Source organism: Coregonus clupeaformis, chromosome 29 (assembly GCF_020615455.1).
Source record: "Coregonus clupeaformis isolate EN_2021a chromosome 29, ASM2061545v1, whole genome shotgun sequence".
Classification (NCBI taxonomy): Eukaryota; Metazoa; Chordata; class Actinopteri; order Salmoniformes; family Salmonidae; genus Coregonus; species Coregonus clupeaformis.
Window position 1 is genome coordinate 58,983,835 of NC_059220.1, and position 72,089 is coordinate 59,055,923.

The 72,089-nt window shown below is 43.2% G+C and overlaps 1 protein-coding gene across 1 annotated transcript; it reads left to right on the forward strand.

Annotated features, from left to right (window-relative positions):
- Positions 1-16,243: 16,243 nt before the first annotated feature.
- LOC121576738 (large neutral amino acids transporter small subunit 1) lies at positions 16,244-37,621 on the forward strand. Its single transcript, XM_041890136.2, has 10 exons — positions 16,244-16,987; positions 20,448-20,573; positions 26,051-26,156; positions 27,299-27,343; positions 27,566-27,689; positions 27,905-28,008; positions 28,308-28,404; positions 30,234-30,383; positions 34,724-34,901; positions 35,013-37,621. The coding sequence occupies exons 1-10, from the start codon at positions 16,420-16,422 to the stop codon at positions 35,066-35,068; spliced, it is 1,554 nt and encodes a 517-aa protein (XP_041746070.1). The 5' UTR covers positions 16,244-16,419; the 3' UTR covers positions 35,069-37,621.
- Positions 37,622-72,089: the final 34,468 nt, after the last annotated feature.

Genomic DNA, 72,089 nt, shown 5'->3' on the forward strand with positions numbered 1-72,089 from the left:
TCCATCAGCAAGGGCATTGAAGATGAAACGTGGCTGGGTCTTTCAGCATGACAATGATCCCAAACACAACGCCCGGGCAACGAAGGAGTGGCTTCGTAAGAAGCATTTCATGGTCCTGGAGTGGCCTAGCCAGTCTCCAGATCTCAACCCCATAGAAAATCTTTGGAGGGAGTTGAAAGTCTGTGTTGCCCAGCGACACCCCCAAAACATCACTGCTCTAGAGGAGATCAGCATGGAGGAATGGGCCAAAATACCAGCAACAGTGTGTGAAAACCTTGTGAAGACTTACAGAAAACGTTTGACCTGTGTCATTGCCAACAAAGGGTATATAACAAAGTATTGAGAAACTTTTGTTATTGACCAAATACTTATTTTCCACCATAATTTGCAAATAAATTCATAAAAAATCCTACAATGTGATTTTCTGGATTTTTTTTTCTAATTTTGTCTGTCATAGTTGACGTGTACCTATGATGAAAATTACAGGCCTCTCTCATCTTTTTAAGTGGGAGAACTTGCACAATTGGTGGCTGACTAAATACTTTTTTTCCCCACTGTAGATGCAGGCAAAAGTGTGGAAGGCGGTATTGAATGTGTCAATGTCTCTCGACCTGTGCACCTTCTTTGTCAACTTTTATTCATAGGCTCGGTTGTAGTAAATTCATATGATGGGTATATGGGACATTTTAGTATCATGTAGTAGCCTAAACCTATCAATGTTAGATTGAGCTGGGTGAATGGAATATGAATGACAGTGATCCAATATGCTGTAATAGAAATAAAGCCATGCTCATAAAAAAAAAAAACGGCATCTTAAACGGCACCGACCACCACTGGATCATAGGGCCTGGTTCTAAAGAAATTATCAGGAGTTACACAAGTAGAGGGCATAAACAGACACCAAGGTACACTACATGACCAAACATATGTGGACACCTGCTTGTCAAACATCTCATTCCAAAATCATGGGCATTAATATGGAGTTGGTCCCCTCTTTGCTACGGTAACAGCCTCCACTCTTCTGGGAAGGTTTTCCACTGGATGTTGTAACATTCCTGCTGGGACTTGCTTCCATTCAGCCACAAGAGCATTAATGAGGTCGGGCACTGATGTTGGGCGATTAGGCCTGGCTCGCAGTCGGCGTTCCAATTCATCCCAAAGGTGTTCAATGGGGTTGAGGTTGGGGCTCTGTGCAGGCCAGTCAAGTTCTTCCACACCATCTCGACAAACCATTTCTGTATGGACCTCGCTTTGTGCACGGGGGCATTGTCATGCTGAAACAGGAAAAATGCTTTCCCCAAACTGTTCCACAAAGTTGAAGGCAAAGAATCGTCTAGAATGTCATTGCACGCTGTAGCGTTAAGATATCCCTTCACTGGAACTAAGGGGCCTAGCCCGAACCATGAAAAACAGCCCCAGACCATTACTCCTCCTCCACCAAACTTTACAGTTGGCACTAAGCATTCGGGCAGGTAGCGTTCTCCTGGCATCTGCCAAACCCAGATTCGTCCATCGGACTGCCAGATGGTGAAGCGTGATTTATCTCTCCACAGAACATGTTTCCACTGCTCCAGAGTCCAACGGTGGCGAGCTTTACACCACTCCAGCCAACGCTTGGCATTGAGCATGGTGATCTTAGGCTTGTGTGCGGTTGCTCAGCCATGGAAACCCATTTCATGAAGCTCCCGACGAACAGTTCTTGTGCTGACGTTGCTTCCAGAGGCAGTTTGGAACTTGGTAGTGAGTGTTGCAACCGGGACAGACAATTTTTACGTGCTTCAGCACTTGGCTGTCCCGTTCTGTGAGCTTGTGTGGCCTACCACTTCGCTGCTGAGCCGTTGTTGCTCCTAGAGGTTTACACTTCACAATAACAGCACTTACAGTTGACCGGGGCAGCTCTAGCAGGGCAGAAATTTGACTAACTGACTTGTTGGAAAGGTGGCATTGTATGATGGTGCCACGTTGAATGTCACTGAGCTTTTCAGTAAGGCCATTCTACTGCCAATGTTTTAGTCTATGGAGATTGCATGGCTGTGTGCTCGATTTTATAAACCTGTCGGCAACGGGTGTGGCTGAAATAGCAGAATCCACTCATTTGAAAGGGTGTCCACATACTTTTGTGTATTTCTTCACAATGCTCTCTGCAGTGACCTGGGAATGGTATTTAGGAGAAAAACAACTATTCAGACTATAGATGAAAAACTAAGCCTGCGTCTGTCTGAAATAGCTTTTTTTGCTGTGTTGAAGACCTTAGGGGTACATTTGTCCACTATTCTTTTCCCATGTCCTCCTCTTCTGAGGAACACGGCAGGAAATTGTGAGTGGGGAAATATTTGTCCCTCTGAGCTCCAGACAAAATTACATTCCTTGCAGGGCACATCCCTGCAAAGCCCTCAAGGTGGGGCTTGTTTCATCTTATTTTCTTAACCCTTCCTGTGCATTAACCCCTATGGGGTAGTGTGGTGAGGGACAGAGATAGGGACCAGAAGCCAACCATTGCTGCAGGAAAACCCTAGGCCTTACTGTAGAAACATTATGTGGGTATTATGAATTGCACTAATAACTGTTATTGTGTTCAAGTCGGTCTGTCTATTTTGCTATTGCACATTGAAGAGTGCAAGATGAGAACAAAACATGCCTGTAAAATAGGGACCTTGTAGCAGTCGTAAGGGCAAGGATTCGGCAGAAGGCAGCCAGGTAGAGTTGCAAATAGGCCTATGTGAACGTGTTGATTTTATTTACACAGCGCTGGTGAGTTTCCAAGAATGTGGATATACAGTTGAAGTCGGAAGTATACATACACTTAGGTTGGAGTCATTAAAACTTGTTTTTCAACCACTCCACAAATTTCTTGTTAACAAACTATAGTTTTGGCAAGTCGGTTAGGACATCTACTTTGTGCATGACACAAGTCATTTTTCCAACAATTGTTTACAGACAGATTATTTCACTTATAATTCACTTTATCACAATTCCAGTGGGTCAGAAGTTTACATACACTAAGTTGACTGTGCCTTTTAAACAGCTTGGAAAATTCCAGAAAATGATGTCATGGCTTTAGAAGCTTCTGATAGGCTAATTGGCATCATTTGAGTCAATTGGAAGTGTACCTGTGGATGTATTTCAAGGCCTACCTTCAAACTCAGTGCCTCTTTGCTTGACATCATGGGAAAATCCAAAGAAATCAGCCAAGACCTCAGACAAAAAATTGTAGACCTCTACACGCAAGTATAAACACCATGGGACCACGCAGCCGTCATACCACTCAGGAAGGAGACGTGTTCTGTCTCCTAGAGATGAACATACTTTGGTGTGAAAAAGTGCAAATGAATCCCAGAACAACAGCAAAGGACCTTGTGAAGATGCTGGAGGAAACAGGTACAAAAGTATCTATATCCACAGTAAAACGAGTCCTATATCGACATAACCTGAAAGGCTGCTCAGCAAGGAAGAAGCCACTGCTCCAAAACCGCCATAAAAAAGCCAGACTACGGTTTGCAACTGCACATGGGGACAAAGATTGTACTTTTTGGAGAAATCTCCTCTGGTCTGATGAAACAAAAATAGAACTGTTTGCCCATAATGACCATCGTTATGTTTGGAGGAAAAAAGGGGTAGCTTGCAAGCCAAAGAACACCATCCCAACCGTGAAGCACAGGGGTGGCAGCATCATGCTGTGGGGGTGCTTTGCTGCAGGAGGGACTGGTGCACTTCACAAAATAGATGTCATCATGAGGAAGGAAAATTATGTGGATATATTGAAGCAACATCTCAAGACATCAGTCAGGAAGTTAAAGCTTTGTCGCAAATGGGTCTTCCAAATGGACAATGACCCCAAGCATACTTCCAAAGTTGTGGCAAAATGGCTTAAAGACAACAAAGTCAAGGTATTGGAGTGGCCATCACAAAGCCCTGACCTCAATCCTATAGAACATTTGTGGGCAGAACTGAAAAGGTGTGTGCGAGCAAGGAGGCCTACAAACCTGACTCAGTTACACCAGCTCTGTCAGGAGGAATGGGCCAAAATTTACCCAACTTATTGTGGGAAGCTTGTGGAAGGCTACCCGAAACGTTTGACCCAAGTTAAACAATTTAAAGGCAATGCTACCAAATACTAATTGAGTGTATGTAAACTTCTGACCCACTGGGAATGTGATGAAAGAAATAAAAGCTGAAAGAAATAATTCTCTCTACTATTATTCTGACATTTCACATTCTTAAATAAAGTGGTGATCCTAACTGACCTAAGACAGGGAATTGTTACTAGGATTAAATGTCAGGAATTGTGAAAAACTGAGTTTAAATGTATTTGGCTAAGGTGTATGTAAACTTCCGACTTCAACTGTATTTACATAGATATACAAACTTCAGTTCAATATTCAGTGTTCAAAAGAAAAAGCCTATAACAGGCAAAAACCTGTTCTTAACCATACAAGACACAGGTGGGGTGTAGCAGGCTAGAATGCAGCTTCCCCTTTACCAAAACCGAACTGATGAGGACATCCTCAAACGGGCATTTAGGCCACACGCGGTGTGCAGACCAGAGGGGTATACAACAAAGCAAGATAAATCTACTCAGGGTTTTCTAAAGCTAGCCAACTTCAGTTAGCTTCCCATTCCAGCTCAGGCTTCATCCGTACTACGACAGTGGATATTGGTTGTCCGCCTGCAGGCTTAACTACATGTGCATGTCACACGTGGCTAGTCTAACACCAAACTCTTCATTGAGACAATGCGGAAATATCAATCAATGCCAAAATCAAAATGAAATAAAAGTTATCTTGCAAATTCAACTGGCAATCGTGTGAAATATACTTTTACAGTACCCTACTTCCTCTCAAGGCCACAGACAGAGAGTAGCCTAGTCAACACTTCTCCACTCCCTCTCATTCCATGGCAGTGATTTCAGCAGGTAGGGTTCTCTTCTCTCACTCTTGTAGTGCTGCGACTGCCCTGAACCATGATGGCAACATGCCAGAGTAATCAACACCTCTCCACTCCCTCTCATGGCCACAGACATACCTTTATTTTATTACTTTGGCGTGGTTATCAATGCAATCATCACACAAACGTTTTACTGTGCGTGAACTTTCAAATGCATCCTGTCATTACTAAGTGTGGAATGTGAGTTAGCCTGCCCCGGAGCAGTTTAGTGCTGAAGGATTTGTTGCTATAGAAATGTATGACCGGTTACCTCGAGTTGAACTCAGAGTTGACCATAGTTACCTCACTCTCCTCAGAATTTTTTTTGTCATAATATCGTCTTTGTATCTCAAAATCATTGTAATGTTAAAAATCAAAATCATTGTAACCTTAAAAATCAAAATTACAATTATTCAAATCTAAAAGATAAAATTTAAACCAGAGTGCCCTTAGATCATGGGAAAAGGCTGGACTTGACCGTTGCACTTGAATCATTCCCACAATGAATGGCTAGGCCTGCTACGCTATGAAACCACACTTTGAGACTTTGATATTACCGGCCACAATTGATATGGTGAAAACAATGTGTGGGGAGGCATAGGCACAGAAACTCACATCAATACCTTTGTCAGATAATACTGTTAAACAAATAATTTATGATATTGCTAGCAATCAAGAGGAAACTCTGAATGACTCAAAAACTCTCCAGCTTATGCTCTCCAAATGGAAGTTAGCTGTGAGGGCCAAGATGCCCATGCATTGACTTTTGTTCGCCATACATGTCGGGGGATGCTATTCACAAGGACAGGGGATGTTCAGTGTGCTGCGTGGCTATATTGACGAAAAACTAATTCCATGGGATCGAATGGTGGGCTTTTGCACAGATGGGGCTCCATCTATGGCGGGACGGCAGGCAGGCCTTTGTCTCCCTCTGCCATATGGACGCGTTGTATGATACGCCGAGAGCAACTGGCGGCAAAAGAGCAGAGCACAGAACTCGGGGATATACTGCAGCAGGTAACTTTGATTGTAAACTACATCAAACCACATCCATGAGTGAGGACTGCTCACCTCCAACGCTTGGAAGAGCACTTTGGGACCTACTTCTCTGTGATCCTGGCTCAGTTGACATGCTGGTAAGTGAAATCGAACAGCTGATCGAGCTGTCGTGACCGAATGCTGCAGACAACACATTCACGGGTCACTACGAAGGAGTTTTGGTTCCTGACTCAAAGGGAATACCCTGCCGTCTCCCTCTGAGCATTAATGCTGTGTTAAAAACAACTAAATTATGAACTGGGAACTGGGAAATCTCCGACTTCCGACTTCAGTGCGTTCAAGACAACTGGGAATTAGGAAAAAACTAGCTCCAACTGGGAAAAATATTTTTGAACGGTCATCCAACTCGGAATTCCAACTCGGGAACTCTGGCCTCTTTCTAGAGCTTTTTAAAATTAATTTTTAATTTTTATTATTGAATCAAATATAACCGATAATCAGACGTCATTGAGTTCAAGAATTAACAATCTAAAAGACAAACAAAACAAAAACATTAGTTATGACAGCAAAAGAGAATGAGACAATGTGACTTATTCCGAAAATAATTCATTATAAAATTGGACCGTAGACAAGCTTTTCTTATTATTTAGTAATTTCAGAGACTCAATTAAAAACAAAGTCTATCAAAAACACTTTAAAGCTGGGGTTTGATTTTTTTGTTATTTTTTGTTTTGTGGATTTAAAATGTACAAACCAAAATCATGACATTAGTTATACATTTCAAATAGTTCAGGGTACAGTAAAAAAATAAAAACCGTTTATAACATCATTGCATTTAATATCAATAATGTGACCAGTTTTACTCAGTATGTACTCTTCCATTTATCTCCAAAATCTAATAGTGTACAAACAACTGTATAACAAATATATCAGCGTTTCAGGTCCATCATTGTAGAATGTACACTTGGGCTCCCGAGTGGCGCAGCGGTCTAAGGCACTGCATCTCAGTGCTTGAGGCGTCACTACAGACCCCCTGGTTCGATTCCAGGCTGTATCACAACCGGCTGTGATTGGGAGTCCCATAGGGCAGCGCACAATTGGCCCAGCGTCGTCCGGGTTTGGCCGGTGTAGGCCGTCATTGTAAATAAGAATTTGTTCTTAACTGACTTGCCTAGTTAAATAAAGGTTAAATAAAAAAATAATGTCTGTAAACCTTAACACCATTGTGTTGAAGGGGTACATATTGTGCAAAATCTTCAGGTGCACCTCTCTTAATATAAATAAAAAATGTAAAGGTACAAAGCCAAGCCTTTCGCCATTGAATGTCTGATAGTTGTGAATTCCAAAAGGGTTTCCCTGTTGGTGTGATCTTTCTTTTGCTATAAAAAATATTATCTTATGTGTTTATTTGTACAGTTGGGAATTTAGATTTTTAATACCATTAATAAATAGACTAGGTTCTATTCTAAGAGTATCTTGAAAACACATATGACTTTTCATTAGCTGAGAAATACCTGAGGGCATAGCATTAACCACAGAGCGATATTCTTTGTATGTAACAGGAAAGGCGTTGACTCTTAAAAAGACCTCATAACTTAACAGTTGGCCACCACTATGTCACCTACAAAGATTATATTTTTTTCTATCCAATGTTGCATAAAAATACTTTTGTTTTTAATAGTGATATACCATTATTCCACAGAATAGCTTTATGAGGCGAAAGGTCATGCACAAAAAATAATTTCTCTAAGAAACAATGCTGTGTCATCAGCCAGTTGAGTAATTCTTATTTCTCTGTTGAATATTGATAACCCTTGAATGTCTGGACTATTTAGGACAGTCAAAGCTAATAGTTCAACCACAATCAAAAAAGAAATTGAGAAATAGGACACCCTTGATGCACACCTCTCAGTACTGAAAATCATGACAACTATTAATATCTTTATTAAAACATTGCTACAGTAGATATAAAGATCCCCACCGAAACCAAAGACCTGAAGAGACTGAAGTAGGAATTGATGTTCTATTGTATCAAATGCCTTATAGAAGTCAAGAAATACAATAAGAACATAGTGTCATGACTCTTCATGGGTGAGGATCAAAGGCCTCACATCAGCTTGGCAAATGGCCGACAACAACCAGACCCTCTTACCCACAGGGGGCTGTGCCGGTCTTGACACCTTAATACTGCCATCAATTAGAGAGGAGGATAATCTATCTCTGGCATTCTACAGTCGTGGTCAAAAGTTTTGAGAATGACACAAGTATTGGTCTTCACAAACTTCTGGGCCACATCCTGACTGATGGCAGCCCATTTTTCATAATCAATGCTTGGAGTTTGTCAGAATTTGTGGGTTTTTGTTTGTTCACCCGCCTCTTGAGGATCGACCACAAATTCTCAATGGGATTAAGGTCTGGGGAGTTTCCCGGCCATGGACCTAACATTTTGATGTTTTGTTCCCCGAGCCACTTAGTTATCACTTTTGCCTTATGGCAAGGTGCTCCATCATGCTGGAAAAGGCATTGGTCGTCACCAAACTGTTCTTGGATGGTTGGGAGAAGTTGCTCTCGGAGGATATGTTGGTACCATTCTTTATTCATGGCTGTGTTCTTAGGCAAAATTGTGAGTGAGCCCACTCCCTTGGCTGAGAAGCAACCCCACACATGAATGGTCTCAGGATGCTTTACTGTTGGCATGACACAGGACTGATGGTAGCGCTCACCTTGTCTTCTCCGGACAAGGTGTTTTCCGGATGCCCCAAACAATCGGAAAGGGGATTCATCAGAGAAAATGACTTTACCCCAGTCCTCAGCAGTCCAATCCCTATACCTTTTGCAGAATATCAGTCTGTCCCTGATGTTTTTCCTGGAGAGAAGTGGCTTCTTTGCTGCCCTTGACACCAGGCCATCCTCCAAAAGTCTTTGCCTCACTGTGCGTGCAGATGCACTCGCACCTGCCTGCTGCCATTCCTGAGCATGCTCTGCACTGGTGTTCCCACGATCCCGCAGCTGAATCAACTTTAGGAGACGGTCCTGGTGCTTGCTGGACTTTCTTGGGCGCCCTGACGCCTTCTTCACAACAATCAAACCTCTCTCCTTGAAGTTCTTGATGATCCGATAAAAGGTTGATTTAGGTGCAATCTTACTAGCAGTAATATCCTTGCCTGTGAAGCCCTTTTTGTCCAAAGCAATGATGACGGCACGTGTTTCCTTGTAGGTTTACATCCTTTACCTTGTGTAGAAAATATCAAGGAGGAAGACAATGTTTTCGTGAAGATAGGAATGTGATTTTAGCTTTCTAACAAAATCATAGTGATGATAATACTTTTGCCTCGTAACTAGCCACACCCGAGGGAGCTCAGAGAGCGTGTCAGTATGATGGAAACGCCCCTCTTTACCAGAGTGCATAAAATATTGAGATAAGATTTATCAGATCAGACTCGACGGACCTCAAGCTGCAGCTTTTGTCCATATTGGTCCCGACCCTGAAAATCAACAAGAGGTGAAGACGACAAAGTTGCCTCCACTAACAATCAATGTTACGGCTGAGTAGCTGTTCTAAGTACTGTATCTAAGAAGGACCATCCTGTTACTCTCTTCAAACCATCGTCTACTACACTACTCTCATCACCCCACATGAGATCATCGACATGGCTGATTAGCCGTCCTCAGAAGACCACTTCCAGAACGAGTGAAAGTAAACAGACAACTAAGAAGAAGGATGTGACCTCTTGTGGACAATCTGAGCTTTACATCTAAAAGGCCATCCGAAAGAGAAGGCCCAATCGACCACTTCCCACGAAGACCTGGGTCCAACAGAGATACACGACGAAGACCTTCAACACGTAAATACATGCATTGCTTTTCTTCCCAAACGGGCGGCAGTTCGGGGCAAAGTATTAGGATTACTGTGAGTTTAGGTCCATGTGTATCCAATTGTTTTCTCTCTCTCTCTCTCTCTTTAACTCGCCATCTTTTGTAACAAGTGTCATATTGTGTTAGTCCGCTAGGGACCCGTTTTCATTGTATAAAGTTTCTAATCCCTACCTATACCTTGTACGTGTTTGTATCTTGTGTTATAATTTTTAATTAGTTAGTAAATCAATAATTAAATCAATTTGTGTGGTACGGAATGATCAGTAAGACCCAGGTTCGTGCAGACTTAAAGAGCCTATGACTTTCAGAATGAGACTGATATGAGGTAAATTATTAATAAATGACTGTTAAATGATGAGATATCTAGATATGTTTAGAGTTAATTTAGGAAACGGTAACTCGTTAAACAACTTTTCCCGTGGTGCCCCAAATTCCTAATGAGTTAATTGTTACATGATTAATTGAATCTAGTAACAATTAAACATAGTAGGTAATTATTCGATAAATAATAGTCATCACAATAATGACAGTCACGTCACGACAATAGATTCCACATTGTCTGAATAGTCTATAAGGTCAAAAATCAACCTGATATTACAACTAATATGGCTATTGACCATAAAGCCAGTTTGAGTCTCATTTATAATTTAGTTAAGACCTTTTTTCAAACATTTAGCATATACATGTGAGTTTCCTTTGTAATCTACATTAAAAAAGTTATAGGTCTCCAATTTTCAATAGGTCAATTATCCTTATCTGGTTTGGGTAAAGTAATCAAACCTTGTTTCATTGTAGTAGACATTTCATTTCTATCCATATATTCTTTAAACATTTCCAATAAAGGAGTTTCAATAATATTCCAGAAACAAATACAACAATTCTATCGAAAGTCCATCAATACCAGGAGATATACCTTTTTTCTTTGAATGAATTGCTTCAGAGTTCTCACAACTAAAGATACAGTGCATTCGGAAAGTATTCAGACCCCTTGACTTTTTCCACATTTTGTTACGTTACAGCCTTATTCTAAAATTGATTAAATTGTTTCCCCCCCTCATCAATCTACACACAATACCCCATAATGACAAACCAAAAACAGGTTTTTAGACATTTTAGCAAATTTATACAAATAAAAACTGAAATATCATATTTACATAAGTATTCAGACCCTTTACTCAGTACTTTGTTGAAGCAGCTTTGGCAGCGATTACAGCCTTGAGTCTTCTTGGGTATGATGCAACAAGCTTGGCACACCTGTATTTGGGGACACTCTCCCATTCTTCTCTGCAGATCCTCTCAAGCTCTGTCAGGTTGGATGGGGAGCGTCACTGCACAGCTATTTTCAGGTCTCTCCAGAGATGTTCGATCGGTTCAAATCCGGGCTCTAGCTGGGCCACTGAAGGATATTTAGAGACTTGTCCCGAAGCCACTCCTGCGTTGTCTTGGCTGTGCTTAGGGTTGTTGTCCTTGTCCTGTTGGAAGGTGAACCTTCACCCCAGTCTGAGGTCCTGAGCGTTCTGGAGCAGTTTTTCATCAAGGATCCCTCTGTACTTTGCTCCGTTCATCTTTCCCTTGATCCTGACTAGTCTTCCAGTCCCTGCTGCTGAAAAACATCCCCACAGCATGATGCTGCCACCACCATGCTTCACCGTAGGGATTTCCTCTAGACGTGACACTTGCCATTCAGGCCAAAGAGTTCAATCTTGGTTTCATCAGACCACATAATTTTGTTTCTCATGGTCTGAGAGTCTTTAGGTGCCTTTTGGCAAACTCCAAGAGGGCTGTCGTGCATTTTACTGAGGAGTGGCTTCCGTCTGGCCACTACCATAAAGGCCTGATTGGTGGAATGCTGCAGAGATGGTTGTCCTTCTGGAAGGTTCTCCCATCTCCACAGAGGAACTCTGGAGCTCTGTCAGAGTGACCATCAGGTTCTTGGTCACCTCCCTGACCAAGGCCCCCGATTGCTCAGTTTAGACGGATGGCCAGCTCTAGGAAGAGTCTTGGTGGTTCCAAACAGACATTTTTTAGTACCCTTCCCCAGATCTGTGCCTCGACACAATCCTGTCTTTGAGCTATACGGACAATTCCTTCGACCTCATGGTTTAGTTTTTGCTCTGACATGCACTGTCAACTGTGGGACCTTATATAGGCAGGTGTGTGCCTTTCCAAATCATGTCCAATCAATTGAATTTACTACAGGTGGACTCCAATCAAGTTGTAGAAACATCTCAAGGATGATCAATGGAAACAGGATGCACCTGACCTCAATTTCGAGTCTCATAGCAAACGATCTGAATACTTACTGTTTTCGCTTGGTCATTATGGGGTATTGTGTGTAGATTGATGATCATTTTTTTATTTCATCAATTTTACAATAAGGCTGTAACATAACAAAATGTGGAAAAAGTCAAGGGGGCTGAATACTTTCCGAATGCACTATATCTACCTCACAGTATGATTTGAATTGTTCTGAAATTGTTAGAGTAAAGCTCTTTACCTGTTCAATAAAGCTATCACAATCCTCGAGATTGAAATTTGATTCATACAAATTACCATAAAATGAGTTCACATGCTCTGCTATTTCTATAGGATTAGTGTTAAGATTGTCATTTATCTTTAGAGCAGACAATATTGTGTATTTTCCGATTCCTTTTTTCTAAGGCAAAAAAGTAACTAGTATTCTTTTCATCTTCTTCCAGCCATTTGACTCTTGACCTTATAAAGGCACCTTTAGCCAATCTTATCAATTTCTGCTGTAAATTTCTTAAGTGTTATTTCCTCTTCTACTGTAAGATTATCTTTTATAAGCAGATCATTCAGATTTTCCATAATTTTAACTTCCTTGGTTGAGTCAATTTAAAAATATATATTTACTACGCTTTTTGCAAATTCCCTGACCTTCCACTTTAAAAAAGACCATCTTTGTACATGACCCATTTGCTCGTTCCCAAATATCTCCTTAGTAGTTGTTTCAAGTGTCAATGAATAACTCATCCTTTAATCAATTATTATTATAGTTCCAGTAACCACGAATATGGTTACTCTTTTCTTTAGAACCAACAAGACTAAGGGCTATCATCTTATGATCCGATAATGGGGCACAACAGTGTGAGAGTTCTGACACAAACCGCAAACAACCAGGGGATATCAACCATAGGTCAATTCTAGATTGAAGAGTTATGTTAGCACTGCTCCAAGTTAACTCTTTTCCATTAGGGTTCAAAGACCGCCAAGTGTCTGATACCAACAACTGGTCACAGATAAAAAGAGGTAGCCTTGAATCTTGGCTGTTGAAATGTCCTTGGTGGCAAACGAGCCCTTAAGTCATCCGGTGCATCATTAAAGTCACCTCCAATAATCAGGCAAGCTCCTCTATGTTTATCCTGGAGTATCTTCAATTTTAAAGACAATTGTGTAAACATAGTCCTGGCCTGTGCAGTACCATTGGGTCCATATACATTACAAGCAATACAATGGAAATTGTCCAATTTGAACACAACAATGATCCATTGACCATCTCCCGAAAAAATTGTCTCTAAAGCATAATCTCTAAATCTGTTAAATAAAATAGCGACACCTGCTGAATGATATGAAGCATGGGAGAAATATGCTTGATCCCCCCCTCCGATTGTGCTTTCCAACATTTTACCTAATTGTCACAGGAGTGAGTCTCCTGAAATAAAATAATATCTGCATTGCCACGTCTACTGTAAATGAAAATAGATTTCCTTTTTATGCTGTCATGTACCCCTTTAACATTGAGTGAAGTTACTTTCAAAGAACTGAACTTGAAGTCTGTCATGGATAAACAAAATCTGATTGAACTAGATGAAGGATTGTAACTCTGAGATAATCTATCTAAGAGTAAAGGCACTTGCGAGAATATAAAAAAACTCTGAACAAAACGAGGTACCACATATAGACCAAAAATTTACCATATAACAAAATGGTCATTATCAATGTGAATCCTGTCTGCTCCTGCTAGGTCATCCTTGGTTGGTTGGATCTATCGCTGAGGTCATCAATTTAACACTTTCTTCCCAACGATATAAGTGTTGGGTCCTCTGTATCCAGCCTTTTTCCCTTCCTTACGTACCTTATCAACCAGTGGCCATAGTTTATCCCTTAGCTGCCTCTCGAGATGTGTCAGATCCTCTTTCACACAAAGCTTTCTCTCTTTCAGGACTTCTGCGTCATGGGATGCTCTCCATATCTTGTTTCTGAATGTGCGCATGGTGAATTGTATGATAACAGGCCGGGTTGTCTTGTCTCGGGGGTATCCAACTCTGTGCGCCGTGTCCACCAGGAATCCAAGTTTTTCCGTCTTTGGAGCGATCATGGCCAAAACTTCGAAAACCTCTTTCCTCACATCTTCGTTGCGGGTCTCAGGAAGGCTGTAGAGCCGTAAGTTCCACCTCCTACTGTACCTTTCAGCCTCCTCACTTCTTTCTTGCAACTCGGTGACACGGCTTGTAATTTTCTTCAAATTATCCTTATTTATATTAACTTTAATTTCCACCCATTTCAGCTCAACACATATGTTGGTAATAGCCTCTGTTCTTGGATATCGTTTGTTCGAGGGCTGTAAAACGTGTCGACAGCGCCGTGACCACTTTCAGGATGTCAGTATTTGAAACAGCATCCTCCTTAATCTCGCCCTTCTCCTCCCTAGTGCAGCACACTTTCTTTGGGTTAGGACTCTTGATATGTGTGTCTGGTAAAGGAGTACAAAGTCCTTCAAAAGCAGCTTCAACATCCATCAATAAACCACCCTTTCTGACCTTACTAGAATCCCTCTTCGGCATCGTCACTCGCAAAGCTAACGTTAACTAAACAAATAGCTAGCTAACTTTTTTTACCGCACAGGCAGTAACTTAGCTATCCAGCTACTTGGCTAACCTGACTGGCTAGCCAACAGGTGCACAGAGAAAGTTCGCTTTTCGGTCTCAACTAGCACGTACTGTAAATCTTCTTGATTTTGGTTCAAAAGTGACATTGTTAAATTCCTTTCATAATGTAAATACGTTTGCGGTTCAATACTTCAATGAAACGTGGTACTCCATAACTGTCTCAGAGTTCACAGGGATGCTGCTGCTCTTGTCACCAACTTGCGGGACCTCCTCTTTCTAGAGTTCCAACTTTCCGACCTGAAGATCACTGACATCATCTTTTGACTTCGTATTTTTCAGAGTTCACAGTTGTCTTGAAAGCCCCATAAAACTCATGGTACCCTTCGCCAGATCATATCTGTGTGAAGCTGGATTCAGTGCTCTCCTCTGCATTAACACCAAATATCGATCCAGGCTGGACATGACAGCAGAGATGAGGTGCACACTGTCGACCACGCCCCCTGACTTTGAGAAGCTCCGTGGCGACATGCATCAAGCACACCCATCTCATTACTGGTGGTGAGAAAAGATACATTATGTCAGACTAATTTGCAATCCACTGTCATAGCCCCACATTACAAGTATGTGATGGTGAGTTGAGAAGATAATCAGAAATACTGTTTTAATGTTTTTCAACTGACTGCCATAGCCCCAAATAAAAAAGTAAACATTGACTGTTAATTATTTTTACAAATTCCACATGGTTGGGGTTGCGACAATTTTCTGATATCAAAATGGAGTCGTGGGACAAAAAAGTTTAGGAACCCCTGCTATAGGCTCAGCAGGTACTTATATGCATGCAATGGCGCGAGTTCACACAACATTAGGTCTACCAGAAGGAGAAGCCAGACACATCAAAACATTTACAGATGTTATCGCAGGTGCAGCGAAATGCTTGTGTTTCTTGCCCCAACAGTGCAGTAATAATAGCCTACCTAGCAATACAAAAAAAATGCATATAATCCAAAAAGTTAAAAGAAAGAAAGAAATAGGCTATCATGCACACATGGAGCACTCCAAACAAAAGACAATTAAGAAATTGACAGAAAACTGGTAAATATAATGAAATAAACATAATCTCCTTTCACACAAGTGTAGCACAGTTTGTGAGCTATCCAAACAACGTGTCCACTTCAAGAATGAAAACCGTAGACTAAATTAATGTAGTAATATGAACTATGAGAAATTACTGGAAATGGCAAGAATTAACGGTAACTTTACTACTGGTAATATATTTAACGGGACATTGGATACACCTTAATAAACAAAGGGTAAACAATTCACACCATGGAACAATTAATAGGCACGGATTGGCGGGAGATAGTGAGCCATTTGTGCAGAGAGCACTTACTGCTTTTTCGCCACAATGCCCTTTCTAGTATTAAAATTCACTAATGCCTGTAGAGTGCCAATAAAACCAGTTCAGCTGGTCTGACAGTTTGGCCCTGTCTGAGACATCACTAGAGGGCGCAAAAGCTTTGGTCTCGCATTGAGCAGCATCGTGTGGGGTGGATTTGTGACGCTGTCATGAAAGGAGAAAAGGAAGAGGCTGTCCTAGACGGACCATGATGCTTTTTACTCAAATCCTTTGTACACAGAGTTGCGTTGACACAGCACGCGTTTCTGTGTCAGCATCGTGTCTGAGCTTCAGGAGCATAAACATTCAATTGGAGAAAAAAATAACGCAAGGAGAGACACAGACACCAAAGCTGTGTCCCCACAGGAGCGAGCAATGTCAAGTTTAAAGAAAAGAAATTCGAATTCGTCAGCCGACCGGGATGTGGAAGACAAGGAGGTTACGGAGAAGATGCTCTCTCCGGTCGGAGGGGAGAATGGAAACTCGAGCCGAATGGGAAGCCCGGACAAGGTGTCCGTACCCGGGGAAGAGAAGGTTGTCCTAGAAAGAACCATTACCCTGGTGAATGGCGTAGCTATCATAGTGGGTACCATCATCGGCTCGGGTATCTTTGTGACCCCGACTGGAGTGGTGAAGGAAGCCGGGTCCGTCGGACTGTCCCTTGTCGTTTGGGCAGTGTGTGGAGTGTTCTCAACCATAGGTGCCCTGTGTTATGCTGAGCTGGGCACCACTATTTCCAAATCAGGTGGAGACTATGCTTACATCCTTGAAGTGTATGGTTCCCTGCCGGCTTTCCTGAAACTGTGGATCGAGTTGCTCATCATCCGGCCGTCATCGCAGTACATTGTCGCTTACGTCTTCGCTACCTACCTCCTCAAACCAATATTCCCTGACTGCCCAGTACCCGAGAATGGGGCGAAGCTGATAGCCTGTCTTTGCATCTGTAAGTAGCCATTCTGATGTAATTTACTATTCTCAAACTCAGTGCTACTATATCAGGTGGAACTGGTTGTAACACACGTTACATCTTCCTTTACGAATGGCGCCACATCAGGATATTGTAGTATGCAAATGTGTCTTCCAACAGACACTGTTTTATGAAAGTAATTTTAATGAAACTACATTTAGTAATTTCCTGGACTATGTTGATACATGATGCCAAAATCTTGATCACTGCGACACTGTTCTCTTGGCAGAGCGCACGCCACTCACCCAAACGAAAGCTCGGTGTAGGCTAGGTCTACTGTAGTTGAATGGAACTGTTGAAAAAATAGCACGTTATTTCATCATCTTTGGTTGGTAGAGGCCGGCGTTTTGTGTAGCATTACCCAGGCGCCACATGGTCACATGGACATTTTATTTATCTCCAGATAAGATAATTAATAATTAAAATAAGAATAAGAAAAATAATGTAAATAAAATATAAATATAAAACATCTACAATAGATGATTGTTTTCTCAAAATATGCAAATGACATTAATTCAGTCACACATCTTGCGCACATTATTCTCACTGACCCTTAATGCGCGGGTATAAACAACAGTAATAAAATGGGCGGCCGGTAGCTTAGTGGTTAAGAGCGTTGTGCCAGTAACCGAAAGGTCGCTGGTTCTAATCCCCGAGCCAACTAGGTGAAAAATCTGTCGATGTGCCCTTGAGCAAGGCACTTAACCCTAATTGCTCCTGTAAGTCGCTCTGGATAAGAGCGTCTGCTAAATAATGTAAATGTAAAAAGGCATGTGATGTGACTCACTATGTGCAATATCAGTGTGATAAGGGATGTGTTAAGTTTTGACACGCCTTTATCACTTTGTTTATTCGTATGATATCAACAATCTTGTCTTCTCCAATTTATAGGCCTATACATTCAGTAAGAGATGTTCTATAAATGTTTTTGTGAATCAGGTGGCACTGTGAAGTTCAACACGTGGATGTTGGCTAGTCAGAAACAGGCATGGCTGTTGTGTTGTGCTGAACGATGACATTTCGGTTATTTTTCGTTTTTTAAACAACAAATGGACCAAAGTCGGTTCAATTACTTGAATGCTTTGAATTTTGTTCAGTTTTTTTCTGTGAGCTCAATGCACAAATTGCACAGATTCTCTAGAGATAAATCAGCTCCAGCCTGAACTGTATGACGTAGTAGGAATTTGTAGTTTCTTACAGGCCAATATTCTACATAGTTTAGCACATAAAACGCATTTGTAGTCTCTTTCTTTTATGCCTGCTACGGAAGAGGCAGAAGAATGCGCGATCGTGAGGGGATATAGAGAGCAGCTGTTGCTTCGCGAGGTATAGTATCTCTACATGAAAATACGTGATCTAAGTGATTAATAGTTGGTATTGAGCAGTCATAAAAGCATGCCTTATTTACTTTGGAGTACTACAAAATAGTGATATTGTCAGACCGCATATGCAGCAGCTCTATAGAGATGAGATGATGCCTTGGAATGAAATAAGAAAGTCATCAAATAAAACAAATGTAATATACACAACTGAAATATTTTATTAAAGTAAAGTCATGTGAATAAATGATGGTTAATAAGTGATGAGCAGTCACTACCATAATGGGACTTTGTTTTATTGTTGTATTCTGTGCATTCAACCCAAATAATAGAAACCGAAATCGAAAACCTTCATTATTAAAAAAAAAATAGAACCAAAACCGAACCGACCTGAAAAAGCACTAATCTCTCAGTGCTACTGTTGTGCAGTGTTGGATAGTAGTTAGCCAGTTGGGATTATGGGTGGATTAGTTTGAGCTCTGCATTAATTAGCCAACAAATCAAAAACAGTCTCACATTGTGGAAATTGCTAGTCCTCTCAAGCAGACTTTTCTTTCTGCTCTCCCATTGCAGCTCTCTGTTAGACTGTTGCCCTTTTTTGATCCATCTCTCTTGCAGCATACATTTCTCTGTTGGGGTTATGAATCAGTGGAGGCTGCTGAGGGGAGGACGGCTCATAATAAAGGCTGGAATGGAGTGAAAGGAATGGTATCAAACGCATGAAAACCATGTGGTTGATACCATTCCATTGACTACATTCCAGCCATTATTGTGAGCCGTTCTCACCTCAGCAGCCTCCACTGGTATGAATGCCTGATTAAGGTGCAGGAATGTGTGTGTGTGAATGTCGTCGTATGGTATAGTGCCTGCGCTAGTCTCTAATCCTTTTTCTGAGTGTGTAATCCCCAACAGTGACTACATGATAGAGACTGAGATAGAGGGGCGGCCTGGCCAGGGCACATATATAGATGTAGAGAAAGGGTTGAAGCCAATATGTTTGTCTAGTCTACTTATTCTGGTCTTGGGAGTTGACATGGTCAGTCAGGATAGCTAAGCTTCTCTTATCCACAATGCTGTTCCATGCAGTTTTGCTAATCCATTGAGTTGTGCTAGGCTAGGGTGTTTTTCTGACTGACTGTGAGTTATTGTTCCAGTGATTTATTTGGTGTTTTGTAGTTATTAGGTCGCCGTGCTTTAGTTTAATGTATAGGTCCACAATAGTGAGGTTTTACATAGTGGCCCCCTGGCTGGCTCTGTCTGACTTCTTTAGGGAGTTGTGGGTGGAAACCACAGGTTCAGTCCATGTCGTTTGTTTAGGAGGCTGAGACTCTGAAGCCTTTCTGCCTTGGTAGTCCCTTTACCCTGATCCCACAGGCAACAGGTTTGCTCTCTCATTCTCACTCTCAGTGAGAGTGTGTGTTTTCGTGTCTGTGTGTGTACCATTCCTCCCAGTCTATACTGTACTCTCCCACACAGGCTCTCTTTGTGCTGGTTTGTTCCCCATTGTTGCCCATTGTTGTTGATTTTATTTATGGTTCTTTAAAGTGCTCGTCAGTTAATCTCTTTTAATGGGGAGTCAGAGGGACAGGGAGGGGAGGACCTTGATTTTATTCCCTCAAGAATCTGTTTACTGGGTCTCTGAACTATTCCCCCTTCTGTGCCACATGACACACCTCACAGCGGTCCAACGCACTGATCATTTACATTTTAGTCATTTAGCAGACGCTCTTATCTAGAGCAACTTACAGGAGCAATTAGGGTTAAGTGCCTTGCTAAAGGGCACATCGGCAGATTTTTCACCTAGTCGGCTCGGGGGGTTCGAACCAGTGACCTTTCGGTGTACTGGCCCAACACTCTTAACCGCCAGGCTACCTGCCGCCCAATCACATAAATAATGTGGGCTGGGTGCTGAGGTTTCCCAACCCTAGCCTCAGGGTCCCGCTGTGCGTGTTGAGTGGATGCTACACAAACATTTAGTACCTCCAGCAGGATTTATTGAGCTTACAAAAGGAGGGAGAAAGAAACCTTTTTTGGGCTCATTCATGTAGACAGTAATAACAAATAAAAAGGCATAACTCTCACACACTCCCTCTTCCTTTTCCTCTCTCTTACCCCAGTGCTGTTGACTGCTATAAACTGCTACAGTGTGAAGGCAGCCACGCGGGTCCAGGATGCCTTTGCAGCTGCCAAGCTCCTTGCCTTGGGCCTCATCATCATTATCGGTTTTGTGGAGATTGGCAAAGGTAAGATACAGCCACACAAAAACACTAACACGCTCATCATAATGCACTTTACAGGATGAGGTACACAGTGAAAACTAAATAGACAAGCCATAAAGTGCCATGCGACAGGAAAGGAAGTGGTCCTTTTGTAGCTCAGTTGGTAGAGCATGGCGCTTGTAACGCTATGGTAGTGGGTCCGATTCCGGGACCACCCATGACTGTAAGTCGCTTTGGATAGAAGTGTCTGCTAAATGGCATATATTGTTATATATATTATAAGTCAGACCCAATAACGATGTGTCACGTGAGCCAGAGCAGGAAGTTTGCGTGGCCAATACGGTGTTTCCCCATAGAGGTAGGGTGTCCCCAAGAGAGTGAAGTAACTGTCTTAGCCCAGGGCCCAGTTTTTCTAAAGTTATCTATCTGGATTTTGGCTATCGGATAGGATTAAATGCATAGAAATATAATTAATAGAACCGGAGTCCCCTATCCGATGGGTAACTTTTGAAAAATAGAGAGTAGAAGTCTTCTTCCTGTTGACTAGCAGGATCAAGCATTATCATTATTTATTGATTTTATTTCAGTTTCATATGGGCTTATAAGACACTATATCTTGAAGAATCATGTGGACAAAACAAAATGACATACAATTTACACGTATGCAAAATAATCATGGCAAGTACAGCTACCATTTTGTAACACTATACCAAAAAACATCTCCTCCAGGCTTTGAAAATAAATGTAGCAATATCAAATACGCCCTATCATTTCTATATGCACAAAGGCAGCTTCACATCTCAGCAGCTAAAACATGAGTCAGTCTTTGAGAACACAGGAAGCTGCTGCTATCGCAGAACCAGGGGAAAAACCGTATGTTGCACAATGTAAGAACAGAATGTATAAAAGAAACGGCAAACAAAGAATAAATATTATACCCATCCTGTTCCCAACTCAAGGGTCCCAACTGGGGTCCTAAGGAAGGTTATTTTCATAAGATTATTCTCATTAACTTAGAGAGATATTAGTCAAACAGACATCACCATTCAATCCACTACTGTTTTGGTCCAATTAAGATGTTCAGACCAAATGAGAGGCATAAAAACAACCTTACCATGTTCCAACAGTAAAACACTACTCCATTGTCCTGCGGGAGGAAGGAGAGCTGAGGGCCAGTCATTACTGATTGAGAGATCAGTGTGGACTGATTCAGTGTGGACTGATTCAGTGCCCAGACTGGGCTTATGGGCCACCTTGAAGGAAAACAAACAAGTCTTCCAGTCAGACTAATTTAATGTTATGTAAAAGTAATTATGTTAGAATAAAAGGTACTGTTGAAGTGCAAGGAATTGCACTTTTTAAGACCTTTGTCCTGGAGATGCCTGACATTTTGTAACCTGATGTTTTACTGTAGAAAGTTAGCAAATGAGAATTCCTTTACAGAAGTGTGTGGTTAGTGCATGGGGGCAAATGAGTGATTCAAGCTTAACTAAACAGCTTACAAAGAGGTGCCACCCTACTTACCAGAGGCAAGCCCCCCCTCCTTCAGTGTACCCAGACTGCAATGTCTAAGGTGCATACATTTGCAACGCTGCTCAGGGAACCGTTTCTGAGACTGCTAACCTTTCCCAGGTAACCCTATGCCCTTAGGGGCCAGATACCCTCTGTTGGGTGAATATGTGTAGTCATGGCCTGCTGTGTAGCCATGGCTGGTCCTGTTCTTTCCTGTTATCACATCTCTTTCCCCTCTCCTGGTTGTATATTTGAATGCATTTGAAGTTGAGCTGGCACATGAAGTTAAGGGTGAAGTGTATGAGAGAGAGTTTCTTTGCAGGCCAGAGCACTGCCCACTGGGCAAAAACTGGTTGAATCAACGTTGTTTCCACGTCATTTCAACCCAAGAAATCAATGTGTTGACGTTAAATCAACAATGAAAACTAATTGGATTTGTAAAAAGTAATCAACGTAAGGGCATTTAGTATTTTTTTCCACCCATCTTTGAACCTAAATCCAATGACATGGTGAAAAGTTTTGTTGATTTCGCATTGAATTCACATTAGTTGACAACTCAACCTAATGTAAATCAAAACTAGACGTTGAACTGATGTCCTTGCCCAGTGGGTGAGCTCTCTCTTAAAGCACCAGACTAGATTGAATGAACCGTGACATTGGTGGTGTACTTTTAGCTATTTTTGTCAGACACTATAAACGGCTTGGTGGATTTAATACTAGCAATAATTCAGAGTTAAATACGGTTTCCCAGCGCTCTATCTTCTGTCTTCAACAGCAGCCCCACTCTCCTCCCATCCATCTGCATGGTCCTGTCTGACTCTGCCAGTGGTCACAGACAGATGAATGGCAGGCTCTGAGAGGGGGAAAATATATTTAAATAAAGAAGAGCTATGGGTGTCTGTGTCTGCAGGGTCGATATGTTAGTGCTGGGTGGGAGTGGAAGTTGGGGATGGGCTTATGTCAGATGGGCATTTTCTCACGATGGATTTGTAAATTAATCTCTTGTTGGCCCCAATGAGCATTGGTTACTGTCTAAGTTTTCACAAAAAATATAAACTTTTAACACTTAACTGTTTCTTGTTCATTCTTACTAGGACTGATCTTTCCAATAGAGGCTATTTTTGATGAAGGTTTTACTTGCAATGATCATGGTAGTGGTTGTCTTTACTTGAATGAACTTGTTGTAAGTCACTCTGTGTAAGAGCATCTGCTAAATTACTTAAGTGTGTCTATGTCTGTATTTCTTTGTCTGTCGGTGTGTGTGCGTGATAGTTTTAATGCCCTGTGACTAACTCAGTGTTGTGAAATAACTTATATTGAATTATTCGGGTCCTCCTGCTGCCAGCACAGGGCTGTGGTATGGAGGAGGCTCTTCCAGAGCTGGTCTGGTCTTGTCTTGTCTGGGTGGGACGCCACTGGGTTGGAGAGATACATTTAACCACAGAGGTCAAATTAACGCTCCTCTTGTCCTTTTTCTCTCTTCCTGACTGAGAGACATGCTCACTTCAGTGCATTTTAAACCAACTGTTGTCTACACCGGGCAGTCACCTAGGTTAAACGGATTAAGTATAAGATTCTGGGTCATTCCTTAATTTGGCAATAAGCTCAAGCAGGTTAATGGCAACAGGATTGTTACGAACTAATCTGATTAGGCTACTGCAATAGTCCAGTTCCTTTTCAATCAAAAGTGTTTTTGTTTGTCTTTTGGAGCCAGTCGTGAGGCTCTGTAGGGACATTCCTTGTCTGCATGTCTTTAATGTGTGTTGTTCATGTGTACATGTCTGTCTCAGTTTGAAAACAACTATCTCCCCTTGGCTGCTTGCCCGGCCATAGTTTTCGCCATCACATTTTTTCTGCTGGCTCAGTTGAAGGAACGGTAGTCGGTATTGTAACGGGATCTCTTAATGGTTTATTTACAACCTGACCCAGCTGCTCATCGTGCTGCTGTGACCGACTTTAACCCCTCCCCGAACACAACACACATACGCCCACTTCCCACATATTCTCCCTGTGGCTAATCACGTAACTGCCAATTGTATCTACCTGTCAAGCACTTGATTCAAAAGTTAGGCAGATATGTGCCATGCAGTCCACCAGTTGCTGTTATCTATCCACTGATATTGTATTAAGAAGTTTTAAACTACTAGGCCATTGTTTTGTTATCTTGACCAAATAATAAAGCTGGCTCCAAACTAGGAGAACCTAGTGCTGGAGGCTGCTTGTGGGCCAAGCTAGTATCTCTCTTGACAAAGAAAACGTGAAGAAAATGATTCAGAGGTTAGCCTTACCTGAGTGGGGTTGTTGATGTAACCTTTCTAGTGATAAAGATGGGGGTAAATAGTGAAAACCCATTTGGCAGTACGTCCAACCGGATTCACAACTGCAGACCATGCGTAACCACACCAGCCCAGGACCACATCCAGCTTTTTCACCTGTGGGATCGTCCAAGACCAGCCACCTGGATAGCTGATGAAACTGTGGGTTTGCACAACCGAAGAATTTCTGCACAAACTGTCCGAAACCGTCTCAGGGAAGCTCATCTGCGTACTCCTCATCCTCACCAGGGTCTTGACCTGACTGCAGTTCGGCATCGTAACCGACTTCAGTGGGCAAATGCTCACCTTCAATGGCCACTGGCACGCTGGAGAAATGTGCTCTTCACGTATGAATCCCGGTTTCAACTGTACCGGGCAGATGGCAGACAGCGTGTATGGCGTTGTGTGGGCGAGCGGTTTGCTGATGTCAACGTTGTGAACAGAGTGCCCCATAGTGGCGGTGGGGTTATGGTATGGGGTAGGCATAAGCTACGGACAACAAACACAATTGCGAAGTTCGGTGCCATCCTTGACGATCCCTACTTCATGCAGTGGAGAGTGGACCGCCATGGGCATAAGTATTGCACCGAACTTCGCTAACCTGCAACTCGGGACACCTGCATTTCACTATGGAACATGACGAGGGTGGTCTGGACTTCCTGGACGTACGCGTCCCCAAAACAGGTGGAGACATTGACCGCAGTACCCCTCACCCCGAGGACCAACCTGTGTAGTCTACCACACCCTCTCTCATTTGCACCAGCTGAAGAGAGTTTTCTTCCTAATTGTCTTCCCAATGCCCTTTATGAACTTGTCTATTCCCTTGTTGTGATTATTCTTATGAAGGCTATTGAAGGCTGAAACGTTTATCTTTTAACCTTGCTTAAACAAAACAATGAATTCTTAATGGTGAGCGAGTGCTGAGCATTTTCCTTTTCAATTATGATTTCATTTTTTGGTTGCACCTTGATGTTGGTTGAGCGCCCTCCACTTCTTACCAATGTATTTGTGTCATAGTGTTTCAGTGTACTAAGTGACGTTGGAGTACCCTGGGAAGACCCTTACCATGTTGGGACATCATGCAGGCTTTAGGCTTAGAGTTGGGGGACAATAAAGGTGGAAGGTCATGGTCCTACATGAAGAGGGACAGGGGGGTTCTCACGTCCCAGTGCTTGTCCTGGTTAAGCATGGGCCCCTGTCTGAAACAACACTCTGGGAATTGTTTGTTCAGAGGATGTCTGGCTCTTTGGGCCAGCTGGTACTCCTGGAATGTCCATCCCTGGTGTGTTCCCTCAGGCATACACTCCACATATTTGCCTTGTTTTTCATTTTAAAAAACAGGTACCCTCTCACCATTCTAGCCCCCTGAGTTGTGGAATCAGTGAAACCCCCATTACTGTTGATTGTAGGGGATTTAAGTTGAACCCCCGCATGCTCACAGCCTTTTGATCAAGGTCTGAATTATGTTACTGTGATATTTTGTCTGGGTATATTTGTCCAGCCCTGCACTATTTCAAAGGTTTCAAGTTGATCATGTGTTATCTAGTGTTTCATCATTCCAGGGCCCTGCTCTGACACAATTCATAGGGCTGCTGATTCTTTCCACTTTGTGTTCAATGATTCAGAGTCAACTTTGGACTTACCTTTCCAACTCTCTTTCTGTCCTTCTTCCAGGTGACACAGTCGACCTCCTACCAGAAAATTCTTTCAAGAATTCTAATTACGACTTTGGGAATATTGGTCTGGCCCTGTACAGTGGTCTGTTTGCCTATGGGGGCTGGTAAGTACAGAGAACTAGAACTTGACTGAATCCAGGACTATTGAACACTAGGCCAGCATTTTGTCTGCCATTCTAATCCCATTGTAAACCCCCTCTTAGGAGGACTGACCAATTAAGAACTCTACTAAGTGAATTGAAAAGTCTGTTCAGACTAATCCTCCCCATGCATGGTGCTCAGTTTTCTCCCTCTAACACTCCCTCTTTCCCCGTCCCTCACCATCTTTCTCCTCACAAGCTAGGCTTCCATCCAATTGGCGACATATTTTCAATGCGAATAATCAAAAATTCGCATAAAGAAAATATGCGAATCTTCCCACCAGTGGTGTGTTTCCACCAAACTTTAATCCAATGTTCAATGTGTTTCAATTTGCATTTTCAACTCTACCGATAGTTTTGTCACTTAAACTGTTGCGTTAAATAGCAAATGTGCCTACTCTTGGCACGCGGCTCCAGCCAAAAGCTGGCAGATACAGTCTACATGATGAGATTATGGATAAGAGCGAGAATGTTTTTATTTGTCAAAATGGCAGTCAAGCATCGATCATCATGTCACCAGAATAAGACCCTTCATATTTATTGGAAAGGAGTATCAAGCTCATACCATGCACTTTCACCACCCTGTAAAGTTAATCATAACTTGTTTTGTCTGCAGCCTAATTTAAACTGCATGGTTTCCCGAGTCGTAGTGGGAGGACCACACACCATATCATTGCGTGATTTCAAGTTGACTTCGATATGATGGTTATTATGTCAATATTTGCGCATAAAGGCGTTTCCACCTCCATTTCTCACATAATTAATTTTACAGAGACAAAAGATCCCACCACCAATTATCTGTTGGCGTTTACAAAATTGTTCCTGTTTCCATCACAGCTGTCACATTTTTTATATGGTATGACTTTACTCGCATAAAAACTGTGGATGGAAACTTGGTTACAGTCTCACTCTTTCCTCTCCCGCCTGGTCTTTTTACCACTGTGTGTTAATGATTTGTTCCTTTATGGGATATGAAAGCTATGATTTAATACTTCCTCTCGCCCTCAATGAAATCACAGCCTGTCTACATTACAATAGATGGACACACAGTGTTATGTTCTGACTGTCTCTCTGTGTCTCTGAATCATGTCTTCTTTATCTTGCAGGAATTACTTGAACTTTGTTACAGAAGAAATGATTGAACCTTACAAGTGAGTGTCCACTATTCCATGTTCCTTGTCACATACTATAGGTCAAAATTGACTACCTATGAATTTTGAAAATAATTACTGGTACATGCATGTTTTATGTTAACACGATTCCTGTGTCAGTCTGTTTCAGATTTTATTCCAACGTAGGTAAACAAAGGAAGTATAATGTCAGAGGTGGAGTGTTAAACTCTATAACCGCTCACTGCCCCCTCTCTTCCACAGGAACCTGCCTCGTGCCATCATCATCTCCCTGCCCATCGTCACTGTGGTGTACGTACTGACTAACCTGGCCTACTTCACCACTCTGAGTCCAGACGAGATGCTCAACTCTGAGGCTGTGGCTGTGGTGAGTTCTCCCCCATACTGAACCAGGCTGTACTAGTCTCTCGTGACGGCCTTATGGTGTCGAGATTAGCTGTACATACAGTACAGAGCCGTCTGTCTCCACTGGTACACACTCAGTATCAGGTTACATACATCACTGTATGTCTCATTACACACAGCCCAGTGACTGGTAGACAAACTTTGTTTGCTGATATTGTTTGTGTGTCTGTCCTTCAGGACTTTGGAAACTACCACCTGGGTCCCATGGCTTGGATCATCCCTGTGTTTGTGGGACTGTCCTGTTTCGGCTCTGTCAATGGCTCTCTCTTTACATCATCCAGGTATCACACACACACTTACACCAGTGGAGGCTGGTGGGGGGAGCTATAGGAGGACGGTCTCATTGTAATGTCTGGAATGGAATAAATGGAACGGTATAAAACGCATCAAACATATAAAACCACATGTTTGACTCCGTTCCATTCAACATTACGATGAGCCCGTCCTCCTATAGCTCCTCCCACCAAACTCCTCTGACGTACACTTATTCATTCACACACAAACTCCAATGCTATATACAAGTATGCTCTTTTGGTTTGTGTGTATGTATAAATACTATAACCCCTGTTCTCTCTGTCAGGTTGTTCTTTGTGGGCTCAAGAGAAGGCCACCTCCCCAGTCTGCTGTCCATGATCCACCCCGACCTGCTGACCCCTCTGCCGTCACTCATCTTCACAGTACGTACCCAAACCTCCCTCTGAACAGGTGCTTCTCAAAACCGCCCCACCATCGAGGGCTCTCATCATTCAACATGCTAAGTAAAACATAATATTGAAACTTGTAGTCAAATATTGAGCCTGAGGATTGAGGCTCAGTATTATGGTCATTATTAGCAATTTCTCATGGCTATCGATAATAGTCACTGCTGTGTGCTACGTTCACAAACCTACAGTGGGGAAAAAAAGTATTTAGTCAGCCACCAATTGTGCAAGTTCTCCCACTTAAAAAGATGAGAGAGGCCTGTAATTTTCATCATAGGTACACGTCAACTATGACAGACAAATGGAGAATTTTTTTCTCCAGAAAATCACATTGTAGGATTTTTAATGAATTTATTTGCAAATTATGGTGGAAAATAAGTATTTGGTCACCTACAAACAAGCAAGATTTCTGGCTCTCACAGACCTGTAACTTCTTCTTTAAGAGGCTCCTCTGTCCTCCACTCGTTACCTGTATTAATGGCACCTGTTTGAACTTGTTATCAGTATAAAAGACACCTGTGCACAACCTCAAACAGTCACACTCCAAACTCCACTATGGCCAAGACCAAAGAGCTGTCAAAGGACACCAGAAACAAAATTGTAGACCTGCACCAGGCTGGGAAGACTGAATCTGCAATAGGTAAGCAGCTTGGTTTGAAGAAATCAACTGTGGGAGCAATTATTAGGAAATGGAAGACATACAAGACCACTGATAATCTCCCTCGATCTGGGGCTCCACGCAAGATCTCACCCCGTGGGGTCAAAATTATCACAAGAACGGTGAGCAAAAATCCCAGAACCACACGGGGGGACCTAGTGAATGACCTGCAGAGAGCTGGGACCAAAGTAACAAAGCCTACCATCAGTAACACACTACGCTGCCAGGGACTCAAATCCTGCAGTGCCAGACGTGTCCCCCTGCTTAAGCCAGTACATGTCCAGGCCCGTCTGAAGTTTGCTAGAGTGCATTTGGATGATCCAGAAGAGGATTGGGAGAATGTCAGATGAAACCAAAATAGAACTTTTTGGTAAAAACTCAACTCGTCGTGTTTGGAGGACAAAGAATGCTGAGTTGCATCCAAAGAACACCATACCTACTGTGAAGCATGGGGGTGGAAACATCATGCTTTGGGGCTGTTTTTCTGCAAAGGGACCAGGACGACTGATCCGTGTAAAGGAAAGAATGAATGGGGCCATGTATCGTGAGATTTTGAGTGAAAACCTCCTTCCATCAGCAAGGGCATTGAAGATGAAACGTGGCTGGGTCTTTCAGCATGACAATGATCCCAACCACACCGCCCGGGCAACGAAGGAGTGGCTTCGTAAGAAGCATTTCAAGGTCCTGGAGTGGCCTAGCCAGTCTCCAGATCTCAACCCCATAGAAAATCTTTGGAGGGAGTTGAAAGTCCATGTTGCCCAGCGACAGCCCCAAAACATCACTGCTCTAGAGGAGATCTGCATGGAGGAATGGGCCAAAATACCAGCAACAGTGTGTGAAGACTTACAGAAAACGTTTGACCTGTGTCATTGCCAACAAAGGGTATATAACAAAGTATTGAGAAACTTTTGTTATTGACCAAATACTTATTTTCCACCATAATTTGCAAATAAATTCATAAAAAATCCTCCAATGTGATTTTCTGATTTTTTTTTTCCTCATTTTGTCTGTCATAGTTGACGTGTACCTATGATGAAAATTACAGGCCTCTCTCATCTTTTTAAGTGGGAGAACTTGCACAATTGGTGGCTGACTAAATACTTTTTTCCCCCACTGTATCTCTCATACTTCCCTCATTCCCTCACAGTGCCTCATGACGCTGCTGTACGCCTTCTCCAACGACATCTTCTCTGTCATCAACTTCTTCAGTTTCTTCAACTGGCTCTGTATTGCCATGGCGATAATCGGCATGATGTGGCTGCGCTACAAGAAACCTGAGCTGGAACGACCAATCAAGGTGAGAATATGTGTAATGTCTCTAACCTGTTTTCAACTGATCAGGCACCAGAGAGAGAGCAAGAGAGAGCTCTTTTTTTTCGGCTGACGCACGTTCGTTTTCAATTTAGTCATGTAAAAACTGTCACACTGGCATTTTCCAGCCCTAATGCCAGGTTCAGCAGTTAACTGTCTAACATCAGCTCACTAGCGCTGAGGTGGGAGGGGTGGCAATATTTGAGGTGTGTCCTTAAAAACACGTGCAAAACTGACAATTTCAGACCCACAAAAGCAGGTCTTAACGGTAACGCAGTTGATAATGGCATGGATTGTGAGAGCAGAACAGAGGCCTATCCAGACATGATGCACAGTGCCCATGGAAGAGAGATGTGCATTTTGTGCCGGTGAATCTTGTATTTAGAAACATAAAAAATCTATTGGTTTCCCCTCATTTTGTTTAATATGATTAAAAACCAATAATAGCCTACCCTCCCCTTAATCAAGGCTGGTTTAGCAGCATCGCATAGGTGCGTCTTTTTTATCCTGGCCATTAACCAAGTAGCCTATGAATAAAGGGGTTTTAAATGGTCTTCTTTTTTTCTCATGTGTTTTCATTATTCACAATTCACATACCTGCATACTTAATTTTGCTTATTCGAGTAGGCTATCGTTCCCCATTTTCAAAGCGCGCCACTCGTCCTATTACCAAAGACACGCCCGCTCCTCCAAACTATTAATTCTTCCTATAATGCCATATCAATGGCAATTTTATTTTTTATCTGCCTCGCACATAGGCAACAATACAATTGACAGGAGACTAGTATTTTGTATATATGTGTGAATGTTATGCGTAAAGACATTTAGGCCTATGTGTGCACAGTGCCATGGAATGAGATAAGCGATTTATGATATCATGCTTCTGACCCGATCCTATTTAGAAATATTGTTGTTGGTTTAAAAATCAGTGATTGTTTTTCGATTTAATTTTATTTAAAAAACAAACTTTATGGTTTATGGTGAGGATGTACAGTGAGGGGAAAAAAGTATTTGATCCCCTGCTGATTTTGATCAGTCTATAATTTTAATGGTAGGTTTATTTGAACTTTTTCCAATCATCAATATCCTATAGTTGCATCATGCAGCCCATACAGTGAGGGGAAAAAAGTAATTGATCCCCTGCTGATTTTGTACGTTTGCCCACTGACAAAGACATGATCAGTCTATAATTTTAATGGTAGGTTTATTTGAACAGTGAGAGACAGAATAACAATAAAAAAATCCAGAAAAACGCATGTCAAAAATGTTATAAATTGATTTGCATTTTAATGAGGGAAATAAGTATTTGACCCCTCTGCAAAACATGACTTAGTACTTGGTGGCTAAACCCTTGTTGGCAATCACAGAGGTCAGACGTTTCTTGTAGTTGGCCACCAGGTTTGCACACATCTCAGGAAGGATTTTGTCCCACTCCTCTTTGCAGATCTTCTCCAAGTCATTAAGGTTTCGAGGCTGACGTTTTGCAACTCGAACCTTCAGCTCCCTCCACAGATTTTCTATGGGATTAAGGTCTGGAGACTGGCTAGGCCACTCCAGGACCTTAATGTGCTTCTTCTTGAGCCACTCCTTTGTTGCCTTGGCTGTGTATTTTGGGTTATTGTCATGCTGGAATACCCATCCACGACCCATTTTCAATGCCCTGGCTGAGGGAAGGAGGTTCTCACCCAAGATTTGACAGTACATGGCCCCGTCCATCGTCCCTTTGATGCGGTGAAGTTGTCCTGTCCCCTTAGCAGAAAAACACCCCCAAAGCATAATGTTTCCACCTCCATGTTTGATGGTGGGGATGGTGTTCTTGGGGTCATAGGCAGCATTCTTCCTCCTCCAAACACGGAAAGTTGGGTTGATGCCAAAGAGCTCGATTTTGGTCTCATCTCACCACAACACTTTCACCCAGTTCTCCTCTGAATCATGCAGATGTTCATTGGCAAACTTCAGACGGGCCTGTATATGTGCTTTCTTGAGCAGGGGGACCTTGCGGGCGCTGCAGGATTTCAGGCTTTCACGGCGTAGTGTGTTACCAATTGTTTTCTTGGTGACTATGGTCCCAGCTGCCTTGAGATCATTGACAAGATCCTCCCGTGTAGTTCTGGGCTGATTCCTCACCGTTCTCATGATCATTGCAACTCCACGAGGTGAGATCTTGCTTCTGTGGACAGGTGTCTTTCATACAGGTAACAAGCTGAGATTAGGAGCACTCCCTTTAAGAGTGTGCTCCTAATCTCAGCCCGTTACCTGTATAAAAGACACCTGGGAGCCAGAAATATTTCTGATTGAGAGGGGGTCAAATACTTATTCCCCTCATTCAAATGCAAGTCAATTTATAACATTTTTGACATGCGTTTTTCTCGATTTTTGTTGTTGTTATTCTGTCTCTCACTGTTCAAATAAACCTACCATTAAAAGTATAGACTGATAATTTCTTTGTCAGTGGGCAAACGTACAAAATCAGCAGGGGATCAAATACTTTTTCCCCCTCACTGTACATGGCTCGAATGCAATGCAATTTCGTCTGCTATTTCTGGAGAAGTGCAAATATGGTCTGTAAGATGGTTCCATGATGTTTATAAAACATTACATTTGCTAGCAGTATAACGGTGAGCGGACATTCCCCCTTTCTCTTCATACTGAATCTTGATCCAGCTCCTTTGAAAAGTTTGGATGTGCATAAAATCCTCTAAGTTGCCTTATCTCTATTATACGCCCACGGGGAGAAATTATGGTGCCTGTAACTGTATTTAGACATAGCTTATTTAAGTTGTTTCATTTTTATTAGAATTTTATTAGAATTATACATGCCTTATCAGTAGACTAGTGAATTTAATCTTGCTTATTGACTACATTTGGCATGTCCATGTCTGCAGTTTACAGTAGGTCTAGCCCCTATATCAGTGTGAATGCTCTAGCCTATGTTTAACAATGTATTGCCATATTGAAGCAATTCAATTAGAAAAATTTAGACTGCAAAAATTTTCAACATATTTAGCAAATATGGGGCAGGCTATTTAACGGACTAGTCTATAGCGGAGTAATATTCGTAAATACAATACTTGAAGCAACCACATATTTAGCCATGGAGCATGCTCTGATCGGCCAGTGAGGGGCCAAGCGTCGACAAACCCACAACTTGTTTATTCATCAAAACCTACAACGCTACCACCAACAATAAGATTTACCATTGCAAGGGAAAAGGGATGCCTAGTCAGTTGCACAACTGAATGCATTCAACCGGAATGTGTCTTCTGCATTTAACCCAACCCCTCTGAATCAGATAGGTGCGGGGGGCTGCCTTAATCGACGTCCATGTCTTCGGCGCCCAATAGAGCCCAGAGAGAGAGAGAGAGGAGAGGGAGAAAGAGAGAAAGAAAAAAGGAGCTGGAACTGGTTACTTGGAGGCGTAGGCCGCAGTGTGACCTGCCATGGACATGAGCTGCTGGCTAGTGAAGGTAGAGCAGCATGTGCACTGACAGTCGCCCTAGGACTGTTGGGCACACAGAGACCCTTTGTGGGACTGTGGGGTCCTCTGCCTGCCCCCAAAATGGACCTATAATGGCCTGAATTGTCTGTCTGGTTGACATGGCGATGTGTTAATGAGGGGAGTGGCTGAGAGAGGCAGTGAAGTGAAAGAGGCCAGCGCTGCACAGTTCAGATCTCTCTATCTCTATCTATCACAGATAAATCTGTCCTGTGTGTTTGTGTTTGAACTGGGTTTGGGACAGAGGACCCTACAGTGGCTCTGTGCCACTAATGGAGGGGCTGGAGGGATTCTTCAACAATGACCATTCAACTCTCAGCCTTTGAATATCTCTCTCTCATGTACCCGCTTGCTGGTACTCATTTAGTTAGTGTGGATCAACATCACAGACTGCATTTGGCAGCCTCTGAAAAGATGTCAGTCACTGGTCTGATGCTCCACATTCAGCTGGATGTGAGTCAGTGTTCTGATCACAGTTTGACTATAGTGCACAAACACTCCCCCTCCCTCTCTGGTCCTCTGGATGAATACTCAGCATTTCACATCTAACCCTCCTCAGAGCTTTAACCTTAAGCATTTACCTTAGTAAGGCTGATGAAAGAGGCCCATTTGCTATATATTATCTTCTACTTTTAAAATGTTATATTTAGTAGATGAAGATGCTTTGCGAATTACTGTCATACAATTTCAAAATATTTCCTATTTTAATTCCCTCAAGATGGGTTTAGTTTGAATCCAGTCATTCTCTGTGTGTTTTGTTAACGGTAGTGTCAGTGTGTTTGTCTGTCCTGGTTTATTTATTCAGTGTCACATTTAAATGTTTCCCCCAGGTGAATATCCTGCTGCCTATCAGCTTTGTCCTGGCTTGTATGTTCCTTATCGTGGTGTCCATCTGGAAAACACCTGTGGAGTGTGCCATTGGCTTTGGCATCATTGCCACGGGAGTGCCAGTCTACTACATTGGCGTTTGGTGGCAAAACAAGCCCAAATGGCTCCTTCAGTTTATCTGTAAGTTTCCCTTATGAATTGCTTCAATGCACTCTCTGGATCTATCTGCATGATTGTAGTCTGTTTCTGATTATATAGTGATTATAACTTACGGTGTGTTTCTCTCTCCAGTCTCTTCCACGGCGCTGTGCCAGAAGCTGATTGGGGTGGTACCACAGGAATCCTGAAGAGGAGCTAAAGCGACGAAGCCCCTTGACACACAACCCCAGTGACCACTTATCTACTCCTACCCCCTCGAGGCCCCTACCCCTGCTCCCAGTGTACACCCTCACTCAGCCCCCATCAATGTGTTTAGGTCCAATCATTCCTTCTGATCTCCTAGTGTTCTAGTGCAGGAGAGCCATGCTGCTAGACTGGTGTACCCATCAGAGCCCCCATCCCAGGCAGGTGCCCAGGCCCAGGCACGGTCCCCCTCCACCCTGCGCATAGGTGTTGGGATAGCTTCAGACAGGTTTTCACTGCAAACGTTGTTTCAGTCTTCAAGATTTTGTTGATTTTGTATTTTTGAATGTCTTTGTACTCTATTATTCAACCACGGTTCACAAGTGTTGTATTTATAAGGATTATGTTACTTCTGTTTGCAGAGAAATGTCCTCTTGTTCAAACAATTATTTCAATGAGGGTTTGGCGTTTGTGTGTTCATGTAGTTGCAATCTGTGCTTTCAGTCAGTTGTGATAGACATTTGTAGCCTGGCTTGATGCAAATTCCTGGTAGGCCAAAGCTAGAATTGTTGTTCAGATTTCCAAGGTAGACTCACTGTTTCACAGTAGTTCTGCCATTACCCAGTTAGTGAGTCAACTGCTTCCCAGAAGGGCATCATGTCTGTCTGTTGCCATGGCTTCTTCTATTTCAGCAGCTTACAGGCTGTTGAATGCATACATTATGTGTTGTGGTCTGGGTGTTTGTTTGTTTTTCTGTATGCTTTTATGTTTTCAGCCTTTTTGGGGAAAGGTTTCATGTATCTGTAAAGGAAAGCCAAATATACATGAAGGACCCACACAATAACATTTGCTTATGCTAGTGCCTCTGATAAAGCCAAGGCTATTCAGTTCCCTGACTACAGACACACTTGAACTCATCTGACCCCAGAGAAGCTGAAGACAGAGAGTAGACAGGGCAAAATGCACGTGTAACAGTGATTGGAGCGTCAGTGTTATAATTCTTATATGATAGCACTGGCTCACTGCACCTTGTGCACCATGTTGGAAATCCCTGCTTTGGCCGTTATTTTTTAAATCTTTGTAGATATGAATTTCTACTTTCATGAGGTAGATGCAGGGGAGCTTTTTTTAATGCTGTCAATTCACTTTTTTGTAAATCCAAGGAAGTCTTAGTTTCCTGTGAGATTTCTGGTTCTCAAATAGTCCATTCGTGGGACGTAATTATTATAATTATAGTTATTTTTACAACTATTCCGAGTATACAAATTACAGAGACTTTTTTGCTTGTGTGTAGATTTGTCATTAAATCACCAGTAGCCTTCCTACTGTACCATGTCTTACCACAGTGGACCTACAGTATCACATGAATATAATATAGCTGGTAGTAAATCTTAAAAATACAACATCATGGTTTTTGAATACTGATGTAATACAAGCTTGTGAACATTATAGTTGCCTGCTTGAGCTCAATCCAGAATGCATGCATAACTAGCAAGGACTTAATTTGTTCTTAGATTACAATGATCTTGTGGGTATCATCAGATGTACATGGGTATTGTTGCTATAAACTACTGTTATGTCAGAGTTTTAAAACAGCACAGGTTGTAATAAAGGCCCCCATTAGGAGCACTGACGTCACAGTGACTACTTTTTACCTGCGACAAGGCTGGCAAATAACCTCAGAATGTTGGGTTAGAATGGGCTATTGTTGGGCGTTTTGCGTGAGTGTGTATATTTCTAAGAATAGGGTCATAGCTGTAAAGATTATTTAATTGTTTAGTGTTTCTGTTCTTGTGTGTGTCTGGGTATCCTACATTAGTCTACTGTACGTTGTCACTACTGTCATTAACTATCATAGAAGGATTTAAGGGTGATGGTGAGATTTGTGCGGTAAAGGTTTAATGAGGTATGGACCAGGGTAGTTGGAGATGGGAGGTTTCCCAGTCAAAAAGGGGGTAGGCAGGCAGGGCATAGCAGAGTAAAGGTTAAAACCACAGTCTTTGGATACAGATGCCTCAGAGGGTGGGACAGGGGAGACGTAGGACTGGAGGTGGAAGGTTGACGAGATTATTAATTCATTGTTATTATTTTTTGCTGAAGAAAACTGTGTAGCGTACTGTATTAACAAAAATCATCCTGCAGAAGCTTGTCCAGACCTGTTTTATTTGAATGTGTTCCTCCACGTTGTAGAGTGGTAAAGCTTGGTAAAGCCTTTGACATGTGTTGTGCTATAGACCACGTGGTCACTGTGGTAACCGTATAGCTCATGAGTCTGCTCTCCCATCCAGTTTCCTGGAGGATGTGTCATTGTATGTAGAACAGCAGAATAGCTTGCTAACACTCCAGACATCAGAAGATGTCGACTAATTTAAATAGTACTGTAGAAGGTTTTTTATTTATTGTAGGAACTGTTAGTCCCCAAATTTTTTACAGGGCATTTGTGAAAGTGCTTTATGAATAAATCTTGTTTTTTTTCCATACATCTATGTATTGTCCATGTTTTTGGTCTCCTTTTATTCTGTGTTCATCTCATGTTAATAAAATATGTTTCAATGCAATCCTCTCTGTAACTGATTTTTAAATACATTGCATGACGTGCTTCATTCACATTGACATCAACTAACGTGACTTCAACTTGAAATCAACAAAAATGTAAACCATGTCATTGGATTTAGGATAAAAGTTGGGTAAAAAAATCCAATCCGTTTTCCACTTTGATTCAATGTCGTCACATTGCATTTTTTTGTTGAAATGACATGAAACAACATTGATTCAACTGGTTTGCCCAGTGAGTAGGAGTGAACGAGCAGGTTCATTCTAGCTCCAGGGCATCCTGGCTGATTCTCTGTCTCAACACCTCCCAGCTGAGTCTCGCTTTGGTCCGTTGCTTTGAGCAATCCATTGTTACTTCCTTACCAAAATGTTTGGGGTTGCAAAAACAGAATGGCTACCTTACCAAAATGTTTGGGGTTCCAAAAACAGAATGGCTACATTTGATGAGATCATTAGACCATTTGTATGCCACGTTGACTGTATGTAGCCCGTACTCTATATTTAAAAAAAATTCCCTTGGTCTGGGATTTCCGAGACTACTCTATTCCAGTATATACAGTAGTATACTATGCTATTCCATAAGGGATGGAGCAGAAAACAATAAGTACACCAATGACTTGGTTGTTTCATTTGACTTGGATCCTTGACTAGGGCAGTACTGGTCATTACATTTTGTCAGCTGGTTTTTGTCATGCAAATGACTGCTGGTCTCACTGTAATTGACTGTTAACATAAACACATTTAGCATCTCCAGGCCTCCACGCATAGCAGCCACTGATTGGAACAACTACATTTTGGAACAACTACATTTAAAAGTCTATAAATCAATTTAATATACACCATCACAATACATCCATTATTTAGTTTAGGCAGGTCTAAATAAATATTATATATATATATATATTTTGTTCTTCAGAATAACAGAAAATGAGTTGGTCTACATGATGTTATCTGGCTATGCTCCAGGCTGTAGGCTAGTTAATTTAGCAGACAAGATATGCTTATAAGTCCCGTGCAATTATTTATATTATAGGATTTTATAGTAAGAAGAATATAACTGAACTTAGCTAAATATAATCGAAATGATATTTTTCTCATTCCAGAGCGAGTGCGCATATGAAATGGCTATGTTGAGCATTAACGTGATCATTTGAAACAGGTCCTATATGCTAGATTTAGAGTTATTTGGCAACTTTAGTTTTCAATGATACAAACCTTAGAATGTCTTAGAAATCAAAACATATACAGTGAGGGAAAAAAGTATTTGATCCCCTGCTGATTTTGTATGTTTGCCCACTGACAAAGAAATGATCAGTCTATAATTTTAATGGTAGGTTTATTTGAACAGTGAGAGACAGAATAACAACAACAAAAATCCAGAAAAACGCATGTCATAAATGTTATAAATTGATTCGCATTTTAATGAGGGAAATAAGTATTTGACCCCCTCTCAATCAGAAAGATTTCTGGCTACCAGGTGTCTTTTATACAGGTAACGAGCTGAGATTAGGAGCACACTCTTAAAGGGAGTGCTCCTAATCTCAGCTTGTTACCTGTATGAAAGACACCTGTCCACAGAAGCAATCAATCAATCAGATTCCAAACTCTCCACCATGGCCAAGACCAAAGAGCTCTCCAAGGATGTCAGGGACAAGATTGTAGACCTACACAAGGCTGGAATGGGCTACAAGATCATCGCCAAGCAGCTTGGTGAGAAGGTGACAACAGTTGGTGCGATTATTCGCAAATGGAAGACACACAAAATAACTGTCAATCTCCCTCGGCCTGGGGCTCCATGCAAGATCTCACCTCGTGGAGTTGCAATGATCATGAGAACGGTGAGGAATCAGCCCAGAACTACACGGGAGGATCTTGTCAATGATCTCAAGGCAGCTGGGACCATAGTCACCAAGAAAACAATTGGTAACACACTACGCCGTGAAAGCCTGAAATCCTGCAGCGCCCGCAAGGTCCCCCTGCTCAAGAAAGCACATATACAGGCCCGTCTGAAGTTTGCCAATGAACATCTGAATGATTCAGAGGAGAACTGGGTGAAAGTGTTGTGGTGAGATGAGACCAAAATGGAGCTCTTTGGCATCAACTCAACTCGCCGTGTTTGGAGGAGGAGGAATGCTGCCTATAACCCCAAGAACACCATCCCCACCGTCAAACATGGAGGTGGAAACATTATGCTAAGGGGGTGTTTTTCTGCTAAGGGGATAGGACAACTTCACCGCATCAAAGGGACGATGGACGGGGCCATGTACCGTCAAATCTTGGGTGAGAACCTCCTTCCCTCAGCCAGGGCATTGAAAATGGGTCGTGGATGGGTATTCCAGCATGACAATGACCCAAAACACACGGCCAAGGCAACAAAGGAGTGGCTCAAGAAGAAGCACATTAAGGTCCTGGAGTGGCCTAGCCAGTCTCCAGACCTTAATCCCATAGAAAATCTGTGGAGGGAGCTGAAGGTTCGAGTTACCAAACGTCAGCCTCGAAACCTTAATGACTTGGAGAAGATCTGCAAAGAGGAGTGGGACAAAATCCCCCCTGAGATGTGTGCAAACCTGGTGGCCAACTACAAGAAACGTCTGGTTTTGCTGGTTTTGCCAGCAAGTACTAAGTCATGTTTTGCAGAGGGGTCAAATACTTATTTCCCTCATTAAAATGCAAATCAATTTATAACATTTTTGACATGCGTTTTTCTGGATTTTTTTATTGTTATTCTGTCTCTCACTGTTCAAATAAACCTACCATTAAAATTATAGACTGATCATGTCTTTGTCAGTGGGCAAACGTACAAAATCAGCAGGGGATCAAATACTTTTTTCCCTCACTGTATGGGCTGCATGATGCAACTATAGGATATTGATGATTGGAAAAAGTTGCCAAAAAACCTTGCGCTCTGTTCCTCGCCTCAGGCTGCACACGCTGTTCTCTCATCAAGTGATAATATTTTCACCCATCAGACTATTTTCAATTTAATCTTGTCTTTACTAATATGTTAAATTAGTTTAGATTTAGAATGGCCCATTATCAAATGGGCAGGAACAGGGGCAAAACTAGATCATCTGCATTCATTTGAATAGTGAATGGAGGCCGCTTTCCCAGGAGTTCGTTTTTCAATCATGCTGGGTAGGCTACTCCGGTTTTATTAAGCAGTTGAGAAATAAATATAGTAGCTGCTTTCATACGGGATTGCATATAGAAATGTCTGGGCTTATAAGAACTCTTAGCCTATTTCACTCCACGCATCAACCACTGTTTGAGGAGCATGCAGCCTCTCGTTGCGTGACAGATGAAACTCTGTATGCCAGGGGCTCTCCAATCCTATTCCTGCAGCTACCCAGTGCTTAGTTTGGGAAACCAAGTGAAATCTGTTCGGGAACATCGATAGTAACGTTTTTACAATTAAACATATTTCATTAAACTGTTGACAGCTATGACGGACATTTTAATGTTGGTGCTTTTCTATTCTATACATTTCTATGTTCTATTCATGTGCTGTTCTAATAACCAATTTCTGTGTTCATGCAAGTGACTGATAGGACGAATCCTCACTTATCAGTATCTGCAATTTGGCAGTACACCCAGACCTTGTTTTGAGAACAAAAGATATCTCAGTTTCAAGGTCTCAGCTTAGAGAGAAGAAGCCTTGTGAGGTATTGGTCTGTCACATGTTATGAACCAGTATTGGTCTGTCACATGTTATGAACCAGTATTGGTCGGTCACATGAATAGAACAAAACGGTAATGTTGAATTAATTATGCTAAATCATGCAAATATAACTTGTCTGTGTATAGCCGTATATAAGACAACTGATGGGACTACCACAGCAGAACTTCTGACAGTCATGTGTACTATGGTGCATTGGGTTGGTTGGAAACTCTCCAGCGCGCTGACAAATAAACTATGATTAATTTAAGATTGACTTCGAGTGTCCCTGTGTAAAATAATTTCCACGACACAGCCCCTCTAGCTGCACACCTGAGAAAGGAATTAAAGAGAGAGAGGAGATGGAAACGCACGGTGGTGAGATATTGTGTAGCTAAAGGTAATGTGTCAGCCTATTAATTATGAAAATATAAAAAATGCCCTCTTACTTGGCTATTAAAAATCAATTACAAATTCACTCATAGTAGGTTGGTGGCACCTTAATTGGGGAGAACGGGCTCGTGGTAATGGCTGGAGTGGAATAAGTGGAATGGTATCAAATACATCAAACACATGGTTTCCATGTGTTTGATGCCGTTCCATTCTCCGTTCCAGCCATTATTATGAGACATCCTCCCCTTAGCAGCCTCCACTGATATTATAATTGTAGGCTAACTCTGTAAGCCACCCTGCACAATCATTGAACCAACTGCATGGCCTAGGCATACATGTTCTCTCCCAGACTCATAAGTAGAAAGTTTGGAGTGTAGCATAAGGTAACCAGTCCATCCAGTATGTATATTAATACATTCCACACTCAAAGGCGATCACTAGAATTTGTTTCATTTTGGAGTATAAGCTAGACCTTGACCTCCCAGATGACATTACCAACATCTTTATGCACTATGAGCCCATTTTCCAGACACATATTAAGACTAGTCCTGGACTCAGAAGCATGGTCATTTGAGAATCTTAATTGAAATAGTTTTTAGTCCAGGTCGAAGATTGATTTACATCCCTGTTATTGATCATTTCTCATTTGCCAAAATAACCCATCCACCTGACAGGTATGGCATATCAAGAAGCTGATTAAACAGCATGATCATTACACAGGTGCAACTTGAGCTGGGGACAGTAAAAGGCCACTCTAAAATGCCACAGATGTCTAAATTTTTGAGGGAGCGTGCAATTGGCATGCTGACTGCAGGAATGTCCACCAGAGCTGTTGCCAGAGAATTGAATGTTCATTTCGCTACCATAAGCCTCCAACATCGTTTTAGAGAATTTGGCAGTACGTCCAACCGGCCTCACAACCGCAGGCCACGTGTAACCACGCCAACCCAGGACCTCCACATCCGGCTTCTTCACCTGCGGGATCGTCTGAGACCAGCCACCCGGACAGCTGATGAAACTGTGGGTTTGCACAACCGAAGAATTTCTGCACAAACTGTCAGAAACCGTCTCAGGGAAGCTCATCTGCGTGATCATCCTCACCAGGGTCTTGACCTGACTGCAGTTCGGCATCGTAACCGACTTCAGTGGGCAAATGCTCACTTTCAATGGCCACTGGCCAGTGTGCTCTTCACGAATGAATCCCGATTTCAACTGTACAGGGCAGATGGCAGTATGGCGTCATGTGGGCGAGCGGTTTGCTGATGTCAACGTTGTGAACAGAGTGCCCCATGGTGGCGGTGGGGTTATGGTATGGGCAGGCATAATCTACGGACAACTAACTAAATTGCACTTTATTGATGGCAATTTGAATGCACAGAAATACCGTGATGAGATCCTGATGGCCATTGTCATGCCATTCATCCGCCGCCATCACCTCATGTTTCAGCATGATAATGCATGACCCCATGTCACAAGGATCTGTACACAATAACTGGAAGCTGAAAATGTCCCAGTTCTTCTATGGCCTGCATACTCACCAGACATGTCACCCATTGAGTATGTTTGGGATGCTATGGATCAACGTGTACGACAGCGTGTTCCAGTTCCCGCCAATATCCAGCAACTTCACACAGCCATTGAAGAGGGGTGGGACAACATTCCACAGGCCACAATCAACAGCCTGATCAACTCTATGCGAATGAGTTGTGTTGCGCTGCATGAGGCAAATGGTGGTCACACCAGATATTGACTGGTTTTCTGATCCACACCCCTACCTTTTTTTTAAGGTATCTGTGACCAACAGATGCATATCTGTATTCTCAGTCATGTGAAATCCACAGATTAGGGCCTAATTTATTTATTTCAATTGACTGATTTCCTTATGTGAACTGTAACTCAGTAAAAATCTTTGAAATTGTTGCGTGTTGCGATTATATTTTTGTTCAGTGTATTTAACCCAGATCTGACACACACACATGATCATGCCCAAGGGTAGACCCAGATATCCCCAGGCCAGGGACTAATGTTTTCTTCCTCCGTTCTTCTGTTTCCCTCCCTTTCTCCTGCCATAATACTTTGTGCAAAGCTCTTTGTTGTGAGTTTTCTTTATTATTCAGAGTGCTTAAGTCTCTGTAAAGCTCTTTTGCTTTGAAACTTTGTCTGTACTCTGCACTGTATTCAGTACTGAGCTCTCACTCAATCAATCAATTTTATTTTATATAGCCCTTCTTACATCAGCTAATATCTCGAAGTGCTGTACAGAAACCCAGCCTAAAACCCCAAACAGCTAGTAATGCAGGTGTAGAAGCACGGTGGCTAGGAAAAACTCCCTAGAAAGGCAAAACCTAGGAAGAAACCTAGAGAGGAACCAGGCTATGAGGGGTGGCCAGTCCTCTTCTGGCTGTGCCGGGTGGAGATTATAACAGAACCATGCCAAGATGTTCAAAAATGTTCATAAGTGACAAGCATGGTCAAATAATAATCAGGAATAAATCTCAGTTGGCTTTTCATAGCCGATCATTAGAGTTTAAAACAGCAGGTCTGGGACAGGTAGGGGTTCCATAACCGCAGGCAGAACAGTTTAAACTGGAATAGCAGCAAGGCCAGGCGGACTGGGGACAGCAAGGAGTCACCACGGCCGGTAGTCCCGACGTATGGTCCTCTCTCTCACTGAGAGTAAAGGAAGTACTCTGCATTACAGAGCTCACTACTGTGTGGAATGTCTCTTTGTGTGGGTGACAATATCAGCAAGCAATATATGTAGAGAGTAATTGTTACATTCGTTTTACCTGTTCCTATTTGGAAGAATCAAATAAAGATGATAAGCCATTGTGTATTTCTCTTACAAGACTCATGGGGGGGGGCATAGGAACAGGTAGGCCTGGGTGGGCCACTGGGGAGCCAGGTCCACCCATTCAGATTGAGCAAACATAAATAAAAGTATGCGCTCTACTTGTCAGTGTTCCCAACAGGACATTAGTTGTCTTTTTACCTAAACATGAAAACACCATCAGATAGAATTCATAGCAAGCAGTGCACTGGAATTACGTTCAGATGAACTGGAATGACATTCAATCTCTTGGGATGGGTGTACAAAAATAACTAACTGAAAGCCACACCCCCAATAAGCTATGAATATGACAACATTGAGGCATGTTACTATGCTTCTATGGCTATATGCACCATGCCACTGCCTACTTCTGTCACTCTGAAGCTGCCACCTCTCTTAGTTCGGGCAGGCTTCGGCGTTCGTCGTCACCGGCCTTCTAGCCACTGCCGCACCTCATTTCATCATTCCATTGGTTTTGTCTTGTTCATTACACACACCTGGTTCATATCCCCTCAGCAGTACCTGTATAAGTGTTCCCTCTGCCCCCTTGTCTTTGTGTGTGATTGTTTATTGTGAGGATAGTGAAGCTCGTTTGAGCTCCTTGTATTTTGTATCGCCGGGTTATTTTTCCCGTGTGCCTTGTTGGTTCCTTCAAATCACCCATTCACAGAATCTCACACCCGCCATGGAGTCAGCAGGAGAGGAGCACATGCCTGGAGTCGTGGCATGGGTCCGGGAGCATTCGACGATGCTAGCCAGCTTGGGAGAAGCGATGGATCGGGTTTTCCAGGTCGTCCAACGCCTGGAGAGGAGAGGACCCGATCTGTCGGGACCAGCTGGGCGACCAGATCCAGCCACCCACACCCCAGCACCCAGAGGGATCCATATATCCTGACCACGGGATTCGACGGGACAGCTGCTCTCTGCCAGGGATTCCTCCTACAAATGGAGTTATATCATTCGAACATCAGCCCGGCTCCATCGGAGCGGGAGAAGGTGTCCGCCCTCGTCTCCTGCCTCTCGGGAAAGCCATGGAGTGGGCCAATGCAGTCTGGAGTGAAGGAGGACCCGCGTTGGACAACTACGAGGAGTTCGCTCGCCTCTTTCGGCCCGTCTTTGATCACCCGCACGAAGGTAGAGAGGCGGGCGAGCGGCTGGTCCACCTGAGGCAGGGGACGAGGACCGTGCAGGACTTCGCCCTGGAGTTTCGGACTCTAGCGGTTGGGTCCGGGTGGAACGAGCGGGCCCTCATCAACCACTTCCGGTGCCATCTACGAGAGGACGTCCGAAGGGAGCTAGCATGCCGGGACACCATGAGGTCCTTTAATCAACTGGTGGACATGGCCATCCGGTTGGACAACCTGCTGGCTGCTAGAGGACGTCCTGGAAGTGGCCTGCCCGTTCCACCCCCCCCCCCCTCACCGGGTGGAGCAGTGATCTCTAGTGGCAAGAGAGGACATTCTCCTGCACGTTGTCGTCTGCGTTCTTTTGGGTCTGGAGGCGGCAGGCAGGGAACTCTCACGTCACCCCAGGTATCGAACACCCACACTCGTTCAGAGCCCTCTGCTGCGCACTGTACCCTACCCATCCACTTTCCTGATTACACAGGAGTTCCCCAGTGTAAGGCGCTGGTCGATTCAGGCGCTACTGGAATCTTTATGGACAGGTCATTTGCACATAGTCTAGGCATTACATTGGTTCCCCTATCCATTCCACTCCCCATCAGAGCACTTGACAGTCGACCACTAGGGTCCGGGTTCGTTAGGGAAGTTACAGCACCAGTCACTATGGTTACGCACGAGACTCATAGAGAGCAAGTCACCTTTTTTATTATTGAGTCTCCTGATTTCCCTGTTGTGTTAGGTCTTCCCTGGTTAGCACTGCACAACCCCACCTTTTCATGGCCACAGAGGGTTCTCACTGGGTGGTTGCGAGAGTGTCAGGGTAGTTGTCTAGGTGTTTCTGTTGGTGCAACCACTGTGGAAAGTCCAGACACTACCTCCACCATGCGCATTCCCCCCAAATACCTCAATTTGGCGCACATGTTTTCCCGGCGGAGCAGAACTACGACGTTGGTGATCGGGAGCTGTTGATTGTTGTTCGAACCCTGACTGTGTGGAGGCACTGGATCGACGGGGCGAAACACCATTTCCTCGTCTGGACGGACCACCGTAACCTGGAGTACATCCGGGCAGCGAGGAGGCTGAACCCTCGCCTGGCCAGGTGGGCCCTATTCTTCACCCGGTTGGATTTTACTCTATCATACATCCCAGGTACGAAGAACGTGAAGGCAGATGCACTGTCACGGCCGTACGACACAGAGGAGAGGCCCAGAGACAACACCCCCATACTCCCGGCCTCCTGTATTGTGGCGCCGGTAGTATGGTCGATGGACGCGGACATAGAGCGGGCATTACGCACACAGCCATCTTCACCTCAGTGTCCAGCTGGGCTGCAGTACGTGCCGTCTCTTGTCCGTGACCGTCTGATCTATTGGGCACACACATCCCCCTCCTCTGGTCACCCAGGTATCGGTCGTACAGTGCGCTGCCTGACCGGAAAGTACTGGTGGCCTACCTTGGCTAAGGATGTGAGGGTGTATGTCTCCTCCTACTCGGTGTGCGCCCAGAGTAAGGAACCTAGGCACCTCCCAGCGGGTAAGTTACAGCCCTTACCAGTTCCACAACGGCCATGGTCCCACCTGTGTATTGACTTTCTCACTGATCTTTCCCTCTCTCAGGGTAACACCACCATCCTGGATGTTGTGGACCGCTTTTCAAAAGCCTGCCGCCTCCTTCCTCTGCCCGGTCTCCCCACGGCCCTGCAGACTGTGGAGGCCCTGTTTACTCACATCTTCCGGCACTACGGCGTGCCAGAGGACATAGTGTCTGACCGGGATCCCCAGTTTACATCCAGTGTCTGGAAGGCGTTCATGGAACGTTTGGGGGTCAAGGTCAGCCTGACATCTGGTTTTCACCCCGAGAGTAATGGGCAGGTGTAACGGGTGAATCAGGATGTGGGTAGGTTCCTGCGGTGCTACTGCCAGGACCGGCCGGGGGAGTGGTCAGTGTTCTTGCCATGGGCAGAATATGCCCAGAACCTTCTCCGCCACTCCTCCACTAACCTATCACCCTATCAATGTGTTTTAGGTTATCAGCCGGTTCTGGCACCGTGGCATCAGAGCCAGACTGAAGCTCCTGCGGTGGATGACTGGTTTCGGCGCGCGGAGGAGATGTGGAACGCTGCTCACATCCACCTCCAGTGCGCCGTGTGTTGCCAGAAGACCAACGCTGACCGCCACCGCAGTGAGGCCCCAGTCTTGGTACCGGGTGATTGGGTCTGGCTCTTGACCCGGAATCTGCCCCTCCGCCTGCCCTGCCGGAAGCTGAGCCCGCGGTTTGTGTGGCCATTCAAAGTCCTGAGGAGGATAAACGAGGTTACATATAGGCTATTATTCCCTCCAGATTACCGTATTAACCCCTCGTTCCATGTGTCTCTCCTCAGGCCGGTGGTGGCTGGTCCGCTCCAGGAGTCTGAGGTGTGGGAGATTCCTCCGCCCCCCTCTGGACATTGAGGGGGCCCCGGCGTACTCCGTCCGTTCCATCCTAGATTCGAGGCGTCAGGTGGGGGGCCTTCAGTACCTCATGGAGCGGGAGGGGTGAGGTCCGGAGGAGCGGTGCTGGGTTCCAGTGAGGGATATCCTCGATCCCTCCCTATTGCGGGATTTCCACCGTCGCCATCCGGCTCTCCCTGCTCCACGTCCTCCTGGCCGTCCCCGAGGCTGCGCTTCAAGGGGGGGATACTGTCACGACTCCCTCCGAAGCTGCCACCTCTCCTTGTCGGGCAGGCTTCAGCGTTCATCGTCACCGGCCTTCTAGCCACTGCCACTCCTCATTTCATCATTCCATTGGTTTTGTCTTGTTCATTACACACACCTGGTTCATGTCCCCTCATCAGTACCTGTATAAGTGTTCCCGCTGCCCCCTTGTCTTTGTGTGTGATTGTTTATTGTGAGGATAGTGAAACTTGGTTGAGCTCCTTGTATTTTGTATCGCCGGGTTATTTTCCCTGTGTGCCTTGTTGGTTCCAGTGCGCCTGTTTTGCGCACTGGACTGTTTTGACGCATTACTGCGTAACTCTGTATTCCGGAATAAATCCTGTTATTCTGTGATTTACCCTCCTGCGCCTGACTCCTTCAAATCACCCATCACAACTTCATTTGTTAATTTAGCAAACAAGACAGCTCATAATCCAGTGCCTTTATCACAGTCAACACTGTAGTTTAGCTTTAATTAGCTACACAACTGCACATTTACCTCTCTGCCCCATGGCAAAATGTGTAGAATAGCATGAGATTAGCTATAAAACTGCAAATTATTCTCATTGCCCCATGGCAAAATGTGTAGAATTGCAGGAAGTTAGCTGTTTTTCCCCAAAAATGTCCCACCCAAATTTCTGCAGGCACACTCACCAACACATTTCTGGCTACGCTACTTTTATGGATTAAAAAGGTTGTTTAGTGCTCTGGAATCTTTAGAAATGGAGTGGAGTAGAATCTATGTTCTTGCAATTCATCTGTAACAGATCAAACGTGGTTGGTGTATACTGTCATTGTGTTTGATGCTTCAGGCTATACAATACTCTGGATGTCTTATATGACTTGGCATTGATGGATGTTGGTGTGAATGTTCAGAGGATGGCCACATTGGCCTTTGACATACTTCCTTTAGGAAAGATAATTCTTAATTTATAATAAGCTAACACAACGTGCACCCGGTGAACTGGAATTGTTGGAAATGGTACGGTGGAGTTATGCAGGCATCATGTCGATCCATGTATTACCAACCTTACACTTGAAGTTGCGTTCATGTGGTGCATGAAACTACTTGGTAATCTAAAGCATGGCATTGGGTGTTGCCGCCACATTTCACATGCAGGCCCTAACTGACCAAGGGCTGTCTTTCTGACTAAGGGTCTCTGAGTCTCCTGGAGACAGCTCACACGTTTTCCATCATTGTCACCCATTGAAGTGACGATGAACATGATGCTAAGCCTGTAAGAGAAGAAGTAGGCAAAAATATGAGGTTGTGCACATGTATTGCATTCAAAGAATTGTGGCCTAGGAGTTCAGGTAATCTTGCTAAGCATTCACGTGACATCGGAGCAATGAGTTTCCATTCCTAGTAGTTCGAGAAAATGTGGTAAACTGCATTAAATATGTTCCACACAATTATGACATGCCAATGCCAGTCACACAGGCCTATGAGAGCAAAGAAGACAGGGCATTAGGTATCAACATTGAAGCATTTCTCATTAGAGGGCCCAGAGTGAATTCACTGAAGTGCAGTAGAGGTTATTTCATGTACGTGCACTGTGTGTCCATACTGATAATCTCTCTTTAATTGTTATAATTGATTGTTATAACACCCTTTCTCTGGGCTGCAAAGTGAGTGGGCAGGTGTTCATTACTAACCACATCAGTTGATTGGACTGTCTTCTCCATAATCCAATAACATAAAGACAGTTGGGAGGGAGGAAACAAGTGTAGAATCAAGCTCTTTCCCACACTGTGAGCTTGCTGATGTAACGTTGCCTGCTGCACGTGAGGGGGAAATTAAATAGGGTTCAACAACAGCCACCCAGTATGGATCTCTCCAGACCAGAGACTGTTTTCTTCCTCCCACTGTAGCCTCTGTTCTTCTGTTTCCCTCCCTCTCTCCTGCCATAATACTTTGTGCAAAGCTCTTTGTCGTGAGTTTTCCTTATTACTTGGAGTGCTTAAGTCTCTGTAAAGCTCTTGTGCTTTGTACCTTTGTCTGTACTCTGCACTGTATTCAGTACTGAGCTCTCACTGAGAGTAAAGGAAAGTACTCTGCATTACAGAGCTTACTACTGTGTGGAATGTCTCTTTGTTTGGGTGACAATATCAGCAAGCAATATATGCAGGGAGTAACAATTAGTCACGAACTTGTGAGCCTCTGTAATATGTTTCTTGCTGATATTGTCACCCAAACAAAGAGACAGTCCACATAGTAAGCTATGTAACACACAGGGTAACACTTTACATTAAGTTGCCCTATTACTATGTAACTACACAGTAATAACTGTAGTAATAACATAGTAGTTACATAGGCATTACTATGTTTATGTGGTAAAAGGGTTTAGCGTTACCAGTTATTACACAATTGGATCAAGTACTGTGTAATTACACAGTGGCAACCCGTCATTCAGGGCAGGTGGGACTGCCATAGAGTTACATTAGAAGTGCCCATCCAAGAAGGTTCAAGGTCATTGGCCACAGATAAAATGACATCAAATCACGTTATATCTACAGTAGCTTTGATTGGACTGATCATGTCAACATCATACTTTCAAAATCTTAGCTAGCAAGCTAGAAGTTATCATCATCAATCAAGTCGACAATCTACTGGCAAATCCTTTTCAAACCTTGTCATATGAAGAGAAATTATGAAGAGAAATTATAGATAAAACATATCGGTGCTCATCGGCCATTGGACATAAACATTACACAACAAGTTGGGATTCTCAAATTCAACAGGGGTTTGGAAGGAATCAGTGGCCTACTGCAAGCATTGCAAAGCAATCACTAGCCTGCTATTCAGTGGAGTGGATGTGTGGTCCAAGTCAGGGTTTAAGGGTCTCTTTTCCAAGCTTAAAAGGATAAACATTCAACACTGGCCATGCTGTCAATCCAGCATGACTTCTGACGCTTTCAAAACAACTGGAAACTCGGAACTGGGAAATCTCAGACTTCAGTGAGTTCAAGACAACTTTGATCTCGGAAAAACACGAGCTCCAACTGGGACAATACATTTTGAACGGTCATCCAACTCGGAATTCCATGTCGGGAACTCTGGCCTCTTTCTAGAGCTCCAACCTGAAGATCACTAACGTCATTACTCAACCTTGTTTTTTTCAGAGTTCACAGTTGTCTTGAAAGCACCATAGAATGCCAGACTTTGATGACAAAGTTTGATGACAAAATTTCCCCACGAAGGACTGCCGTTGTACCTTCCTGTTCAAGTGAGCACAGCACAACAAGGTGAGTCCAACAATGTATTGTATGCTGCTGCATAAATTATGTAATATGCCAGGGAGATATGTATATTGTAGCTAAGAAAGTAATACTAAGTGTATGTTGTGTAGTAAGCTGTTAGTAGCCCATGTGCCTCACCCTAATCATTTGGTCCCCTTTCACCTCAACGTTTAGCCTACTGTTCTGACTTGGTGGTGCACATGTAGCCTATAGCCTGTTTTAGAGAAATGTCATCATTGAATATTGTAAGAGCTTTCATTGTCTGCTTATATGCCTCTTTATTTATCCTACGGTTCTGACTTGGTGTACAGGGAGAATACTGTAAGAACGGCCCATGTTCTGAATTCTGTCGCTGTACATTTCAAAAGTGCTGAACAAATAGTTATATTGACTACGTCCGTCCTAGCTCGCTCATTAATATCTTAATCTAAATTAAGGAATGCCTCTTATCTGCTCGTCGTCCCCTTATGCCATAGTTTGTACATCTCAATTGTCAGTAGAAACCACATTGTTTAAGCAAGTCAGCCATATCAGCTATGTTTAAAAAAAAGGCATTAAATGAGGCTGAATTAACTGTTTCGCTACCAGACAAGGCTCTGTTGATAGCCAGGTGTAACAGTGGTAAGGTGTTGGGACTGCTGTTGGTCCTAAAAGTTTGTGGGCACCGTTTGTCACCGTTATAGTCAAATTAATGTATTGTTTAGTGTTGTGTTGTGTTGTGTTGTGGCTTTGCTGGCATGCATCCCCATTTTTTTTGTTTTGTTTGCCCCACCAAGATTTACATGCTAAAATTGCCACTCTAATTACACATCCTCTTGCTGAAGTTTATTCCACATGTGTAATTACTAATGTTATTACACATTTTCTTGTTCCACAATGTAACTAATGTTTTGTAATTACACGTTTGAAAGTCACCTGTGAATAACCATATTAACGCCAACCAAATTGTAACCTTGTTACATGTAACTACACTTTGCCACTACCATCAAATCCACAGGTAATCCCAGGGTTGATACCATCTTGATCTAATGATGTAAATAGACTAAGAGCTGGTAACAACAATTGTAACAAGGCACACCTTGTCTTGCCACCTTGTTCAACTACTTAAGACATTGGCTCGAATCTAGCTTGTGCCTTTAGAAATTGAAAGAAGATTTTTTCACTTCTCTCATTGCCTTCCCAAACCCTGGTCTGGTCTGTCGAGTCTGCTTTGCGAAGCGTTCCCGGAAGTATCACAATGTTAGGTTTAGAAATTCTGTGGCCCAGCGTTCTTTTGGCTTCTTATTATTATTATTTTGATTTGAATGTTGAAACGAACAGTGTCAGTAGTGAAATAGTGGACAAAAAGGTTAACTTCAATGTTTTGTGAGTTTTTGGGACAATCTTTTAGAAGTGAGAGGTCATCAGGAGGTGACATCACACTGACCTCTCACCTCTCACACTCTCCTCTGCAGCCAAATTACAATAATTACAGTAATTACAGTAATTACACAATCCTTGTTCCAACTGTATAATAACTGATACAGCTAAAACCCTATTATCATGCAATTACATAGTAATAATTATGCCACTACTATGTAGTTACTATGTTGTTACTACAGTTATTAGTGTGTTGTTACATAGTAATAGAGGCAACTTTTCATAAAAAAATAAAAACAAAATTAGGGGTTAGATCAGCTGTAATATTGCAGATAGATTGTGGCTTGCATTAATGTAATTGTCTGCATACTTTCCAATCCTCCATATATATTTTTTGCTAATATATATATAAAATATGTATATTTTTAAATATATTTTCCTTTATTATTTTCTCCTAACCCTACCACCCCTCCCCTAATTGGAGTAAACTAATGGACAACAACACTTAGGCTTCTACTTCCAGCTTATACATACTATATACATTTTACGGACACAGTATATTTTACAATAGTTATCTTTTTTTTTGTTTATAGTCCCATCCTTCAGCTACCCTCAACTCCTACCATCTACCTCTGAAGACCATCCAGATGTAATTTCTATTTGCCATATATTTTTCAACTGTGCTGTTTCACAAAAGTTCTGAATCTACAGTTGAAATCGGAAGTTCAGCTTTTATTTCTTTCATCACATTCCCAGTGGGTCAGAAGTTTACATACACTCAATTAGTATTTGGTAAAGTTGCCTTTAAATTGTTTAACTTGGGTCAAACGTTTCGGGTAGCCTTCCACAAGCTTCCCACAATAATTTGGGTGAATTTTGGCCCATTCCTCCTGACAGAGCTGATGTAACTGAGTCAGGTTTGTAGGCCTCCTTGCTCGCACACGCTTTTTCAGTTGTGCCCACACATTTTCTAAAGGAATGAGGTCAGGGCTTTGTGATGGCCACTCCAATACCTTAACTTTGTTGTTCTTAAGCCATTTTGCCACAACTTTGGAAGTATGCTTGGGGTCATTGTCCATTTGGAAGACCCATTTGCGACCAAGCTTTAACTTCCTGACTGATGTCTTGAGATGTTGCTTCAATATATCCACATAATTAGGGCGGCAGGTAGCTTAGTGGTTAAGAGCGTTGTGCCAGTAACCGAAAGGTTGCTGGTTCTAATCCCCGAGCCGACTAGGTGAAAAATCTGTCAATGTGCCCTTGAGTAAGGCACTTAACCCTAATTGCTCATGTAAGTCGCTCTGGATAAGAGTGTCTGCTAAATGACTAAAATGTAAAATAATTTTCCTTCCTCATGATGCCATCTATTTTGTGAAGCAGCAAAGCACCCCCACAGCATGATGCTGCCACCCCCTTGCTTCACAGTTGGGATGGTGTTCTTCGGCTTGCAAGAACCCCCTTTTTCCTCCAAAGATAACGATTGTCATTATGGCCAAACAGTTGTATTTTTGTTTCATCAGACCAGAGGACATTTCTCCAAAAAGTAAGATCTTTGTCCCCATGTGCAGTTGCAAACCGTAGTCTGGCTTTTTTATACATATATACATGTGTATATATATGTATGTCTTTTTTTTTTTTTTTACCAATTAGTATATTTGAGTTTAAACATAACATTTGTTGTAATAATTGTTCTGTCTTTTCTGGTGGATCAAACTGAAATTGCAACCAACTTTCTATGGCTTGTTTTAAAAATAGCAATATTTTGGAGATTATTTCATTTTAAAATTCCAGAAAGTGAGAGGTTGTAATCTGAATAAAGGGAAAAATTGAGGCCATCTATTGTAAAGTGTTAACCATGCCGGTATTTGGAAAAATCTAATAAAGATTATAATCCATTGTGTATTTCTCTTAAAATACTCATTTTTTATTTCATTTATTTATTTTTATTTCACCTTTATTTAACCAGGTAAGCCAGTTGAGAACACGTTCTCATTTACAACTGCGACCTGGCCAAGATAAAGCAAAGCAGTGCGATAAAAACAACAACACAGAGTTACATATAGGGTAAAACAAAACATAAAGTCAAAAATACAGCAGAAAATATATATACAGTGTGTGCAAATGTAGCAAGTTATGGAGGTAAGGCAATAAATAGGCTATAGTGCAAAATAATTACAATTAGTATTAACACTGGAATGATAGAGAGAGATGATGTGCAAATAGAGATACTGGGGTGCAAATGAGCAAAATAAATAACAATATGGGGATGAGGTAGTTGGGTGGGCTAATTTCAGATGGGCTGTGTACAGGTGCAGTGATCGGTAAGGTGCTCTGACAACTGATGCTTAAAGTTAGTGAGGGAGATAAGAGTCTCCAGCTTCAGAGATTTTTGCAATTCGTTCCAGTCATTGGCAGCAGAGAACTGGAAGGAATGGCGGCCAAAGGAGGTGTTGGCTTTGGGGATGACCAGTGAGATATACCTGCTGGAGCGCATACTGCGGGTGGGTGTTGCTATGGTGACCAATGAGCTAAGATAAAGCAGGGATTTGCCTAGCAGTGGGTGGTGTGTTGTAAATGGAGAGTTATGCATTAAAAAAAGTTGTTTAGTGCTCTAGAATCTTTGGAAATTCAGTGGAGTGGGTTCTATGTTCTTGCAATTCATCTGAAACAGATTAAACATGAGTGGTGTATACTGCCCTACAAAGCTAAAGAGCAGTAACTGCACATTTGGTCAAAAATGTGTCATTTACATTTTTGATACGTTAAATACATGCTTTATCATGTGAAGAAATATCCTGCCTTCACTGTATTGTTTTGGAGAAAAGGTTACAGTGAAACCAAAGAAAAACGCAGTAACTGACATCATTCACTTCAGTTACTGCCTTTTACCTTGGTTTCGCCAAGCTTTGGTCTGCAGTTACTACGGTTTACCTTGGTATTATTTATTGTTGCTTGCTAATTCAAGTATCAAACTATATAACACTGACAGCCACATACAAATAAATCTATGAACACAAGTTTTTGTAAAAAAACAATCATAATGGAAATGTATTCCAGTCGGTGTACCAAGCAAGAAGGCAGTAACTGCTGTCTAGGGTCAAAAGTCATGTCAGAGGTCAGGGTCAATATGAATACAGAATAAACTCATAGTAAGACAACAGATAACCACAGCTCCAATGATCGGACTACAATTCATTTGGCTGGAAAATTAAACAACGTTGAAGTCCTTTTTCTCAGTTTAAATCTATGAGCAGTTAATGCTCTTTTACTTGGTAGGGCAGTATACTGTCGTTGTGTTTGATGCTTCAGGCTTTACAATACTCTGGATGTCTTATATGACTTGGCATTGATGGATTTTGGTGTGAATGTTCAGAGGATGGCCACATTGGCCTTTGACACACTTCATTTATAATAAGAACACAACGTTTACCCGGTGAAATGGGCTTGTTGTTGGGAATGGCATGGTGGAGTTATGCAGGCATCAAGTTGATCCATGTATTCCCAACCTTATACTTGAAGTTACTTGGAAATCTAAAGCATGGCATTGGGGGTTGTTGCCACATTTCACATGCAGGCCCTAGCTGTCTCTCTGCCCCAACTGACCAAGGGTCTCTCCACCATTGTCACCCATTGAAGTGATGATGAACATGATGCTAAGCCTGTAAGAGAGAAAATATAGCCAGAAATATGAGGTTGTGCACGTGTATTGCATTCAAGCAATTGTAGCTTAGGAGTGAAGGTTATCTTGCTAAGCATTCATGTGACATCGGAGCAATGAGTTTGCATTCCTAGTAGTTCGAGAAAATTTGGCAAACTGGATTAAATATGTTGCACGCAATTATGACATGCCAATGCCAGTCACACAGGTCAATGAGAGCAAAGAAGACATTGAAGCATTTCTCATTAGAGTGAATTCATTGAAGTGCAATAGAGGTTATTCCATGTATGTATACTGTGTCCATACTGATAATCTCTCTTTAATTGTTATAACTGATTGTTATAACACCCTTTCTCAGGGCTGCATATTGAGTGGGCAGGTGTTCATTACTAACCACATCAGTTGATTGGACTGTCTTCTCCATAACCCAACAACACAAAGATAGTTGGGAGGGAGAAAACAAGTGTAGGATCAAGCTCTTTCCCACACTGTGAGCTTGCTGGAGAAATGTTGCCTTTTGCACGTGAGGGGGAAATGAGATAGGGTTCAACAAAAGCCACCCAATATTGACTCTGCAGGAAGGGGATTGTCACAGGTGTGAGGGGCAGAAAGAGTCTCTCTGATTTTCACTTCCCTGTGTCAACACAAACAGAGGGTGCTCTGGGGATCAAACATTGTCTGTTTACTTGGACTTGTTACAGTCTGTTGTTGAGCTCTGTTGTTGGGCTGGTTTGAAGGGAAGACAGAGGAGGCCAGTCCCAGTCCCAGTGCACCAGGAGGCTTCCTGAGATCAGGGGTTGAACTGGAACTGACTGAGACTGAGAGGCGTTTCTTATTGTGTTACTTTCTCTCCTCCTCTCCTGTATGTAAACTCCAGCACAACATTTCCTCTGAAGAACACCCAGTGGCGGAATTGTCAGGTCATACAGTCTGGTATCACCACCATGGATAGGCCTTCCTTTCATATCCTCCTCATATCCAACCATCTACTCTCATCATTTAACCTTTCTTACTCATCACACAAGGACAAGGCAATCTTTCTGGACGCAATTAATGTACACAATTAGATTTGAATGGGAAGGCTGTCATCATAAGATGAGTGTGTGTGTGTGTGTGTGTGGAAGGGAGAGAAAGTGATATTGTTTAGATGAGTAATTGAGTGTGAGCACCTCTTGCCTCGTCTCTGGGCAACAAGGCAATAGCAGGTAATTTCCTCTGTGTGTATGGGTCTATATGCGATAACATTCATATTTAAGAAATGGAACAGTTATCATGTCAGATAACACTATCACTTCTGATCTCCCCTCTTTATTCCAGCCCCTTCCCCTCAGTCATGGCCAGATAAATGAGCGTGTTAGCTCTGAGAGGACAGATACCAGGGACCTGCACAGATTTATTGACGCAGGTTGTGCTGACTCATATGTGCGTGTGTGAGCACACACACTTAAAATTATTCTCAACCACCGCCACTCTCACTCCTTGCAAACAAACACTCAAACAGAGGAAACAACCTCTTTGAATTTGAAACAACAAGTTAATGGAAACACTAACGGTTTGCAAAGCAGATTACTGCCCATCTTCATTGGAGGGGACAGGGGAGGCATGGAGAACAGTCTCCCCCCCAAGGGCACACACAGTGCAGGGTGAGTGGAGCATGTGATGAAATGTGTGACTACCATAGTCCCACAGACAGGACCGTTTCCACATACTCACTCATACACATCCATCCCACACACACTTACAAAAAAACCTCTGAGCTACCACACATCCATGCTGAGCACAAACACTCTCTCACACAAGTCTCACAATGCCGCCTTCACAGAAAAAGGTTAGCACTCAGTCAGGAGGCAGGGGTAGAAGGCAGATAGCAGTCATGTGGTCTGTTGGGCAGGAAAGGGGAAAGAATATTCACTTTCCTTTTTGTAATATTTGAAAAAGGGGTTTACAAGTTCTTTGAAATGCATCAATGGACAGTCATGTATGTTTATTGAATGATTTAAAAAATCATGGCACAAAAGAGCTCTACTTACCTAGCCTGAACTATCATTGCAGGCAGTTTGTCGTCCCCTTACCATTCATAGTTTCATTACTTGTGCTGCCGCACTGTGCCAGTTTAGTGTACTGCATCAAATAATGCCAGGTCAACTTCATAGATGTGGTAATAGGGGTAATGTGTCACATAACGCATTGTGATAGTGTTATCACATCATATTACATTATCACAAATACATCACCACGACATCATCACATAACACACGAGACACAGCCATGGGCACACAGACACAGTGGCAGTTGTGATAGATGGTCAATCCAGGGGTCTCCTACATTCAGTCCATTCAGACTGCCACAGAGGAAATTCCAAGAAGATTCCGATTGTTTCAATTTCCGCTGGGCCTAGGGAGACATCTTCATATCCTCCACACAAACATTGGATCTACAGTATCTCTCTGTGTATGTTGTTCATACATACCATACCTTAGTGTTACTTTTCCTGTCTCTAGGTCTTGTGTTTCTAAGTCGGAAACAGGAGGGTGACAGATACTTTTGGTCATGTAGTGTATGTGGACACCAGCTCGCTTGAACATCTCATTCCAAAATCATGGGCATTAATATGGAGTTGGTCCCCCCTTTGCTGCTATAACAGCCTCCACTCTTCTGGGAAGACTTTCCACTAGATGTTGGAACATTGTTGCGGGGACTTGCTTCCATTCAGTCACAAGAGCATTAGTGAGGTCGGGCACTGATGTTGGGGGAGTAGGCCTGGCTCGCAGTCGATGTTCCAATTCATCCCAAAGGTGTTCGATGGGGTTGAGGTCAGGGCTCTGTGCAGGCCAGTCAAGTTCTTCCACCCCGATCTCAACAAACCATTTCTGTATGGACCTTGTTTTGTGCACGGGGGCATTGTCATGCTGAAACAGGAAAGGGACTTCCCCAAACTGTTGCCACAAAGTTGGAAGCACAGAATCGTCTAGAGTGTCATTGTATGCTGTAGCGTTAAGATTTCCCTTCACTGGAACAAAGGGGCCTAGCCCAAACCATGAAAAACAGCCCCAGACCATTATTCCTCCTCCACCAAACTTTAAAGTTGGCACTACGCATTCGGGCAGGTAGCGTTCTCCTGGCATCTGCCAAATCTAGACTACCAGATAGTGAAGCGTGATTCATCACTCCAGAGAACGAGTTTCCACTGCTCCAGAGTCCAATGGCGGCGAGCTTTACACCACTCCAGCTGAGCGAATGGTGATCTTAGGCTTGTGTGCAGCTGCTCAGCCATGAAAACCCATTTCATGAAGCTCCCAATGAACAGTTCTTATGCTGACGTTGCTTCAAGAGACAGTTTGGTACTTGGTAGTGAGTGTTGCAACCGAGGACAGATGGTTTTTACCCGCTACTCGCTTCAGCACTCGGCGGTCCCATTCTGTGAGTTTGTGCGGCCTGCCACTTCGCGGCTGAGCCGTTGTTGCTCCTAGACGTTTACACTTCACAATAACGGCACCTACAGTTGACTGGGGCAGCTCTAGCAGGGCAGAAATTTGACTAACTGACTTGTTGGAAAGGTGGCATCCTATAACAGTGCCACGTTGAAAGTCACTGAGTTCTTCAGTAAGGCCATTCTACTGCCAATGTTTGTCTGTGGAGATTACATGGCTGTGTGCTCGATTTTATACACCTGTCAGCAAAGGGTGTGGCTGAAATAGCCAAATCCACAAATTTGAAGGGGTGTCTACATACTTTTGTATATATAATGTACATCACGAGTGCGGGTGACCGGATGTGGCCATAACCTTGACCTTGTCCTCTGCTCTCCTCTACTGGTGATGAATGTCATGTAATGCTAGTGGTTATTGTGGTGCTAGCTGAGCTGATGTCTCTCACTCTGATCTCACTCCAATCTCCACGCAGAAAATATACAAGTTAATTCTACTGTATTGAGATATGTAGATCCTCATGATCAAGGCCCAGTATTTCTCCTGACCATCTGACCTCACCAGAAGTTTATCCTGACCATCTGATCAGACCAGGGTTTTTTCTTTACCACCTGACCCTATGTCATAAATAGGGCCAGGAAATGTTCCTGACCATGTGCTGACTGAGAGTTCATGTGACTAGTAAAATGTCCTGTCATGGTTAGGGTTAGGGTAAGGTTATGGGTAGGGGTTAAGGTTAAGGTTAAGGTTAAGGTTAGCGTTAAGGTTAGGGACGTCCCAAGAATCCCCCATAGCACTGCATTTAAGGTGATGACCCCCCAGAATATTTGTTTTAACTGTTACACTTCAATGATACAACTGTAGACCAGGGCAGGACTCAAAGGGAAAGCAAGGAAATCAGTTAGAGTTGTGGCCAAAAACACCATCAAGATTAGCTTCCCAATTAGACGGTTGGTGTGAGAGCCTTCCGGGTGCACATGGTCTATGCTTGTCACAGGTTTTCCATAGTCAACGGATGTTTCTCTCATCTGCAGGAATGTTACATTCCACACCCCCAGGAGGAATATGGAGTCTACATGTGTGATTTGGACTCCACTCCTGACCAGCTCAAGTAATCATATTACAACATGGAAGAGATGTGTGCTTTCTAAGAGTTTGAACTTGAGCATACTTCTTTGCAATGGCAGAAACATAACGTCTTAGGGGAGAGTAGGGTAATTTAAACCAAAGGGGTAAGTTGAGCCACCCTTGTTTCTAGGAAACCATACACAAAATTGATAATTTGACCAAATATTTAGGAAAAGGTTTTCATTTCATGGAGTCTGTGAAGGAAGAAACCACATGGAAAAAGTGGTAAGCAAGTTAGGTCCAAAGAACAGATTTTCACCAAGTTAAATTAGTTATTGAGTTAGAGGTTTCATGATGCTTGTATTTTATTTAGATTTTATTTAGGATCCCCATTAGCCGACGACAATGGTGACAGCTAGTCTTACTGGGGTCCGACACATAACGGAAAAGACATTACAGACAAAAGACATTACATATATTTAAAAACAGTAGCATGTAGTGTGTGTGTGTGTGTGTGTATCTATCAGTTACACATACAGTGCTTTTCAAAAGTATTCATCCCCCTTGGTGTTATTCCTATTTTGTTGCATTACAACCTGTAATTTAAATTAATTTTTATTTGGATTTCATGTAATGGACATACACAAAATAGTCCAAATTGGTGAAGTGAAATGAAAAAAATTACTTGTTTCAAAAAATTATAAAAAATAAAGAACAGAAAAGTGGTGCGTGCATATGTATTCACCCCCTTTATTATGAAGCCCCTAAATAAGATCTGGTGCAACCAATTACCTTCAGAAGTGACATAATTAGTTAAATAAAGTCCACCTGTGTGCAATCTAAGTGTCACATGATCTGTCACATGATCTCAGTATATATACACCTGTTCTGAAAGACCCCAGAGTCTGCAACACCACTAAGCAAGGGGCACCACCAAGCAAGCGGCACCATGAAGACCAAGGAGCTCTCCAAACAGGTCAGGGACAAAGTTGTGGAGAAGTACAGATCAGGGTTTGGTTATAAAAAAATATCAGAAACTTTGAACATCACACGGAGCACCATTAAATCCATTATTAAAAAATGGAAAGAATATGGCACCACAACAAACATGCCAAGAGAGGGCCGCCCACCAAAACTCACGGACTAGGCAAGGAGGGCATTACTCAGAGAGGCAACAAAGAGACAAAAGATAACCCTGAAGGAGCTGCAAAGCTCCACAGCGGAGATTGGAGTATCTGTCCATAGGACCACTTTAAGCCGTACACTCCACAGAGCTGGGCTTTACGGAAGAGTGGCCAGAAAAAAGCCATTGCTTAAAGAAAAAAATAAGCAAACACGTTTGGTGTTCGCCAAAAGGCTCCCCAAACATATGGAAGAAGGTACTCTGGTCAGATGAGACTAAAATTGAGCTTTTTGGCCATCAAGGAAAACGCTATGTCTGGCGCAAACCCAACACCTCTCATCACCCCGAGAACACCATCCTCATAGTGAAGCATGGTGGTGGCAGCATCATGCTGTGGGATGTTTTTCATCGGCAGGGACTGGGAAACTGGTCAGAATTGAAGGAATGATGGATGGCGCTAAATACAGGGAAATTCTTGAGGGGAAACTGTTTCAGTCTTCCAGAGATATGAGACTGGGACTGAGGTTCACCTTCCAGCAGGACAATGACCCTAAGCATACTGCTAAAGCAACACTCGAGTGGTTTAAGGGGAAAGATTTAAATGTCTTGGAATGGCCTAGTCAAAGCCCAGACCTCAATCCAATTGAGAATCTGTGGTATGACTTAAAGATTGCTGTACACCAGCGGAACCCATCCAACTTGAAGGAGCTGGAGCAGTTTTGCCTTGAAGAATGGGCAAAAATCCCAGTGGCTAGATGTGCCAAGCTTATAGAGACATACCCCAAGAGACTTGCAGCTGTAATTGCTGCAAAAGGTGGCTCTACAAAGTATTGATTTTGGGGGGGATTAATAGTTATGCACGCTCAAGTTTTCTGTTTTTTTGTCTTATTTCTTGTTTGTTTCACAATACAAAATATTTTGCATCTTCAAAGTGGTAGGCATGTTGTGTAAATCAAATTATACAAACCCCACAAAAATCCATTTTAATTCCAGGTTGTAAGGCAACAAAATAGGAAAAATGCCAAGTGGGGTGAATACTTTCGCAAGCCACTGTATATGTCAGTACACACACAAAAAAAGTAGGTCACATGTATCTAAACCAAAGTAGATCATTTTTGTATTGTTCTATACATCAGTTGGGGTCTCTATACGTTTCAATATGAGATCTTAAACTTAGCATGAAAGCGCATCCTTGTAGCTGTGTGGGCTAATAGTCCAAATGTTTGCCTTGGGGTAAGTTGAGCCAATGACAAGTTGAGCAAATTGAAGTGTTTTCTTCCCAGGCGTAATGGAAGGCATTATCGCTGGGATATGAGGTAACAACAGGGCCTGGCCAATGTTAAAAGTGTTTAAAAGAGTACAAAGTATTTGTTAGGTGTTAAGCCTGTGTTAAAATATTAAATGATTAAAAGATAAAAAGCGATTGTGATTGTGTTGAATTATGTTTGGGAAATAAAGATAGATATGATTTTAAAAAAGTAGTGGCAACATTTAATTCAATATAGAAATTTGTAGGCGGCTTAACTAACCCTGTCCAGTGACTCAATTTACCCCATACCTGGAGGAGGTTATGCCAAGAGACCACTTTTTTTGGACAAGCTTGTTTTCAAAATTGTAATGTTTACATGAATTATGATTTTTTCCAGCATTACACAACAATATATGTAGATATCTTTGTTAGAAATGATACTATATTTCCCTTGATGGAGTGATGCTGAATGTAAAAATGGCTCAACTTACCCCTCTCTCCCCTACATGCAAGTTTAAACATGATTTATTTGAATAAACTTGACTCATTGTGTACTGTCCTTCCAATGGTCTGCAGAAATACCCTTTCCAGATTGATATCCCTTTAACTAGGCCTACCAACAATGTTTATTGCCCATATTCCTAGAACTCTAAAACGTGCTTATTGATGTGTTATTATTCCAGTCCAACGGATGGCACTATTGCATATTGTATTTAATACACATTTCTACTTCTCTTTCTGTGTTGTTGCCGGAAGTGAACTACGCCTGTCACTGAAAATACACTAAGTAAAAGATTATCTATTAACTATGATGCTTTGTGTTTTAAATGATTCCCCAGCTGTTCCAAATTGGACGGGAAAAGAGTGTGGAGGGTTGGGAATTGGGGATAGCAGGGTGAGGGGGTTTGAAAATCTAAGTTGCAGAGGGCCCCTCACTCCCCTCCCTCTTAAGTTTCTAGGGGGTCACCCTATGCTAGGAGCTGGACTTGTCCCAAACATACAGGTCTCTAAGCTGGGATGCTGAATGATTATGTATTTATAGCTCTTTGTCATAACACACATTACATGCTCCCAGATGGTAATACCAACCTTGTTTTAATGCCCTACTACACTTAACCCACATTGTATGCCTCTCGGTAACCCTGTTGCTTGTGTATGCTGCGTTCGTAACCAAGTGTGAAGTGGGAATTTACTACAAACGACTGGGAAAAATCCACTCGAACGGCCTTCCAACTGGTAATTACTAGTGGGAAACTCGTCTATCATCCCTGAGCTCAGACTTCTCCCTCGTGCGGAGCTCTGATGTCGAATCTCCCATTCCTCTCAAAATCTTTTGAAAAAGCTGTTGCTCAGCAACTCCCTGCCTTCCTGAAGCCAAATAATGTATAAGAAACGCTCCAATTTGGATTTAGACCCCATGATAGTACTGAGACCGCACTCGTAAAGGTGGTAAATTAACTTTTAATGGCGTCAGACCAAGCCTCTGCGTCTGTCCTTGTGCTCCTAGACCTTAGTGCCGCTTTTGACACCATCGATCACCACATTCTTTTGGAGTGATTGGAAACCCAAATTGGTCTACGCGGACAAGTTCTTGACTGCTTTAGATCTTATCTATCGGAAAGATATACGTTTGTCTCTTTGGATGGTTTTTCCTCTGACAAATCAATAATACGTTTTGGTGTTCCTTAAGGTATTTGGTATTTTGGTATTTTATTAGGATCCCCATTAGCTGTTGCAAAAGCAGCAGCTACTCTTCCTGGGGTCCACACAAAACATGAAACATGAAACATGAAACAATGACATAATACACGTAGCCTACATATCAATACATACACACAAACTATCTAGGTCAAATAGGGGAGAGGCGTTGTGCCGTGAGGTGTTGCTTTATCTGTTTTTTGAAACCAGGTTTGCTGTTTATTTGAGCAATATGAGATGGAACGGAGTTCCATGCAATAATGGCTCTATATAATACTGTACGCTTTCTTAAATTGGTTCTGGATTTGGGGACTGTGAAAAGACCCCTGGTGGCATGTCTGGTGGGGTAAGTGTGTGTGTGTCAGAGCTGTGTGTAAGTTGACTATGCAAACAATTTGGGATTTTCAACACATTCACGTTTCTTATAAAAAGCAGAAGTGATGCAGTCAGTCTCTCCTCAACTCTTAGCCAAGAGAGACGTATATGGTTGAATGATGCGTATATGGTTGAATCATCAGCATACATGGACACACATGCTTTGTTTAATGCCAGTGGCAGGTCACTGGTAAAAATAGAAAAGAGTAGAGGGGCCTAGAGAGCTGCCCTGTGGTACACCACACTTTACATGTTTGACGTTAGAGAAGCTTCCGTTAAAGAAAACCCTTTGATTTATATTAGATAGATAGCTCTGAATCCACGATATGGCAGAGGTTGAAAAGCCATAACACATAGGTTTTGTCAACTCTTCAATAACACTTGACATAAGATCTTCTCTAAGCATTACAGGGATACGGCTCTGAATATATACAGCAACACCTCCCCCATAAGCATTTCTGTCTCTTCTATAGATGTTATATTCTTGTATTGCTACTGCTGTATCATCAAATGAATTATCTAAGTGAGTCTCAGAAATGGCTAATATATGAATGTTATCTGATGTTAGCAAGTAATTGATTTCATGAACCTTATTTCTAAGAAAACATATATTAATATGGGCTATTTTCATCCCTTTCCTGGGTAGCTTTTCAGAGATAGACATAATACTGAAAAGAGCAAACAAAGCAAGAGAAAAAAATATACATTCAGCAGTCCATTAATCAATTGGTGTGTGTGTGTGCGTGTGTGTGTGTGTGCTGTGGGGTTGAAGCTACGAACCCATAAGCTTGGCTCTCTCATCCCTTCCAGGCTTCTGGGAGGGTGGGTGGACAATTAGCCTGTCATAGCGGATGTAAGCTCTAGCAGATTTCATGGCTGGGATAAGTTCTTTCCTCTTCTGGCTCACAGCTTCAGGATGGTCCTCGTTGAGAAAGATAGACGTTCCTCTCAAGTTCTTGGCTCTTTCCAGAACAGCTTGTCCTTGAACCTCAGGAACTTGACCACTATTGGCCTTGGCCTGTCACCTGGGCCGGTGGTGGGTTTTCCAGTCCTGTGGGCGCACTCCAGCTCAATTTTCCTGTATTCAATCTTCAATTTCTCAGAAATCATTTCCCTCACTTTGTCTTCAGACTCCGTCCAGGTCTCATGTGGCGATTCTGCAATTCCGTCCACAACCATGTTGTTACGCCTTGATTGTCCCTCGAGTCTGATTTATCCGTCATTGTTATCATGAATTCACACACAGAACTGATGTCCTATCTCAATGACTTACAGATTGCTGTAATCTTGCCGTTCTCCTGTTTCAACTCATCGAGCTGACCCTGGGAGAACTGCAAACTGTTCTTTAGGTCCTGGACCTCTCTGGTCAGGTCGTCCATTCTTTTATTAGTCGAATCCACCAGTATTTGGACAAAGCACTTGAAGCTATTTTCTTGTTGTTGTAACAACTGCTTGTAGAACTATTTTTGTTCGTTTAAAAGATCCTTCACGTGTGATAGAGAGACACCGCTGTCCTCTACAATGGTACTCCCGCCGGCTTTGGTCTTTGTCATTGTCAGAAGGCGACAGTGAAATGCGGTAGGCGAAGTCACACGCAGGACACAGAGCTTACTGGAAACCGTATTTTAATCGAAAGTAACCAGTGAAAAAACAATCTCCAAACATCGGAGGAAACAAACAACCCGCACACGAACACTGCCGATGACGCAAACAATAACACACAACACACAATGCACGACAGAGGGTTAAATAGGGAATACAATACAACATAATGGGGAACAGGTGTACACAATCAGGACACAACAAGTCAAACACCGAAACATAGATCGGTGGCAGCTAGTACTCCGGGGACGATGAACGCCGAAGCCTGCCCGAGCAGGGAGGAGGAGCAGCCTCGGCTGATTCCGTGACAGTCATGGTAGCTAGCAATGTAGGTAACGCTGTTACTCTGTTTTAGGACCAGTAGGTTCTGTTTTAGGACCAGTACTTGGTGATGTCATATGGAAACACAATGTCAACTTTCACTGCTATACAGACGACACACAGCTGTACATTTCGATGAAAAATGGAGAAGCCCCAAAATTGCCTACCCTGGAAGCCTGTGTTTCAGACACAAGGAAGTGGATGGCGGCAAATGTTTTACTTTTAAAACAGAGATGCTAGTTCTAGGTCCCAAGAAACAAAGAGTTATGCTGTTTGATCTGACAATTAATCTTGATAGTTGTAAAGTCGTCTCAAATAAAACTGTGAATTCCTCTGCATTACTCTGGACCCTGATCTCTCTTTTGATGAACATATCAAAAATATTTAAAGAGCAGCTTTTCCATCTTCATAACATTGCAAAACTTCTGAAACGTTTTGTCTAAAAATGATGCAGAAAAGCTACTTTTGTCACTTCTACATTAGACTACTGCAATGCTCTACTCTCTGGCTACCATGATAAAGCACTAAATAAACTTCAGCTAATGCTAAATACGGCTGCTAGAATCTTGACTACAACCAGTGGCGATTTTAGCATGTACATCTTGGTGGGGCAAACCCCAAAAACATTTGGGAGATGCATGCCAGCAAAGCCACTACACAACACCTTACCACTGCTACACCTGGCTATCAGCTAAGCCTTGTCTGGCAGCGAAACAGTTAATTCAGCCTCATTTACTGCCTTTTAAAAGCCCATAGCTGATATGGCTGACTTGCATAAACAAATGTGCTTTCTACTGACAATTGAGATGTACAAACTATGGCATGATGAGACAATAAGAGGCAATCCGTAATTTCGATTAAGACATTAATGAGCGGGCTAGGACAGACGTAGTCAATTTAACTATTTGTTCAGCACTTTTGAAATGTACAGCGACAGAATTCAGAACATGGGCCATTCTTACAGTGTTCTCCCTGTACACCAAGTCAGAACCGTAGGATAATTAAAGGCAGCATACTGTATAAGCAGACAATGAAAGCTCTTACAATATTAGATGATTACAGTCCTCTAAAACAGGTTATTTGCTACATGTGCACCACCAAGTCAGAACAGTAGCCGAAATTAAGAGGGGAAAATTATTAGGGTGAGGCACATGGGCTACTAACAGCTTACTACACAACATACACTTAGTATTACTTCCTTAGCTACAATATACATATCTCCCTGGCATATTACATCATTTATGCAGAAGCATACAATACATTTTTGTACTCACCTTGTTGTGCTGTGCTCACTTGAACAGAAAGGTGGTCTTTCGTGGGCTAATTTTGTCATCAAACTTTGTCATCAAAGTCTGGCATTCTCTGGATTGATGGTGCTTTCAAGACAACTGGGAACTCTGAAAAAAACAAGGTTGAATCATGATGACGTCAGTGATTGTCACGGATTCAGCCGAGGCTGCCCCTCCTCCTTGCTCAGGCAGGCTTCGGCGTTCGTCGTCCCCGGAGTACTAGCTGCTACCGATCTATGTTTCTGTGTTTGACTTGTTGGGTCTTGATTGTCTACACCTGTTTCCCATTATGTTGTATTGTCTTCCCTATTTAACCCTCTGTCTTTCATTGTGTGTTGTGTGTGATTGTATTTTCGTCATCGGCAGTCGTTAGTGTGCTGGTTATTTTCCTCCCTGTGTGGAGGTTCTATGTACTCTGTTTACTTTCTAGTAAAGTACGTTTCCAGTAAGCTCTGTGTCCTGCGTTTGACTTCGCCCACCGCATTTCACTGACGCTTATGACAGAATCACACACCACTGATATGGAGTCAGCAGGAGCAGCGGTTCCAGCAGGATCAATGGAAGAACGCGTACAACAACAAGCGGCCATTATCCAGGCTCTCGGCACCGCCATGGAACGTGTAGTGAACACCATGGAGCGATGGGAGAGAGGAGGTCTGCCTACCCCTCCTCCGATTACACCACCACCATCATCGATACCCATCGCTTCACCTCCGGGGTCCAGTGGGATTCGGCTCTCGCTCCCGAGGGCTTATGATGGCACAGCTGCCAGGTGTCAGGGTTTCCTGCTCCAGGTCGAACTCTACCTGGCAACCATCCACCCGGTCCCCGCGGGATACGAGAGCGTGTCCGCCCTCATCTCCTGTCTGTCCGGCAAGGCGCTGGAGTGGGCCAACGCCGAGTGGGGGGAATAGACGCCGCTACTGTCAACTATGCGGAGTTCACCCGCCGCTTCAGGGCGGTATTCGATCATCCACCAGAAGGATAAGCGGCGGGTGAGCGTCTATTCCACCTCATACAGGGGAAGAGGAGCGCGCAGGAATTCGCACTGGACTTTTGGACTCTGGCTGCCAACGCGGGATGGAATGAGAGGGCCCTCATCGACCACTACCGATGTAGCTTGAGGGAGGACGTGCGTCGGGAATTGGCCTGCAGGGACACCAACCTAAACCTGGACCAACTGGTGCACATGTCGATTCGTCTGGATACCCTGTTGGCTACCCGCGGACATCCGGATCCGGGGCCGTCCATTCCATCCCCCAGCACTTCCGAGCCTACCCCTATGGAGCTCGGAGGTGCTGGTATGAGGGAGACCAGGAGAGGGGCCGTCCCCTACACCAACTGTGGCCGCAGAGGACACACTGCTGGCCGGTGCTGGGGGGGGTCTCCCAGGAGTCGAGGCAGTAGGCAGCGCACTGATGAGCCATTCCAGGTGAGTAGGCACCCAACTCACCCAGAGCTCCCTGTTGCGCATATGAGTATTAATGTTTTGTTTCCCGAGGTTTCTCCTCATTCCCAGCATAAGGCGCTAGTAGATTCAGGCGCAGCTGGGAACTTTATTGATCATCAGTTTACCTATAAGTTAGGGTTTCCTATTGTTCCAGTTGATGTGCCCTTCCCTATCCATGCCCTAGATAGCTGCCCTTTGGGGTCAGGGTTGATTAGGGAAGTCACAGCGCCTCTCAGGATGAAAACGCAGGAGGGCCATGAGGAGATAATTAGCTTGTATCTGATTGATTCTCCTGTGTTTCCCGTGGTGTTGGGGCTTCCCTGGTTAACTTCTCATGACCCCAATATTTCATGGCAACAGAGGGCTCTCAAGGGATGGATGGTCTGATCAGTGCTTGGGGAGGTGTGTAGGTGTTTCCGTAGGGGCAACGACGGTGGAAAGTCCGAACCAAGTTCCCACCATGCACATTCCGCCTGAATATGCCGATTTGGCTCTCGCCTTCTGTAAAAAGAAGGCGACTCAATTACCACCCCATCGACAGGGGGATTGTGCGATAAACCTCCAAGTAGGCGCTGCGCTTCCCCGAAGTCATGTGTATCCACTGTCTCAGGAGGAGACGGCGGCTATGGAGACATATGTCACAGAATCTCTGAGACAGGGATACATACAGCCGTCCACTTCCCCTGCGTCATCAAGTTTATTTTTTGTGAAGAAGAAGGATGGTGGTTTACGCCCGTGCATTGACTACCGTGGTCTCAATCAGATCACAATCAAATACAGCTATCCACTCCCTCTGATTGCTAGTATGACGGAGTCATTACACGGGGCGCGCTTCTTCACAAAATTGGATCTCAGGAGCGCGTACAACCTGGTGCGTATTAGGGAGGGAGATGAGTGGAAGACAGCATTTAGTACCACCTCAGGCCACTCTGAGTACCTCGTCATGCCATACGGTTTGATGAATGCTCTTTCAGTCTTCCAATCGTTTGTGGATGAGATTTTCCGGGACCTGCATGGACAGGGTGTAGTGGTGTATATCGATGACATTCTAATATACTCCGAGCATGTGTCCCTGGTTCGTCAGGTTCTTGGTAGACTGTTGGAGCATGACCTGTATGTGAAGGCAGAGAAATGTCTGTTATTCCAAGAGTCCATCTCCTTCCTGGGACACCGTTTGTCCGCGTCAGGTGTGGAGATGGAGATTGACCGCGTTTCGGCCTTGCGCAATTGGCAGACTCCCACCACGGTGAAGGAGGTGCAGCGGTTCTTGGGTTTTGCCAATTACTACCGGAGGTTTATCCGGGGCTTTGGGCAGGTAGCAGCTCCCATTACCTCCCTGCTAAAGGGGGGGCCGGTGCATCTGCAGTGGTCGGCTGAGGCGGACAGGGCTTTTAGGCATCTGAAGGACCTGTTTACCTCGGCTCCGGTGCTGGCACATCCGGATCCCTCTTTGGCATTCCAAGTTGAGGTGGTGCGTCCGAGGCTGGGATCGGTGCTGTACTGTCTCAGCGCTCGGGTACGCCACCAAAACTCTGACCCTGTGCTTTCTTCTCTAAGAAGCTCAGTCCGGCGGAGCGTAATTATGATGTGGGGGACAGGGAGCTGTTAGCTGTGGTTCAAGCCCTGAAGGTGTGGAGGCATTGGCTTGAGGGGGCTAAACACCCTTTTCTCATTTTGACTGACCATCGTAACCTGGAGTACATCTGGGCGGCGAGGAGGTTGAACCCTCATCAGGCAAGGTGGGCTATGTTTTTCACTCGATTTGTGTTTAAGCTCACCTACAGGCCAGGTTCCCAGAACGCAAAGGCAGACGCTTTGTCCCGACTATATGAAGAGAGGTCCATTGAGCCCACTCCCATACTTCCGAAGTCTTGTCTGGTGGCACCGGTGGTGTGGGAGGTTCATGCGGACATCGAGC

What these genes read in the sequence shown, in the direction of transcription:
- LOC121576738 (XM_041890136.2), top strand. Translation starts at nt 16,420, where the DNA reads ATGTCAAGTTTAAAGAAAAGAAATTCGAATTCGTCAGCCGACCGGGAT. An exon ending in TCTCTCTTTACATCATCCAG is followed by an intron (nt 28,009 to 28,307) that starts GTATCACACACA and finishes TCTCTCTGTCAG; the next exon opens with GTTGTTCTTTGTGGGCTCAA. An exon ending in TGCCGTCACTCATCTTCACA is followed by an intron (nt 28,405 to 30,233) that starts GTACGTACCCAA and finishes ATTCCCTCACAG; the next exon opens with TGCCTCATGACGCTGCTGTA.